Genomic DNA, 72,089 nt, shown 5'->3' on the forward strand with positions numbered 1-72,089 from the left:
GTAAACATGCATGGATGAATTTATTCAACCAACCATTTCCCTTTGACATAATTATTACCGAAACATTTCTTACAGATGTTACAAAGGGAAATACTTGTTTTTCAATGTGAACACTGAAGTTTATAAGTTAGAATCATGCCAGTTAAGTCGGATTTTTTTAATCGCACAAGTCAGGATGATAAATTAATGGACACATTGTCGGTGGCATTAAGATCCTGTGGAAATTTTGTCACGATGAAAGGGAAAGCATGATGGGTGATCTAAAAACGCAGAACATAAATTTTTACTCAATGAAATCCCATTGTATTCAGGACATAGCTATGTATTTAAACCATGAAAAACATATTCTGAATCCAGACTTCAACATTACATAGTTTGCTTATATTTAGCTTTCGCCGCTCTATACGGAGCAGTATACTGGAAGTATTGTTCCTGTTACATCTGCTTTACCTATTGGCTATGGGAATAACGATTATGATAGGGCTATTTCTTCAACACAGGACTTTGACTATGACGATGAAGAAGCTGAAAAGCTTGGCCAAATTTTCTTCATTCCCCCATTCACTGTTTTCCTCCACTCAGTGGAGGGAGGGAATCTGCGAAGATCCAGGGCACGGAGTGGAAGAGGGTTGTAGTGGAGTGGAGGAGTGTCCATTTTCCGACTAATGAGACATACCCTGGTGTCTCTGCAATCTCCCCTACAAATACTATCCCCTTCCGGCCATGCCTTTCCGGGATTACATTTCCGGTGACATCCAACCGCTCTGCAATGACGCCAATCATATTTATTTAGTCCTGTGCATGTAGGCTCTGCATCCACTAGTTAGCAATACTTTTGTGAATATATAGTGTTTCTTATGTAATATCTAAAACATATATATGTATACACTCACTGAGCACTGTATTACTGTACCTTTTCATGCAATTATCGGCCCTGTTCCAGTCCACCACCCCGTCTACCCCTCTTTGTCCAAGCCATGCTCCAGCCCTTGGCCCTCCTGCTCTCCTTCCCCGTTGACTGATCTCCCAGTTCTGACTCCTACCTGGTTCTGGACTTCGCCCTGCCCTCTCCATATTGCTATGGTTGCTTGGACTTGCTCGGACCCCTGCCTGGACTTGGTTACGATTCTGCCTGACCTGCATTATTCTGATTGACCTGTTTCTGTGATCATCGAATAAAGCCTGCATTTAACTACATACTGGTGTCTGCGTGTGGTTCCGATCGGTTCCCTAACAGACCATTGCTAAAATGGTGATAGACTTTCTTGTCTCAACTGAGCTGCATACCAAAGTATGACCAGAATTTATTTTTCCTTTTCCTTAAACGAGCAGATCAACAGGATTGAGAATGCTCGATTAAGAGGTGGTGATAATGCACTGGAAGGTGAGCAATTTGCCAATAAAAACTGAAAAGAAGAAGATAGAGCAGCGCTCCTACCGTGCACTAAACCACCTGATTTCACTAATTATTTAACCTGCGTGGTTCAGAAAACATGGGTAGTTGCTAGACAAAAAAAAAAGCCCTTGTTACGGAAACTATGAAAATATCACCTTCACCTATTGAAAAGCCCGGAGCAGACTCAAGCTTCCCCAGAGGCAGAACGATCGCCCATTCGAAAGACATGGGTGTGAGAAGCAGCCTGCTCAGGCCAAAATGTAACATCAAAATTGGCACATGGAATGTTCAAACCATGTGGGAGTCATTGAGAACAGCTCCGATCCTCAAAGATATGAAAAGGTACCATCTTGACATTCTGGGGGTTAGTGAGTGCCGATGAACTGGCTCTGGACCCCTTGTTAATAAGAACAGATCCATTACCATCTATTCTGGTCATGATTCCACCCACACCCATGGTGTCACCTTAATATCTAAAGAGAAAGCCAACACCTTACTTGAATGGAAACCTATTAGCCCTTGACTAATAAGAGCACGCTTCTTCTCCAAATACTGCAACCTCCCCATCCTGCAGTGCTATGCACCAACCAATGAAGCTGACCCTGAAGTTAAAGATGACTGGTACGAACAACTCCATTTGGCTGTTTCCAAGGTCCCTCAACATGACCTGCTTGTCACAATTGGTGGCCTTAATACCAAAGTTGGGGCTGATAACATCAACAACAAAAGAGTAATGGGCACACATGGATGTGGAGTGATGAGTGATAGTGGAGAGAGGCTGATTGATTTATGTGCTACCAACAACTGTGCTATTGGAGGAACCATCTTTCTGCACAAAACCATCGACAAACTCACTTGGAGATCGCCTTATGGTAAAACATCTAACTAAATTGACCATGTGATCATCAATGGCTAATGGTGAAGATCCCATCAAGATGTTCGAGTTTGTCGCGGTGCTGACATCTTCAGTGATCACCATCTAATACGTGCAATCGTCAAACTGAAGCTGTGCAAGTTCCCCAAGACCAACCAGAAACGCAAACACGCAAAACTAAATTCCCCTCCCACCCGGAATAAGTTTGTACTGGAACTAAGAAACCGTTATACAACACTTGCCTACTCACTAGAAAATGAGACTCATGACATAAACACCCAGTGGGACTCAGCTTATGTTGAGTCAGCAACCAAAGTCTTGGGCCTTAAGCAGAGAAACCAGAAGGATTGGATAACATCACAGACATGGCAAAATATCTCTGAGCGGAAACACCTTAAAGCCAAGATGATGAGTGCAAAATCACCAAGACTCCAGAACCAATTCCAAAAACCCTACAGTGACAAAACAAGGAGGTAAAGAGGAGTGCCAGAAGGGACAAACAAGCTCTCGTGGATGGACTTGCTCAAGAGGCTGAAAATGCCTCAACAAGGGGAAATCTAAGTACCCTCTTTAAGATCACCAAGCTCCTGAGTGTAAACAACTCCAAGCCCTCGGTTCCTGTACTGGATAAAACTGGCAGGAAAGTAACAACAGAACACCAGGAAGCAGCACACTGGGTTTAGCACTTCCAAGATCTGCTTAATCGGCCACAACCTGACGAAAAAGCCAGCCCCTCCCCTGCAGCTGATATCCCGAGCATTGATGTTGGTGCCCCAACTGCAGAGGAGGTAATCCATGAAAGCCATTAAAACCCGCAAAGCTGCAGGTATCGATTCCATCCACACTGAGATGCTAAAGGCTGACCTCCTAACATCTACAAGGGCCCAGACAATCCTTTTCAGGAACATCTGGAAAAAGAGAAAACATTCCCAGTGATTGGACCAGGGGCCTAATTGTCAAGATCTAAGGAAGGAAACCTCAGAAATGTGACACCTGGCTTGGGATCACACTTCTTTCAAAATTACTAAAAGTTCCAAAGGCAGAGCCTTATCCTATTGTGCTCCTTTCCTGTGGAACAAATTACCTGCTCATGTTCGGTTTTTGTTTAAAACCATTCTTTCTACAAACCGGTGTCAACCAGCGGCAGATGGGTTCCCCTACGGAGTCTGGTTCTGCTCAAGGTTTCTTCCTGTTGCCAGGGAGTTTTTCCTTGCCACTGTTGCCCTAGGCTTACTCTTGGGGCCAGGTTTCTTTGTAAAGCTGCTTTGTGACAAAGGCCCTTTGTAAAAAGCGCTATACAAATAAAAATTGATTGGACTGATTCTTTCCATCCCTTATCCATCCATTATCCTGGACAGAATTAACAGTGCCATTGACAGCAAACTCTGTGAAGAACAGGCTGGATTTTGAAAGGGCAGAGGGTGTACAGATCAAATATTTCCTCTTTGAAATATCATAGAGCAATGCACAGAGTGGAATGTTGTTGTTTGTCAGTTTCATCGACTTCAAAAAGGCGTTTGACAGCATTAATCGCGAAACCCTGTGGAAGATTACATTACATTACATTACATTATTGGCATTTGGCAGACGCTCTTATCCAGAGCGACGTACAACAAAGTGCATACCCATAACCAGGGATAAGTTCGCTGAAAGACCCTAGAGGTAAGTACAATTTCAACTGCTACCTGTACAAGAAAGATAAGGACAAGGGCCATTTTTTTTTTTTTTTTTTTTTTTTTTGAACAAACAAACAAACAAACGAGCAAAAGTGACCAAAGTTAACTATCCAAACACTGCTTACCTAGCCAACTAAAAATACCGATACACAAAGCAAGTCACAGAGACAACAATTAAGGTTCACAGGGAGGTAGGGAGGGATGGGGAGAGGTGCTGCTTGAAGAGGTGCGTCTTCAGCTTGCGCTTGAAGGTGGGGAGAGATTCTATAGTTCTGACCTCAACGGGGAGTTCGTTCCACCACCGTGGAGCCAGAACAGACAGTAGTCGTGAGCGTGAGGTGGAGGTTCTGAGAGGGGGAGGTGCCAAGCGGCCTGTGGAGGCTGAACGAAGAGGTCTGGCAGGGGTGTAGGGTCTGATGATTTTTTGCAGATAAGCTGGGGAAGACCCTTTAACTGCTTGGAAGGCTAGCACCAATGTTTTGAATTTGATGCGAGCCATGACAGGCAGCCAGTGGAGGGAAGTAAGCAGGGGGGTGACGTGTGAGTATTGGAAGTATTGGAAGATCCTGCAGTCTTATGGAATCCCACAAAATATTGTCTCAATCATGGGTAGGTTTTATTACCATTTTGAATGCACTGTCATACTCGGCAATACCATCTCTGGCGAGAGTGCTCTTCTGGCTGCATTCTCTCACCCATCCTCTTCCAGATTGTCATCGATTGGATTATGTGAAAAACAACTGCTGATAAACATCAAGGCATCCAGTGGACCCTCTCTAGCCAGCTTGAAGATCTTGCCGTCCTTTCCACAAATGTAAAACATTTGCAAGAAAAAACTGATTGACTCACCAAGTATGCTTTACAAACAGGTCTCATTATCAGCAGCACCAAAACCAAAAAGTGATGTCCATCAACACCAACATGCATGCATGCATCACCATAAATAATGAACTACTTTGTCACGTTTCATGTCTGTCACGTCATGTTTCATATTTAGTCATTGTCTTAGTTACGTTATTGTCATGTCACGTAATTATGTTAGTCTAGTCTTGCCATGTTTTTATGTTTTATTTCCTGTTAAGTTTCATTGTCATGTTACATTTCATGTTTACTTCTTACAATTTATTTCTTAGTCTTGCCATGTCATGTCATGTATTGTCTTAGTTTTGCAAACTTTTTATGTCACAATTTATGTTTGTTTCATGTTATGTTCTGTTCATTGATTGTGTTTGATTTGCACTTTGTTGTACGTCGCTCTGGATAAGAGCGTCTGCTAAATGCCACGTAATGTAATGTAATCTAATACACTTTTTTGTGTCTTTCTGCAAACCTTGCATTCATGCTTTTTCTCTCTCTCCCTTTCTGTCACTCACGCTTCCCTAATTGTTTCAATTTCCCTTGTTTCTTACTAATCTAACTTTAGATCAGGATTGGGTAATACTAATATTCTAACCATGTGTTCATGTTACCTTACGTTTCTTGTGCATGTCATTTACTAACGCTCGGGCAGGATAGGTTTATTACTAATGATTACTAATTATCTTGTTAACTTGTCAATCCTTTATACCTGATTTCCATTCTCATGATGCTCTGAAGCTAATTGTCTGCACCTGTCTACACCTGCATATAAGCTCAGTTCCATGTCATGTCTTAGCAAAATTGTTGCCTCCTGTCCGTCAGTGCACTCTTTAGCGTTTTTGTCAAGCCATTGTCTACCCGTTACAATCCAAGCCTGTTTATTGACCAAAGATTATTGACTTCTGTTTGTTGACCATTGGCTGCCTGTACCACGACTTTGCCTGCTGTCTTTGTGCTTTTGCCCCGCGGAGCAGACTTTGGTCTTGACTCTTACGCCATCATCGACCCTGAGCCTGCCTACTGTCCGCCTGTACTTCTGGCCCCCTGACAGCTTTCCTGGCAACTGGACTTCTTGCATGGTGTACCGATTACGAGACTGCCTTCTCCCTCAGTACAGTACTTTGGTTTTGGCTGGATTTTACGTGTATGAACATTGCTTGTTTTTTGACTACGCTCACTGGACATTCCCTGAATAAAGCCCTGACGGGAGGGTCAAGAGGCAGACTGAAGGAGTTGAACCCATGGATCTTTCCCGTGCAGGCATGAAAATATCACCTGAAGAACGGACACGTCGGAGAGCAACCGGTTCCTGCTTCTATTGTGGGAAGCTGGGACACACCCAAGTTCAGTGCACCCTCCAGTCCAAGAAATCTGGCTCATCTGTTGAGGCGAGAGTGCTCAACAGATATGAAGGGTTTGCCAGGAATTACTATCGCCCCACGCTTACTGCCATGTTGATGCTTCCCGACAGAGCGATCCAGGTTAAGGTATTGGTGGATTCCGGAGCTGAAGCGAACCTTATTGACGAAGTGATGGTCATGGAACTGGACATTCCCACCCTCCCACTACCCCACCCCGAGAATGCTCGGTCGTTGGACGGAAAGGCATTTTGCCGCATGACCCACATCACCAAACCCATCAAGCTGATCACTTCTGGAAACTCGAATTTTGGGACTCGAAACTCGGGACTTGAAATCAGGACAAGACAAACTAACAACGTGCAACAGAGAAGGACAGGTATAAATACACAGGGGAATGAGACAACTGAGGCAGGGCATGGGAGTGTGGGCGGTCTAACAAATATCAGGTGAGAAACATGAAAGGGCAATAATACAATAACAAGGGGGAAACGAAAACACGGACTGGATTCACAAAGACACACATGTAATACTCCGGACTAGGGAGTAGACAATTGCACAGAGCAGCAGTATTGAAGTAGAGGTAGAGTTAGTCTGTTAGTCACGTGATTCAATTACAGTTAGTTTGTTAGTTAGACAAACATGTTCGTGTGTTAATATAATGAGTACTGTACAATTCTATGTTAGTTGGGATTAGTATATTAGTGCTAGCTACTAACATGAAATGGAGAGAAAGCAGGCAGTAAGAACAGCGAGACAGAAGGAATTGTGGCAACCTGGAAAATTCCGAAACCACCCGAATAGCACGCAGCCAGGGGAGTGACTCGGCATCAGAAAACATTCAGACACAGACATCACAGGGGAAGACGCGTACAAAGACTAATGAATGTAAACAGAAAACCAGACATGTATATGAAAAATAATAAATGTACAAAAATACCAAATAAACTAAGGATCATAACAGCTTACTTCCTGCTTTTTCTCCATTCATGTTTGTAGATAGCACTAATCTACTAATAAATACTCACATAGATTTTGTACAGTACTAAATTATATGAACACACTAATTGTCTGTCTAACTAACTAACAGTCACTAGTTTTGGGTAATGCTAATTTAATCACGTAAACTAACAGACTAACTCAGAGGTGGGCAATGAGGGTTGTATCCGTTTCTGGTTTTAATGTCAACATCTGGCCTTAATTACTTCATTAACGCTCTAACATTTATGGCATCTGATATTTTACCTACATTCTTGATGAAGGCATTAATGCCAGTTCTTGTGTCCCTGTATGATATAGTTTTACTGTGATCTAATCTGAGTGAACTAGTGTTGGTGTATATATCATTTAGCCAGAGTAATTGGTGGAAACAAAAACCTGCATACACACTGGCCCTCCAGGACTGGGATTGCCCACCCCTGGACTAACTCTATCTCTATTTCGATACTGCTCTATAAACTCCGCCTCCCTGTTCTATCTCTAATTGCTTGCCTTGATTCAGCAAAGTATTCGCACCTGCTCACCCCTATCACTATGTTCATTAACTCTGTCCAATTGTCTACTCTCTAGTCCAGAGCCGTTTGTATTTGTGTGTCTTTGAGAATCCAATCCATGTTTTCGTTCCTCCCTCATCATTGTATTAATTGCCTGTTCATGTTTCTCACCTGTTGTTTATTTGTTAGATAATCCTCACTCCCTTGCCCTGCCTAGTTCGTCTCATCCCTCTGTGTATTTCTCGATCATCGTTGCTTAAACCGCTTACAAGACACGGTCTCCGTCTGCCTCGACTGCTTGCTAGCTTGGTTTGTTTTTAGCCAGGTGGCTAGCTAGCTATTCGCTTGAGGATTACATCATACTTTACAGCAATGCCATCACTCACCTCTCCCCTGGATTGCTCTGGATGCCTTCAGCTGAGTCTTAAAATCACAGAGCTAGAAGGTTGGATTTCCAATCTTTACCAGATGTAAAAGGATGAGCGACTTCTGGACTCGATGGCCTTGGAGGCTTCCCACATTCTTGACAACAACACCGCGCCTCCCTGGTTTGGTCCCCCTCCGCCTGCGGTGCTGGAGCCGCTGACCACCAGTTTGGTCCCTGAGGAGGACCCCTGGCCCATGTTTGGAGCTAAACCTAAGCGGATCTGTTCCACTCCCTCTCCATTGGAACCCTGGATCACCGTCCAGGGTGACAAGAAGCGAAGTAGGAAATCCTCCTGCAATGTTACTCAACCCTCAAGGTCTATCCAACTGGGCAACAGTTTTGAGGTACTGGGGAAGCTGGAGCAACACCTCTCTGGGCCTTCCGGGGCTGTAACCATGTCTCGTATCCCGTCTTTTCCCACGATTTGTCACAGGAAACCCCCAGACAGCCTCCTGACAGGGCAGCTCTGCAGTAAGGCCAGTCAGTCGGTTTCTTGTCATAATCGTTGTGGGAAACATCCCAACTCCCAGTCAAAATCCGTCGTTACCCATTGTTTAGCGGGCGCCATGGTCTTAGACATTATAAATCTAACTTATAACTTATATCCCCATGTCCGTAATGTCATTGTCCATGTTGGCACCAATGACACCTCTTATCGTAAGTCTGAACTGCTTAAGAGTAATTTGATCCACCTTTTTACTTTACTTAATGACTGTGGCAAACAAGTCTTCTTTTCTGGTCCCATCCCATCTCTCGGCCGTGGCATTGGCCGTTGTTGTAGGATTCTTAGTCTCCACACGTGGCTACAGTCTACATGCCCGGCACACAACATGATTTTTATTGACAATTTTAATCTCTTCTGGGAGCACCCATCCTTTTTCGGAAGAGATGACATTCATCCCAGCGCTCTGGGAATGCGCAGTCTAGCCTCCAACACGCTTTATGTACTTCATACAGGTCACTGACTGTCTGCTAGTCGCTCCACAACGTCCACATACCAGTTAGCGATTTCTCCCTCGTTACCTCTCTGCCTCCTGTTTGTAGGCCTACTGTTAAAAACATTCCTGTTATCTGCAGTGGCCGGTCACGTGACCATCCTGGCTGAAGGGCGCGGGGCACCGACAGGCAGAACCTTCACCCTCTGGCGAGGTCTCGTCATCGTATTATGAATCTGCTGCTACCCCAGTCAAAATGGCACTGATCGACACAAGATCTCTATCCAATAAGACTTTTATTCTTGCTGGTGACAGAAACTTGGCTTAACGTTGGTGAGCTTGCTCCACTTGTTGAACTATGTCCTGATGACTGTAACTTTTTTAGCACGCCTAGACCCTCCGGACGCGGTGGGGGTCTAGCCGTTGTGTTTAAAAAGCATTTTTTAAATTGCCGCCTCCTAAACTCTGATCATTTTACTGGTTTGAGGTGCAATTAATTAAAGTGGGCCTGGACACTCCCCTTTTAATTGCTCTGGTGTACCGTCCGCCAAGAATACATAAAGGGTCTCATTCATGAAACGTTAGTAAATCTATGTTCAGGTTTGCACATAAACGTCCACGCTACTAAAAACCTACTCCGGATTCATGACCGCCGCAGGACACCCAGATCTGATCGTAAACACATGTGTATGATCATGAATGCCAATCCATCATAAAGTGAAAGCGCGCTCCCGGTAATCAGCAATTAGCATAAATCCTCGCCCATGAATAGACAATGATTGCCATATAAGGAGGTGTAGACGCATCCAGTCGACCTGTCAGTCATCATGGCGCAAACAAGGAAAGAGAGAGAAAGAAAGAAAAAAAATATATAATAATTTCCGAAGCGGAGATCGAAATCATCTTGGGTGAAATATATTTTATTGAGTAAAAAATATTTTATTTTTTTCTATCAGTTGTGGTGTTGTGACAGGGACAGGCAAAGCGAAGGCCTGGAAGGAGGTGACAGATGCTGTTAATGTTGCCTCTGTAGACAATAGAACCATATCCGAGGTTAAACTTAAATGGTTTGACATGAAACTGGAGGCAAAGAAACGCATAAGCGCACAAAAAAAACATGCATCAGCCACAGGAGGAGGAGGCTCACAGGCACAAATATCACCTGCTGACGAGCGCATCGCTGGCATTATTGGGGAGACCTTTCTGTCAGGAATTATACCTGACGGAGACACCGACATGCCTCCACTGGAGACAACATCAAACCCAGATGGTAAGGTGATAATTGTTGTATCATATCATATCATATCATATATTTTGCACATGTTCTTGTGTTTGATTTGCACTTTGTTGTATGTCGCTCTGGATAAGAGCGTCTGCTAAATGCCACGTAATGTAACGTAATGTAATGTAAAAATAAGTCAGTCTGCAGCCAACGTAAATTAAACATTTTTCAAACAAGATTTCAAATGAAAAAAGAGCCACACATAAAACGAAAAAAAACAAACGTTGTCTCATATTTCTAGCTGGCGAGTGCTCCTCCCATGATGTGGCTCCACCACCTGCTGCCGCCGCTGCTGCTCCTGCTGCACCCAGGTACCGAGGCCGAAGAGGTGATCCGGCTGTCCTTACGGATGAGGTCCTGAGGAATCAAGAAAGTCTACTTACAGCAGTCAACCAAATCAACACGTCCCTCCAAGAAATTAACACCAGCTTGAAGGAAATCTGCAAGGCACTTTTGCGTCCTCAACAATAAAGTGTTATGTTGTCAGTATTGTTTGATGTCTGTGTTTATCCTGGGAAAACACTTATTTACTACAAGATAATCAAGCTACTCTCTTTTACTCTGATAATTAAATATAGCCTATTTGTATACATTTTAAAGAGCATGACCTGAAAATGAACTGAGGTAGCCTACTGAAACAGGATGTTGTATATAAATATAAAACAAAATACAAATGAAACTAACTTTTTGCAAAGCTTGTCGGCCTAAAATGTGCACAGCTTATTCAGTCTTAGCAACACTTACCTTAAAATTGCTCTACGTGCGTGTCTGTATAGCAGCCGCATTTCGAGGCCCAAGAGCTGGTTCCGGAGGCAGTCGTTCCTCTGCATTGGGGACTTCAGGCAGGGGAAGGCCCTGTTTAATGGCCACATTGTGCAGGACACAGCAGGCTAATATTATTTTGCACACCTTCCCGGGTGCATAAAGAAGGGTACCACCTTTATTGTCCAGGCAGATCCATCTTGCCTTCAAGACCCCGTTTGTGCGCTCCACAACGGCCTGAGTAGCAGCGTGTGCCTCACAGATCAGTTTCACATTAACGGAATGAAAGTTTTTCCGGTTTATGTAAGCAAATGCATCACAAAGAATGTGTAATCTACTGAGTCGATTTTCATAGATAATTCACAATCATGAACCTAATCTGGATCTTAAACCTGCTAATTGCCAACTAATTTAACTAAATGTGTTATATTTTTAATTGTTTGTCATGTTCATATCACGTGTTTCAAAGGCATCTGCTTATTGTTTACATAACAGAGCGCAATATGAATTAAAATGTAAATTTCCAATAGTGACAAGCATTATTTATGTGCATTCTTGAATTTACACAAGCACTACGCGTGGTCAGCAGCAGGTGTAGATTTTGTTATTAGCTACGAAAAGATCGGAGCTACTAAAATATTGATGAATGCCAAAAACCCGTAAATTTCCCTCTACTCACATTTTACACACAAATTCGTTCTGCTCATGTTTCATGAATGAGACCCAAAGACTTTATCCCACACTTTGCGGACTTTCTTTCAAATACCATGCCAAACTTTGATAGAATCCTGATTCTTGGTGATTTTAATATTAATTTTTGCTGTCCCTCTAAGCCTCTTGTCACTGAATTTATGCATCTAGTTTAATTTTTTTACCTTGCTCAGCTTACTGCTGGCCCTACTCACAAACTAGGCTCTACACTCAACCTAGTCTTATCGTTTGGTTTTCTGATTTGTAATATGGAAATAATTTATGCCTGTCTGTCTGATCACTGTACTGTATTTGATTCAATTCTGCCTTTCTCCCCTACTAAATTTCATGTCCCTGTACGTTGTTCTTGCTACATTAACTCTTCAACTGCCAGTAAGTTCTCTGAGGCCCTTATAGCTGCTCCCAATACCTGCACTGTTGAGGCTTCTCCTCCCCATCTCAGTACTGAGGAACTGAACAAGCCTAAACCTAAAGGTTTGCCCCGGATAAATAGCACCACCAGAGCCCTAAGGAGGGAGTGCAGAAGGGCAGAACGGAAGTGGACGTGTAAAGCTTCAAATTAACTTCGAAATTCTGAGGGACAAGCTTCTCATATATCAGGAAGCAGTTAAGGCTGTGAGAGCAACATACTTTTCTGAGCTCATCATTGGACTGTTTCCAACCCATCATGCTACCCTCCCTTCATAGATTTTCTATGAAATCTGCAACCTGCCCCCTTGATATCATCCCCACTGCTCTCCTGAAGGATGTCATGGACGTAGCTGGTCCTAGCATCCTTTCTATAATTAACAGCTCTCTGGCCACTGGCAGTGTTCCACCCTGCTTCAAGCAGGCAGGGGTCCAGTCCCTCCTGAAAAAAAAAAACCTAGACACCACCTCGCCTAGTAACTACAGACCAATCTCTAAACTTCCATTTTTGTCAAATGTTCTTGAAAAGGTCATTCTCTGTCAATTGCTTCCCTACCTACACCAATGACCTGCTCCTCTCTATCGATTCCGGTGACTGTGCCGTCTTGATTCTTCTTGACCTCAGCGCAGCGTTTGACACAGTGGATCATGACATTTTAATTGACCGTCTCCAGTACCGGGTCGGTGTTGGTGGTACTGCCTTGACCTGGTTTACGTCCTACCTTAGCGATAGAAGTTTCTCTGTCAACTTTTGCAATTTCTCCTCTCCCCCAGCTAGTCTCACCTGCGGGGTCCCACAGGGTTCCATCCTCAGTCCCACTCTGTTCTCTATTTACATACTTCCCCTTGGTAAAATTATTCAAAAATACAACATTTCCTTCCATTGCTATGCAGATGACACACAGCTTTATCTCCCCCTGAAACCAAATGACCAATGCAATCTAAACAGTCTCATGGACTGCCTTGAGGAAATCAAGTGTTGGATGGCACAAAACTTCCTGCAGCTGAATGAAAGCAAGACCGAAGTTGTCCTATTCGGCCCCCCTGACTCCATCAAATCAATTTCCAACAGCCTAGGCAACCTGTCCACTCTTGTCAAACATTATGTTAGAAACCTTGGCATGATATTTGACTCCGCCTTCAAGTTTGACAAGCAGGTAAATGCAGTAGTAAAAGCCAGTTTTTTCCAGCTTCATACCATTGCAGAAATCAAGTCTTTTCTCTCTTTCAAAGATCTTGAGAAAGTCAATCATGCCTTCATATCTTCCTGCTTAGACTATTGTAAGCGGGAAGATTCCCTCTATACCGGGATTAGTCAGTCGTTCCTGTCCGTCTGCAACTGGTTCAGAACGCCTATGCCCATGTTTTGTCAGTCTGTACCTGTGTGCTGTTTGTATTGCAGCTTATGCCGGTGTTTTTGCTTTTAGTCATTTTTTTATTGTGATCATTTTACTCCCTGCTCTGATTGTACAGCACTTTGGTCAACGTGGGTTGTTTTTAAATGTGCTTTACAAATAAATTTGATTTGATTTGATTTGATTTGATAAGGTGAGAGAATACCTTTAAGGTGCTTTAAATGTCAAAGAATGAGACACACAGCACAACAATGTAAATGGAAGCAAAGGTGTGCAAAATGTGGAGGTGAGCACGACTATGGCAAATGTAATAAGGATGCTAAGTTGAAATGTTGCAATTGTGGAGGTGAGCATAGTACTGCATATGCTGGATGTGTTGTACAGAAACAAGCAAAGGAAGTGCAGAGGTAAAAGATTGTGAATAAGGTGTCATATGCAGAGGCATTAAGGAAAGTAGGTAATAATGAAAAGAAGCAAAATAGGCCAGTAGAGACTCATGAAAATCTGAATGATAATGGGATGCAGAGTTATATCAATATCCCAGGCCTAAGGAGATCTCAGTCAGATCTCTAGATTTGTAATGTAATGGAATACAACTATGGATACAACTATGCCAAATACATTACATTACATTATATTACATTATTGGCATTTGGCAGACACTCTTATCCAGAGTGACATATAGTTGATTAGACTAAGCAGGAGACAATCCTCTCCTGAAGCATGCAGGGTTCAGGGCCTTGCTCAAGGGCCAACGACTGTACGGATCTTATTGTGGCTACACCGGGGGTCAAACCACCAACCTTGCGTGTCCCAGTCATGTACCTTATCCACTATGCAACAGGCCACCCTATACTGCTATATCCTCATTTACTGGTGCTCAAATTGAACAAGTTCAGTACTACAAATATTTAGGTATGTGGCTGGATCATGATTTCTCTTTTAAATTCTCATGTAGCCAATTTGTCCAAAAAACTAACACATCACCCTGTGTTATGTTATTTTTATGTTTTTTATTCATCTATTTTTGTCAGGGTTTTTACTACTGCTTGGGAGTTGGTTTTACTGCAGAGATGTTATCGTCCCATTCCCAGGTTTTTGGTTTCGGGTTGCCGAGTGGGCGGTTACCTGGCAACTCGCTCTCTTTGATTACCGTCATTTGGATCAGCTGTGGGAGGTCTATTTATATGCTTCTGGGCTGTAGCTCGGCGCTTCAGTGTCTTAATCGCCACTACCTGAAGTTGGTTATACTGCTCGCTAGTTACTGTTAGCGGGTTGTTTTCTTTTATCCCTATATTTTCCGTGGTGTATGTGAATTCCTTCAATCTAAACTGTAAATTATGTTTTTGTAAAACCGTCACTGTAAATGTTTTATTGTAATCAGGGCTCCCCTGAAAAAGAGACCTTGGTCTCAGTGGGACTTCCCTGCAGAATAAGGTGACCAAATAGCTAAACAGATTATATGGTTCAATTCAAGTATAGCAAAAGGTAATGAACCTATATTTATGAAACAATGGTTTGAGAATAAAATAATCTTTGTCATTTATATTTTAACTGAAGAAGGTAAAATTATGTCATATGAACAAACTACTAAAGTGTACGGACAGGTGGGTTCCATGCAAAGTTGTAATCAATTACTCGAATGTCTACCACAGAATTTTAAAAGGCAACTGGTTAAGGCGTCTGGGAAACTAATGGTCTGCAGGATGTGGCCCTGAAGCTCATCAATCCTCCCACTCTCAGGGAGAGGGGCCAGGTGCAATTCCTGCAAGGGCTGGCATTGGTTGGACACAACTACCTCTGGAGATGCCACCTCTGTGTAGTGGGGTATTTATAAGTCTAATAAATACCTAATAAAGTGCTCACTGAGTGTATACAAATGTATATATAAAATACATAAAACATTGAGAAGGTGGCGGTAAAGCAAACATCTTAGTAGAGAGAGAGAGAGAGTTAAAAAGAAAATGGAAAAATAAATTGAAAATGAGCTGGTTTTTTTCCAACCAATTACCTTAGAAATGATGGTTCACTCCTGTACTTGAGCAGAGTAGAATCTTTAGGATCCACTTGCAGTCTGCAGCTGTAGCTGGTGCATATGCAAATGTCTGATCAAGACATTATTTAGCTAATTAAATAATTAAGAGCAGAAGTAGGCACTAAATCCTGAAGTGGATCAGCCCTTGCTGATGTAGAGGTTGATTGTTTCATGGAAAGAGTTTGTGGGGCGAGGTGGCTGAAAAGCCATCGAGAAGGAATGGAGCAAGAAAGCAAATTGGTTCTGTTAGAATTTGACTGCGAGCTTCCAGAAAGGGTGTTGGTAGACTATACAGGGTGAGGACATTTGAAAGGGTGATTTTAAGATGTTTTTGTTGTCAGGAGTTTGTACTCGTTTCAGCTTGTTTGTCGGAAACCAGTGCACAGATGTAGAAGGTGTGGAAATAATGGGTGTTCAGAGGAAGACTAAGCTACCGAAAAAACAGGCTGTATGTTTTCATTGTGGAGAAAGCTTGAAGCAGGAGTAAAGCAATGTGAGAGATGGAAGATAGAAAGGGAGGTGGAAAATAGACAGCTCAGAAAAGATATGTGGAAGCAACAAAGAGAGTGAGGGTAGAAAAGGGAGTTGTGAGAAAAGAACAGGACAGAGTTGGGACGGAGGACAAACAACAAGGTGGATATGACAGAGAAATTGAAGATATTGGATATTGAAGGTTTTTAGCTTTTATTGCAATGGTTATCAACTGTGTAAGTGGAATCTAATAGAATTCGGAGAGGATCAGGATGGTGGTGGATGCAGCTAGAGAAATCTTGGGTATATGATGTAGAGGGAGATGAGATTCAGGGAACATAGGAGAAAGGGTTTAAGGATAGTTAGACCGTTTTTATTCAGTAAAGAAGTGAACTAAAAATAGAAACAATAATGCATCCAATAGGAGGCGGTAATGCACTATACTTGTGCTTTACCCGCTATAAAACGCAAAAGAAGAAGAACAGTCATGCGCATTTCTCGTTAAAGCCGCTTCCGCTTCCTTTATGTCTCATCTCGCTCGCTTTTAGGAGGTTGTTGATTATGGTTTGCGTTACACGTGCTGACATTTTCCTTTATTTTCCGCGATATTATAAGCAATAAAAACAATACATTCTTTAATCCTTAGATACATTCGTCAGTCTATCTGGTAACGTGACAGGTAACGTGCCAGTGGCATTATTTTACCTACAGGGACAACTCAGTTAGCTTGCAGTCAAGCTAGCTAAGTTAGCTAACCACCTGTAATTAATTGTCAGATTAAAAGTGCAACGACTATAATTGATTTCAATGAATTAAAGGTCGTAGACGTTTTAACTTAAAAGCCCATTGATAACTATTTTCTTTCGATACATTCTGGCAGCATTCCGTGTTTCCAAGGATTCCTGATAAGCAGCATTTTTCCATCATGGGGGCTTACTTGTCGCAGCCCAACACAGTTAAATCTGTAGAGGACGGAGGCAGCAAAAACATGAGCTACGGGTATGCAGCCATGCAAGGCTGGCGCGTTTCCATGGAGGTAAGAATGGTTGTAACTGTACGAACGCCAACTATATGATACTATGGCCAAGTATCATGGTCAGGATAAGTGTCATCGTGTTAACAAACGAACGTAATGAGCTAGCCATCTAGCTAATGTTCCGTTCAAAACGGAGACTGTATGGCAGGCGATCTTCGACGTTACTAGATCTGCTTGGAGTTGGGTAACTAACGTTGGTCTAGTTTTACATTATGTCTGGTATAGCTAGCGCTAGCTGCTGTCATTTAGTGAGACGACAAGCTAGCTAAGTTCGTTGAACAGTGGCTAAAAGTCTGCTAATATAATTTAATGTTTGACCATTGGCTAAAAACAACTACCTAACGAACTTACTTAGTCAGAAAAAGGAGCGCTAGATTTGAATACCCATTCCCCGGGCACGTATTGCTCCAACGTGTGCTGCTGCTTACGTAAATCTGCATCATCATTTAGAAAAGCGCAGTCTATAACGTCACCTAACTTGGCCAGTTAGGTTTTATTACAGCTGCGACTGCTGCAGGGTTAAAGTGGTGTCGGATTTGTACGGTCCCCTCCTGGAAGCTCAACATGAATACCTTATGTTGGATGAACGTCAGAGCCATGAGCTGGTGTTGAACTGAAAAAGTACAGCGCAGTTGAACTGTAGCTAATGTTAATGCTGTTAGCAGGCAGTGCATGTGCATTCAGCGGACTAGCTGCATAGTTACGCTATCACAGATAATATTTGGCTAAATCCCGTTGCCTTTTAATTGTTGGTAATAGTCAGCTAGGCTATGCAATAAGTGATTAATGGTTTTGCAAAGACCACAACGTGCATCGTGTAATTTTATCTGGGCTGCAAGAATATATTTCAGGTAGTCATATTGTCTTAATTGCATGAATGTTTTATTTATTTAAAATGTTTTAAGTTTTAATTAAAAAACATTTTTTAAGTTATTTTCTTAGGTTCAGTAAAGGAAGCAAATGCCTAAACACTCCGATTTTCAGCTGAAACCAGCTAAGTCGTAAAGTTGGGTGTTAGGACTCGGAACTGTACTGTCCTCTCAGGTCTTCTTCGCACTTATACTTGTGGTTGATGTGCACTTCGTTGTACGTCGCTCTGGATAAGAGCGTCTGCTAAATGGTGTTGGTGTTGCTGTAAGGCGTATTTCTTCACTTTGAAGGATGTAGGCTACTGTCTCCTATAGGCTTCAAGTCTTTATGCTAAGCTAACACGTTATGCTAACATGGAAACCGAGCCAGTCAATGCACGAAAATGAAATGTATTAACTTTGACAATGTCTCAGCCTGCAGTTTCTTAAGAAACCTGAAATGTATTAATGCTATTCATAGCCGATGCATTATTTAGGCTACTAAGCAGCTGGCTTTTGTGCAGTATCAGCATAATCAATCAAATGTTCGATTTATTGACCAGTTGCCCAGATAGCATGCGACTCCGGCCTGGAGTCGCTTGCTGTCTGGGTGCAATATATTTATATTATATTATATTAAAAATAACATTTCCTCGGATTAATAGGCTAGGCTATAACAGGGCAACAAGTTACATTAAAATGATATGTAAGGGTCTAGGAAGCATGGTAAGACATTTGTCTCCCTCCCTGTGCAGGCAGCGGGCGCGTGATGTTCTGAACAAATAATACAAATAATGAGCCGCAACGGCCCTCATGACAGCCTATTTTATTGCACAGATGAAATCGCCATGTATTTATGTGTATAATGTTGTGGAGTTATTGACCCAAATTAAGACATTAAAAAATGTATGTTTGAATGAATCAGAATTGTTTCCATTGCTAGATTCTGTTTTCCCGTTATTTTTAGGCATGTGATTGTGAGCGTCTACTGTATATTTTACTATGTTTTTAATGTTGCTTTGTTTGTTTGCGATGCTATATTGCTGCTATCTTGGCCCGGGCTTTCTCGAAAAAGAGATATTGTAAGCTCAATGCGACTCGCCCGGTTAAATAAAGGTGAAATAAATAAAAAATATTAAATAGATTTAGTTTGCCATATGCTAATTTTTAACCACTAAAATTGACCATATTGGTGTATGTTGATGTATTACTGATAATGTTGTACAGCCTGAATTATTTCTTGAATCAAATTGAGGGTTAGGATAATGAATGAATGAATGAGTATGAGCACAAACGCCTATGATATGTTAAATCGGCACTAAATTTGGCTTATTTTTGAGAAATCAGAAACGGAGCCGTTTGGGAGCCGAAAGTACCTCTTATTGGTGAACTGAGCCAGAGGATCCGACTCTCAGAAAAGAGCCGAAATGCCCATCACTAGTTCCAATCACTAATTTCAGCTAGCTAGCTACATGCAACACGAATTTGCAGTTGACGTAATAACTCTTACATGAACTAAGAAATTCAAGGCTGAAGTCATGAGTGAATGACAGTTGCACGTTAGTGTGAACTTTAAATATTGGGAAATACTAATCCATAATAGCTAGAACTATACACTCAGTGAGAATTCTGTTGGGTATTTATAACACTTATTACACACATTTATTTCCTGTCAGGTTTTACCAGTCTGGTCCTTCTGACCTCTTTATCAACATGTTTTTGCTCACAGAACTGCTGCTCACTGGATGTTTTTTGTTTTTCGCACCATTCTCTGCAAACTCCAGAGACTGTGTGTGAAAATCCCAGATCAGCAGTTTCTGAGATACGGTAACCACCCTGTCTGGCACCAACAATCATTCCAAGGTCAAATCATTTATTTGCCATTCTGACATTTGGTCTGAGAAACAGCTGAACCTGTGGACCACATCTGCACTCTTAGTAGTTGCTGCCAAATGATTGCCTTATTCAATATTTGCATTAACAAGCTGGTTTTCAGGTCGACCCAATAAAGTGCTCAGTGAGTGTATATGTCCACTGAACTAGAAAACTGACGAGAAAAAATACACGTTGGGCCCACAAATCAACTATAGACATATTAAGAATAAATAATGTGCAAATTGTTCTAGAGACTGCGGACCCAAAGGCCCGATAGTATAACACGAGAAAGGCCAGAGCCGATTCCAACACACATTTGGTCATTAAGATTACGGATTAAGATTATTCCTCATACAGTACTGTGCAAAAGTCTTAGGCACCTGTATAACATTCTGTACAGATAAGATTCTTTCAAAAAATAATTAACGGAAAGGTCCAAAATAAACAGACTATACATTTTACATTACATTTTAGTAATTTGGCAGAATGATTAACTGAATCAAATCAATATTTTTTGTGACCACCCTTTGGCGTTAAAACTGCATCACTTCTCTGAGATAGCCAATGCTGTCCTGCAGTTCTATAAGGCAATCATCAGGGGAGGTTGCTCCGAGCATGTTGGAGAACTTGCCACAGTTCTTCTGCAACCTTTTGGTTGGCTCCAAAGCATTTTTTCAGACTGAGCATGGCCACTGTGGGGAATGGCTTGCTAGGTAGTAAAAAAAGAGACCCTGTATGCGTAATTCAATAGGATAGCCTATATTAAAAATTCTAAGAAAAACCTCAACAAACGCAAGCAAGCTGATTCCACTAATTGTAATAGTTAAACTCTAAAACTCTTAAAACTCTGTCAGTTGATTCAGAAATTATCCAAGTAAAATGTATTGGCCGGAATACCTAACTTCTTTGAACTCTTATCTACAGGATGCTCACAACTGCATTCCAGAACTGGATGATGAAACGGCCATGTTTGCGGTTTATGATGGACATGGAGGTAATATAAGTTGAGTTGACTTTTAGAATGATGTTTGTCAAAATTAGGAAAAAGAAATAAGAATTAATTTAATCAATTTGAGTTCAAAACATAAGCCACTTATGTTCATTTTCCAGTTGAGTTAATGCCATGTGTAAACCTAGATTGTAGTACCTTAGTCACCAAGAATTGAGATAAAAAGATGAACACGGGAAAGGAGTTAAGAATTTCAGCTTTTATTTTCTGGTATTTCCACCTAGATTTGTAAAATTACTTGGAACATAGCACCTTTGTGATCAAACCAGCCAATTATTAAGTGAGCAGAAGTATTGGAACAGAGAATATTTAAGTAAATTAAAGTAAATAACCCTTAATATTTGGTAGCATATCCCTTACTTGCAATAGCTGCATCAAGCCTGCGACCCATTAACATCACCAAACTGTTGCCGCCTTTTGTGATGCTTTTACTGCAACTTCTTTCAGTTGTTTGTTTCGGGGGGTTTTCCATTCATTCGCCTTTTCAGGAGGTGAAATGCATGCTCAATTGGTGATTGACTTGGCCAGTCTAAAACCGTCCACCTTTTCTCAGTAATCTCCGCAATAAATCCTTTGTGTTGGCAGTGTGTGTTCGGTCATTGTCTTGCTGCATGGTCTCCCAGCGTGCGCCATCAAGCCCCTCCAGCTGGTCCAGAATGCTGCAGCCCGCTTGATCACCAGTCAGCCCAGGTCGGCTCATGTCACCCCGCTTCTCATTGGCCTCCACTGGCTTCCTATTGCCGCACGCATCCGATTCAAGGCCCTAGTGTTGGCATTTCAGGCTGCTAAGGGGACTGCCCCACATTACATACAATCCCTGATCACTCCCTACTCCCCAGCTAGACCACTCCGGTCTGCCAGCTCTGGTCGCCTTACGGTTCCCTCTCTACGGGCACCTGGCGGTCGAGCTGCACGTTCACGCCTGTTTTCCGTTCTGGTTCCTCAGTGGTGGAATGACTTGCCTACCACTGTCAGGACAGCAGAATCCCTCCCCCTATTTCGACGCAGACTCAAAACACACCTCTTCAAACTCTACCTTAGTCCTCCCTCCTGACTTACCCCGCCCCCCCCTTCTGATACCCCTATCCCTGTCTAGCCCCCCCCCCCCCCCCAAAAAAAAAAAAAAAATTGCACTTATGATGACGACTATATTTTTAGAACAGCAGTCCAGGTGTAGTTTCCTAGTTCTGGTTGTGATGCTTTGACTTCTGGTAGAACCTATGCACTTGTAAATCGCTTTGGATTAAAAGCGTCTGCCAAATGACTAAATGTATAAATGTATGATGAAGTTCCTCCCAATTAGTTTGGACGCATTTCTCTGTAAGTCGGCAAAAAGTCAAAAAAGATTAGCGAGCCCACTCCAGAAGCAGCCATGCAAGCCCAGGCCATGACACTTCCTCCACTATGCTTCACAGATGAGCTTGTATGTTTTGGATCATGAGCATAATCCCTTCTTTCTCCACACTTTGGCCTTTCCATCACTTTGGAAGAGGTTAATCTTGGTCTCATCAGTCGATACAAATTTGTTCCAGAACTTTTGTGATTCATCTGTGCTTATTTGCACATTGTAATCTCACCTTTCAATTTTTACAACTGATGAGTGGTTTGCATCCTGTGGTATAGCCTCTGTATTGCTGCCGTTAAAGTCTTCTTCAAATGGTTGATTGCGATACCTTCACTCCTGCCCTGTGGAGATTTTAATGTCACTGACTGATGTTTTGGGGTTTTCCTTCACAACTCTTCTCAATGTTTGTCATCAACTGTTTTCCTTGGTCGACCTGTTCGATGTCTGTTGCTCAGTATGGCAGCGGTTTCTTTCTTTTTCAGGACATTCCTAATTATTGTACATGCTATGCCCAATGCTTGTGCAGTGGCTCTCGAATCCCCCTTGAAAATGGCTTGCTTTTCTCCCAAAGACCACTCTCTTGTCTTCATGTTGGTTCATCTTTTCTAACACAAATGCAGTCTTCACAGGCCAAACCCAAGAGTAGACATTCAGAACTATTTATTGTGTAACCAATCAATATAACAGGACACATTTGGGCAACAAGAAACACCTGTCGCATGTTCCAATGCCTTTGCTCACCTAAAAATTAGGTGGTCTGATGCAAAAGGTGATATGTTCTAAGCTATTTAACAAATCTAGATAGAAATACCAGGAAATAAAAGCTGAAATTTGGACCTGTCATGTACATCTTTTGACCTCAAGCTCAATTGCCTGAAGTGTAGAGCATAAAGAAAGGAATTGACCTGGCTCTTCCAATACTTTTGGAGGGGGCTGTACAGCTCATGAAGAGCAAAAAAAATCCAGTATCTCAAAATATTCAAGAATTAGGATTTATAATACAGAAATGTTGACCTTCTGAAAACTTTGTTCATTTATGCGCTCAATACTTGGTCAGGCAATCATGGTGAAGACTGCTGACTTGACAGTTGTCCAGAAGACACTCATTGACAGCCTCCACAAGGATGGTAAGCCACAGAAGGTCATTGCTGAAAGGGCTGGCTGTTCGCAGAGTGCTGTATCAAAGCATATTCATGGAAAGTTGACTGGAAGGGAAAAGTGTGGTAGGAAAAGGTGCACAAGCAAAAGGGATGACCGCAATCTTGAGAGGATTGTCAAACAAAGCAGATTCAAGAACTTGGGGGAGCTTCACAAGGAGTGGACTGAGGAGTGGACATTTCCTGGACATGCGTGCACGCACGCACGCACGCCCGCACGCCCACGTCCAGGAAATGGGCTACAAGTGTCGCATACCAGGTGTCAAGCCACTCCATGAACCAGAGACAATGTCAGAAGTGTCTTACCCGGGCTAAGGAGAAAAATAACTGGACCGTTGCTCAGTGGTCCAAAATCCTCTTTTCAGATGAAAGTGCATTTTGCATTTAATTTGGAAATCAAGGTCCCAGAGTCTGCAGGAAGAGTGGAGAAGCGCAGAATCCAAGTTGCTTGAAGTCCAGTGTGAAGTTTCTATAGTCAATGATTTGCCATGTCATCTGCTGGTCTTGGTCCACTGCGTTTTATCAAGTCCAGAGTCAACGCATTCTACCAGGAGATTTTAGAGCATCTCATGCTTCTTTGCTCCGGCTTTATGGAGATGCTGATTTCCTTTTTCAGCAGGATTGGGCCTACTGTGCCACAACTACTAGTAACTGATTTGATGACCATGGTATTACTGTGCTTGATTGGCCAGCCAACTCACCTGACCTGAACCCCATAGAGAATCTATGGAGTATTGTCAAGAGGAAGATGAGACACCAGACCCAACAATACAAACGAGCTGAAGGCCACTATCAAAGCAGCCTGGGCTTCCATAACATCTCAGCAGTGCCACAGGCTGATTGCCTCCATGCCATGCCGCATTGAGGCAGTAATTTGTGCAAAAGGAGCCCCGACCAATTATTGAATGCATAAATGAACATACTTTTCAGAAGGTCGACATCATGTAATCATGAAGAATAAAACAAAAAAACTTGAAATATTGAACTCTGTAATGAATCTAGAATCGAAAGTTTCACTTTTTGAATTAAATCACGGAAAAAAATGAATTTTTCCGCGATATGCAAATTGAGATGCATTTTTTACTTTAAGTGCTCTTGTGCTCGTAAGCGAGGGCAGATGTGATTGATTGGGGCATAAGTTTCACCACAAAATGTATTTTCTTCTGATAAAATTGAAGGGTCATGCATAAAGAATGTGGCCAGAAGGTACCCACCACTTATTGCTGGCTTTCTTCTATTTATTGTTACTGACGTACTCAATGTACTCAAATTCCTTTTTTTCTTTTTTGCCATCTTGCGGACGCACCATTCAGGTGTCCTGTTGAAACTTCCCTGTTCCCCTTCCCTGCTATGTAATCCTGTTATTTTCATCTAAGATGCATCTAATTTTGTAACCATTACAGCATGTTACAAACATGATATTACAGATCATATTTTGTATATTGACTGAGTTAACATGGTCTTTAGTCATTTTATTCATAGGGCAGACCTGGGTCAAATACCTAATTGTCTTTGATTCAAATGTTTCTGTGCTCGATTGATCTTACCTGGTACAATTGAGCCAGCCAAGAGGGCCAGAACGTGGGGTTTGCAGTTTGAGAGAATTTTATAGGTTCCAATACACGGACAAGCTCAGTAAAGCGTAGTAATTGCATATTTAACCCTGGTCTGCCATAGGCTAATTGTTAATCTACTCACAGTTCCATTCCAGATGGCTCTTTGTGAGCTGTTATTGTCATTTGTACTCATTTTAGTATATGCCTCCTTTCATTATGCGTCATGTTTAAGTTTATACCCTGCTGACACTTCACTTTTTCACTTAGAGATTTAACAAAACATGATAGAACTGAACTGTTACGTATTAGTTTCATGGAATTCAGTGGAGTGTATTATGAATGCTTGTTTTGTCCTTCCCAGGTGAGGAAGTTGCATTGTACTGTTCCAAATACCTGCCTGAAATCATAAAAGAACAGATGGCATACAAAGATGGCAAACTGCAAAAGGTAAGGTAAAGGCTGTTATTGTGAGATGTCCTGGCCATGCCTTTGTTTGACTTGGTTATTTTAGAAGTCTTGTCTGACCTCATGGATATTCCAGCATTAAGATGAGCTTTTCAATCTACCCATTCAGCAGGAAACTGGAGAGATGCTGCTTTTTCCCCTCAGTTCCTAAATGTCTCTCTTCCAGAAACATTTTTAAACTTGATCCATGTAGTCATACTGGCAACCTTTCAACTCTAGACCTGGTGGGTTTAATTGATTATTTTAGCATGTACTGAGTGCCTAACGGGCACTAACTGCATAGATACAGGAATATACTGCAACACTTCAAATGTAAAGACAATTAAGAAAAGGCATTTTACACGTGTTACAAAACTGGTGCCTCACAAGTTAGTATTTGCATACTGCATTTTGACATCTGTTAGAAAACTGGTGCCTCTGTTTAGTAATAAGTTCTACACTTTAGGGATTGCCCAAATTACTATTAATATATGGCTATAGTTCAGTGAATCTGAAGAGGGAGAATCCATGAAGGTGTACAGTATGAGTGGGTGCATAAAATTTGTTATCACAAAATTCGCATTTGTTCACTGCTATATTCTCAGTGAAAGGCTGCATTTTCAACTTTACACCTGGCGCATCTATATATGTGTGTGCGTGCGTGCATATAATATACACACACACACACGCATGCATATACATATATATATACAGTGCATCCGGAAAGTATTCACAGCGCTTCACTTTTTCCACATTTTGTTATGTTACAGCCTTATTCCAAAATTGATTAAATTCATTTTTTTCCTCAAAATTCTACACACAATACCCCATAATGACAACGTGATTTTTTTTTTTCGAGATTTCTGCACATTTATTAAAAAATAAAAAACTAAGAAATCACATGTACATAAGTATTCACAGCCTTTGCCATGTCGGAGGGCAAATCAAGCATGAAGTCAAAGGAATTGTCTGTAGACCACAGAGACAGGATTGTCTCGAGGCACAAATCTGGGGAAGGGTACAGAAAAATTTCTGCTGCTTTGAAGGTCCCAATGAGCACATTGGCCTCCATCATCCGTAAATGGAAGAAGTTTGGAACCACCAGGACTCTTCCTAGAGCTGGCCACCCGTGTAAACTGAGCAATCAGGGGAGAAGGGCCTTAGTCAGGGAGGTGATCAAGAACCCGATAGTCACTCTGTCAGAGCTCCAGCGTTCCTCTGTGGAGAGAGGAGAACCTTCCAGAAGGACAACCATCTCCACAGCAATCCACCAATCAGGCCTGTATGGTAGAGTGGCCAGACGGAAGCCACTCCTTAGTAAAGGGCACATGGCAGCCTGCCTGGAGTTTGCCAAAAGGCACCTGAAGGACTCTCAGTCCATGAGAAACAAAATTCTCTGGTCTGATGAGACAAAGATTGAACTCTTTGGCGTGAATGCCAGGCGTCATGTTTGGAGGAAACCAGGCACCACTCATCACCAGCTGTGGGGATGTTTTTCAGCGGCAGGAACTGGGAGACTAGTCAGGATTGAGGGAAAGATGAATGCAGCAATGTACAGAGACATCCTGGATGAAAACCTGCTCCAGAGCGCTCTTGACCTCAGACTAGGGCGACGGTTCATCTTTCAGCAGGACACCGACCCTAAGCACACAGCCGAGATATCAGAGGAGTGGCTTCAGGACAATTCTGTGAATGTCCTTGAGTGGCCCAGCCAGAGCCCAGACTTGAATCCAATTGAACATCTCTGGAGAGATCTGAAAATGGCTGTGCACCGACACTCCCCATCCAACCTGATGGAGCTTGAGAGGTGCTACAAAGAGGAATGGCCGAAACTGCCCAAAGATAGGTGTGGCAAGCTTGTGGCATCATATTCAAAAGGACTTGAGGCTGCAATTGCTGCCAAAGGTGCATCAACAAAGTATTGAGCAAAGGTTGTGAATACTTATGTACATGTGATTTCTTTGTTTTTTATTTTTAATAAATGTGCAAACATTCCTAAAACTTCTTTCATGTTGTCATTATGGGGTGTTGTGTGTAGAATTTTGAGGAAAAAAATGAATTTATTCCATTTTGGAATAAGGCTGTAACATAACAAAATGTGAAGCGCTGTGAATACTTTCCGGATGCACTGTATATACACATACACATTTATATTCATATGGTACCTGTACCCCCAAATGGGCATATGCCTAGATCTATTCAATACATCATAAATTCTCAAAAGCTAAATAAGTCGGGAGCCAATCCGAGCCATTTATTTTATCGCTGGTATTGCCGGGACATTTGAGTGCAAAATGGCAGAGTGCATGACATGTTTGTCGTAATAATAATAATAATAAGAATAGCAAGGTGAAATACTTTTCTGTGCCAAAGCCGGTGACAGCGGGAAAGGCATTACTTGCCAAAACATTCCCATTCGGCAGGAACTCTGTTTTTTGCGGATCATTTCAATCCAACATGCTTCGGACGAAACCTAAAAGCAGAACTTACAGGATGTCCTGAGAGAACCAAACAAAAGTCTGATGCCATACCAAAGATATTTGTACGCAAAAAGAAGTACGTTGATACACGCCGTGATGAACGTGCTGCCAGTTGGGACGCTCATATGTCAAAACTGACATTACCGCTGTATTACTTCAATTGACCCCCCTGTTTTATGCAATCCTTGGAAGCTAGCGACTGAGCATACTAAATGGGGCTAATCCCTCTTCAGTGATTAATACAAATAACCAGTGGAAGTTTCTGAATATTTTGATGCCTCGTAATGATGCCTTGATCAGAAAAGCTGCAAATTCTCCACATAATTTTACTTGGATTACTTGTTTACATGGATTTAGCGGTTTCCTGTTTGAGCTGTCAACAACTTCATGTCACAGTGCCTATGTAATTTTGAATCTCCTGTCAAGTAATGCTCGACGTAGTTAAAGAAATTTAAGTATGAATGTTGTTATGCGTGACTTATTTACCTTACGAGAATGGGAAAAGTTATTTTTTACATTGAACCGATTTATGTATATGATCGTTTTGGGTGCAAGTGCCCTTTTAAAAACAGTGTCGGATCGGCCACCCTCCTCTTGATTTTTTTTGGTTTTTTTTTAGATGAGTAGGAATGGATAATTTGGTAAAAGATGTAAAAGGGACCACAGCTGAAAAGGTGCCGTGGCAGTGCCATTACATTTGTTTGTCAGGAGTACTGATATCTTTGGCGTAGTAACGGAGAACACACTCTTTAGAAATGAGTGAGGGATATTATGTAACTGGGACCACATACACATTATTGAGGGACTCTGTAATTTTTGTGTGTTTTAGGCTTTGGAAGATGCATTCTTGGCAATTGACAGCCGGATGACCGTAGAGGAAGTTATCAAAGAGCTGTCCCAAATTGCAGGACGACCGCAGGATGAAGAGGTGAAGGACAAAGTGGCTGATGAAGATGATGGTGAGTTTAAGGGGCCATGCGTCTGTGAGGCACCCTATTGTATTCCTTGGTTTATTGAGGGTCTAAGCATGCAGTGCAGGAACATGATCATTTTTGTTATTGGGAGTCCAAGCACAAAGTGCTTGAACCCTATTATGTTTTAGTGTTTCAAGCAGCGAAGCTTTATTAGTTCAGTTTTAATAAATTCTTTTAATTATTTTTCTTCCCTCGGATGGAATGGGCAGCTAAAACCATAAAGCGTAGAGCTATGAGTAGTGGGTGGGTATCGCAGTGATGCCTAGTGGTCATTTTTTAACACACTGATTTATGTTTTGGCCCAAACCATGTGGTCCAGAATCAGAATTCTTGCCACCCCAGACTGGCAATGCACAAAAAATAGAAAAAATATATTATTGAGAGACTCAATACCAACATGAAAAAATACTGTACTTTGTTTCAGTGGGAACAACCAAAATCAAATTAATTTAATGCATTTTCAGGGAGCCGCTGTGGCGCACAGCTAAAGTAACGGACCTTGATGCAGGCATCAATTTATTACAGTTGCCCACTAATTTATTACAGTTGCACACAGGTCCGATTCCCGGTCCTGCCAGTGTTCAGTTTGGCTGGCTCATGTGGAGTGGCATAATTGGCTTGCGTACAGCAAAGTGCACCAAATTCATATTGTTAGTTTGGAGGGCAAACCCGTTTTTACAATTTTCTAGAAAACTTATTTTGTCAGTTTATTTTTCATGTATAATGACAGTCCCTTCAAAGTATTGGAACAGCACGGTCAAATCCTTTGTTTTTGCTAGACAGTTGAGTTTGAGGTCAAATTTAGGCTTTTATTTTCTGGTATTTGAATCTACGTTCGTTAAACAACTTGGAACATATTACCTTTTGTATCAGACCACCCAATTTTTAGGTCAGAAAAAGTATTGGAACATGTAACTGATAAGATAAGATAAAATAAGAGATAAGATGCACCTTTATTGAACCCCGTGGGGTAATTTGTCCTCTGCATTTGACCCATCCTAGTTACCTAGGTGCAGTGGGCAGCCACAGTGCAGCGCCCGGGGAGCAATGTGGGGTTAAGGGCCTTGCTCAAGGGCCCAACGGCTGTGCCGATAACTGACAGGTGTTTCTTGTTGCACAGATGTCCTGTTAGATTGATTGGTTAAACAATAAATCGTTCTTAATGTTACATTATTGGCATTTGGCAGATGCTCTTATCCAGAGCAACGTACAGTTGATTAGACTAAGCAGGAGACGATCCTCCCCTGGAGCAATGCAGGGTGAAGGGCCTTGCTCAAGGGCCCAACGGCTGTGCGGATCTTATGGTGGCTACACTGGGACCTTGCGTGTCCCAGTCATTTACCTTAACTACTACGCTACAGGCCGCCCCTGGATGTCTACTCTCAGTTTTAGCCTTGGGCTTTGCCTGTGAAGACTGTATTTGTGTTTTGAAAAGATAAACCAACTTGAAGACCAGCTTTGGGAGAAAAGCAAGCCATTTTGAAGCTTATAGAAGGGGTTAAATGGCACAGAGCCATTGCACAAGCTTTGGGGATAGCTTGAACAACAACTTGGAAGGTCCTGAAAAGAAAGAAACCGATGGCGTACTGAGCAACAGACATTGAACAGGTCGATCAAGGAAAAGAACAACAGCAGTTGATGACAAATTTGTTGTGAAGGAAAAACCCCAAAACCCCAAATCTCCACAGGGCAGGGGTGAAGGTATCTCGATCAACTTCAGTAGTAAGAATTTGCAAGGAGAGATTAGTTTGTACAGAGATGAGCCACAAAAGGTTGGAACAAAGTTTCCCAAACCTTTTCAGCTGTCATTGGAAACCCATTCCAACTCCAATCCATGTGCCTCTGGCATCAGTAATGTATTCTACATATTCATCAGTCATCAGTTATTGATACTGTGATCAAATATGTCAACTGTCCATTTCTGTCATATTTTCAAGTATAATTGCAGATATTTTTTTTTTACCAGTACTTAACGATTTCAGCTTAATTTTCATGAAAAACCAAAGTAGTTGGTCTAATCTGTAGGGTATGCAGATCAGTTGCATCTTGGGGCCACCAAGTCTCAAAAAGAAAACCAGTTGGAGTTTGCAGGACAACATTGAAATTGACTGGAAAGAGGGTGCAATGCGATGTGACCACAAATTTTTTTTTACTAAATTCACTAAGTTTTGATCTGTGTTTAAGAGCCCCCAAATTCATCCTGTTTCTGTCTGCAGTTTGAGCACCTTTTTTCAAATGTAAATCTGTAAAACAGATGACCCGAGACATAGGTTTCTTGAGCCATCGGAAGGAAACCTTGGTTGAATAGAAATACTATGTGAAAATGAAATGTGTCATTGATCTAGCCAGGAAGGAACCATGTATGAATGTGAATACCGCTTTGTCTGAGGTAGGAGTGCATTATCACATGCAAGACGCCTTTCATCCTTGCGAGCCCAATGGTAGAGAAATTGTATTTAAACTGTGACATTCTCAATTATAATTTGTTAGACTGGAGACGCTTGTAACTAAGAAATAGAGCTAAACTTTGTCTTTCACCATCAAATTCGATAAGTCATCAAATTTCCTTTCTGTAACGCAACTGGAAGCTACAGCAACTAGCAGGATTTTAATTGAGAAGAAAAATAGAGTATTTCTTCAATACATACAATTGATTGTGTGTATTGGAGAATTATTCTGTTTTAAGGAGAAGCACTTCATTCCTACTGTTCAAATATGGACATCAATGATGTTCTAGAGATATTTTGCTGCCAGTGGTCCAGGGGCATCTTTAAGATCAGTGGCACACTGAATTCAGCAAAGTGCCAGGACAGTCTGGTTGTCCCTGCTAGGAAGCTGAAACATTGATAGGTAGACACAAAATATATCTCAAAATCTACGCACAAATGGTTAAGTGAAAACAACATCCATGTTCTGAATGCCCATTTCAGTCTCCATATTTTTTATTTGAAAAATGTAAGACTTTGGCTGATTACATTGAATAAAGCTTGTGTGTAACCTTTTTTTTGTTCATTTTTACATTTTTGTAGGGTGCCAATAACTCCTGACTGCATGTAATCTACTTATTTTACAGGAACAATTGTTTATCCAACCAGATTATGCTATTAACATTCTTGAGTTGTGGAAAAGAGAATTAAAATGATTATTATTTTAAATTAATTAAATTATGAATATGATCCTATTATCGGCCAGTCCGATCACTTTTTCTGATGATCCTCCATGTTCTTTGTTGGTGGAACAGCTGTAGGCTACGCAAATGACTGGTAAGGAAGTGGTGATGTCATTGTCACAGCCCTTAATGACTTGCTGCATTAGCACTAGAAAAGCCAAATTAATTTGGTTCTCCACAAAAGTTTTCGCGTGGCTATTTATCTTAACTCAAGAGGTAGGCTAATGGATCCATTCTATAAGTTCGACAATTGCGGTATGGTTCGAAGATGGTTAGCTGTGCGCTGCGAAAGTATTAGAAGCACTACTAAAAGATAATGTGCTACCCTGAAGATGCTGACTAGCCTACACAAGAAAAGCAGCCACTTGTTAATGCGGTGGCTGGTGGCTATTCAAATTGTCAAAATGTCTTGAGTCAGAGACCTGGCATGTAAGCTGCAAGTGTTTGGTCCCTGCTCATAAAAACTGCGCTCTCTGTAGAGAAGGGACGGTGCAAGAAGAATGTAAAAGCACACTCCAAATAGTGCAGTTTTGTACCATTTTTCACAATGTGCTTATATGCCTTAATTCATTCACCGTTAGCATAATAAAATGGAAATACTTCAGAAATAAAAAAAATCCAGCATTTCCCCCATGCAGAGGCAGCAGCCACAGAGCGTCACTGCTAAAAATGTTCTATGCTGTGCTGTGAGGCAAATGGGTCAATTTGTTCAGAATAAATTAGCTAAAAAAGTAAAACTCCTGCAAAGTATTTTGCCATATTGTCCATGCTTGTGGTTGCGCTCATTTACTTTCGCTTTTAAGTCGACTTAATAGGAAACGTCTTCACTGTTATTTCTTAGTGATATTTTGATGAATGGAGAATTCCTGACTATCATTGTTTGAATATCCATAATTGATCTCCATATTGTATCATGTTTTTTGTGGGTCCAAACACCTTCCTGTTTCTTTTTTCTCCAGTGGACAATGAGGAAGCTGCTCTCTTGCATGAAGAGGCTACCATGACTATTGAGGACCTGTTGATCCGCTATGGACAGAACTTGAACTCTGTCAAAAACGGCAAAAAGCCCTGCCCCGCCGCGAAGAGGCAGTCAGAGTCGGAGGAACAGGAGAGGCCCTACTCTTGCAAAGACATTAACGGAGAGACGCAGTATGGGTGCTCGAGTCTGGATGACAGTGAGATGTCAAAACCTGACAATGCAGGTGGCTTGAAAGCCCGGGCCTGCAGGAGCTTGGGGGAAGGTGGATCAGGAGCAAGCACAGTGGAGAAGACCAAGGGCGAGCTGGAGGCTGGGGGAACGGGTGATGCTGGTCCTTCCTGCTCCTCCTGTCCTGCTCAGCCCCAGTGGGGCAGCAAGTCCAAATTCTTTGAGGACAGTGATGAGTCCGAAGGAGAGGAGGAGGAGGAAGAGGAAGACAGTGAGGAGGAGGTATGACAAGGAGTTGCATTCAACTTGGTGATGAGTAGTTTTCAGTCATTTTATCCTTTTTGTTTCACCATGTAGAAATTACAGCACTTTATATATGTAGTCCCCCATTTCAATGTTTGAGACGCATCAATATGCATATCCTTTGCATGCCATGACTTCCTGATGTCGTGACCCATCAACATCATCAGAGTCTGGGAATTGGGGGTGGGACTAGATTCAGCTGTAAATTATGCTGATACAGTATGGAACACATTGGTTAGCTAAATGGTTTTAAGTCATCAAGGGTCCAAGATATCAAATGAGCCTCACACCACTGTGCTGTTCTCAGATATACATTAAATACTACAAGAATTGTTTCTCCTGAATATTTTTTCCATTGTTCAAAAGGAACATTCATCAAGAGGAATCAAGTAGTATCTTCTGCATATGTGGTAGCAGCATGATGGTTTGATGGTTATTTGATACATTGTGTTAATTTGTCTCAAACATTGGAATGGGGGCTACATATAAAAAGTGCTGTGATTACTACATGGTGAAACCAAAATGTATAGAAATAAAAAATTTTAGGAGCAGTGTCACGCTTTTTTCACTTGAGCTTATTTTGATTGAACGCTTAGTGTCAGCATTTTAAAAATAACCGTCAGTGTAGCCGTTTACTAAATATGGGGCAAAACAAAATGTGCATAATTTATTTTCATTATTCAGTAATTTACAAGTATTTTAAAATGTATTTCTCTAACCCTTAAAGTTCACCCGAACTGTCTAGGCGTGGTAATCAGAACTGTCAATTAGCCGTGACGTACCCCCACTCTTCTGTAGGCCAATGGCGCAAACTGTGGGTCATGAGTTCTAGAGGAGGGTTAAGGGGAGTGGTTATCCTTGTGTGACATACTATTATGAGAACTCTCAACCGGTTGAAAATGGGGCGATAAATTGAAACGCTTTTCCAAAACTAAAGAACGGACATGGTCCCCTCTAAAAGTATTGGAACAGCAAGGTCAATTGTGTGTGTTCAGTGATGCTATTCTGCATACCACTGTTGTAATGTGTGTTATTTGTGTTACTGTCACCTTCCTGTCAGCTTTGACCAGTCTGGCCATTCTCCTCTGATGTCTCATTAACGAGGCATTGGTTGATGGTTGATGTGAACATTAATTTAGACCTGTTTCTATATGATTGTATTGCACTGCTGCCACACAATTGGCTGGTTAGATAATTGCATGAATAAGTAGGTGTAATAAAGTAAAGATTTTCCTCAAATTGCTTGGTGAGTGTATTTTTTTAAGCAAGTAGCCTATTGCTGAATATCTTGGTAATTATGTTTAGATTTGCTATTTTCATGCGGTCACCCCTTGTCAGTGGCATGCCTTCAAAATATTTGGTTTCAAAATATTTCCGGTGATGCGCTGCTTTAGATATGTTGTCTTTTAATTCAGTTCAACCATAAATTCTTTGTAATTTTTTGGTCAGGTTTCTTTCTTGATTGTGCAGTAATGCATCTAATTACCCTGTTGTGCAGTAATGCATCTAATTAATTTTGATTAATTGTATTGTTTTGATCCATAAAAACGCTGGAAATGCCCTTCCCTAGTATATAATTTGATGAGCCTTTAGATATGTTTCCCCCTTTTACAAGCTCACCGTTTCATCATAACACATTTGAAGTGAGCACAAACCCAGAGTACTGATTATACTAGTGTGTTTCAGGACTGCAGTGAGGAAGAAGAGGGTGATTACAGCAGTGGAGAAGATGAGGAGGAAGAAGATGACGAAGAAGACAGTGATGCAGAGGATGAGATGTGCCTTCCTGGAATGGATGGAAAAGAGGAGGTGATAATCCAAGTCTGTCTCGAAAAATTTAATAACATATAATCTTAAAAAGCATTCAAAAGTTTTTTTTTATTTTTGTTAACCCCCTTAAGGATCACCCTTTGCCAATTACGTTAATCCATGAGAGTAAGGACGCCTTAATTCTTTCCATTGGCAATACATTGCTGGTGAATAGGGAGAAATTTAATAAGATATAATCATTATTACAAAGTTGCGCTTTTTTTGTTGTTTTTTAGTTTTTTCTCCATTTAAATATGCAAGTTGTCATGTTTCATTAAATATGTGCACCAATTGGCTAAATTCAAGGTTTTAAATGGCTTAAATTGGTTTCTTCTCTATTTCTTATTCGTAATTCGTAATAAATTTCTTGTAATTTCTTGTAGCAACTGCCGTTTCACAGGAATGTTTTTTATTTGTCTTGGGGCACATTATTACATAATCAAAACCACCTAGTATCCAATCAGAATAGAGTATTCATCCAGACCATGGTATGAATGCAAGATATGTGCAAGAATGTCAAGCTGTGACACCCCTGGGAGGACAGGGAATTTGCAGAGAGCGAGCGGCATTCACTTATAAAATAAATCATGTGTTCCGGGTAAAAAAACAAAAAAGGCATAATAGCCTAATTTCTTTGGTGGAAACAAACTCACAAATTTTACCGCTCCACCAGCCTGTCAGTTTGAGTTGAGGGTGGTAAACACTGGTTTGAATAGACCTGACTTCCAACAATTTGTGCTGTTCTTTCATTGTCCTTGATATAAATGAGGTGCGTTGATCAGTGAATCTCTTTTTGGATTTCCACACGGGAACAAAATGAAGCAGGGCCTCCGCAATAGTCTTGCCTCATTGCGGAGGGGGGACCACCTCTGGATATTGGGGGGCGTAGTCTACTTAGAACGGAGCACAAAATTGCTTTGTGTTAGTCCAATGGCCCGACAAGGTCCATGCCGATTATTTTGAAGGGGACTTCCATTAAAGCTAATGTGGGCAAAGGTGCTTTTGGAATGGCTGCAGGATTTAGTTTTCAGGGCACCACAGCATCCCTGTATATCTGGCCAGTAAAGTCGGACCATTACATAGTCTTATCCCGTCCCAAATTACCTGCCGCCTGAGTAAAAACTAAAAAATTCCAACAGCATTTTGCCGCTAAAACCTGTGTGCTGTCTTAACTTGTATGTGGGTCTCGTCCCCTGTACTTTTCTTTAATTATACAAAAATGAGTATATCACTGCGCTCTGCTAGTCGAATAGTCTACCATCAATTTTAATCACTTGGTGAGCCACTCAACTCTTAACTCTGCTGCTTTTCTTCCCCAGACTGTTCAAGGGCAAAGTCAGTCACTTGAGAGAGTCGGAGAAAGCCGATTAGCCTCCACTCCCAAATCCTTGTCAGACAGTTCTGTCTCACCCGGAAACAGGAGTCGTTTGCCAAATGGCCCCTCCCCAGGATTTCTGTCATCTGTGACCTCCTCACCCATGGCTGCAGCGAACTGACAATGGAACGCACAGCCACCAGCTTCCGGCCACAAGCTTCACCCTCACAATCTCTCTAAACCCCAGCCAATCATGTCCCAGAATTGGGGGTGCGGGTACTAACCCCAGCCACCAAGCTATGCATTTGTCCCGCAATTGAAAATTCAGTCCACACCGTCAGATATTGTAAATCCCTCTGTACACACCGAATGCCGTCCTCTGTAAGTCTACCAATAGCCTCTGGTGGAACCAGGCTCAAGGGTATGGTAGCAACCTGTATCCAACAGCGTCCACATCTCCTTTCATACTTACTGTTATGAGATGCGTCTGCTGGAGTGGGGGAAGGATGCGTGGCGGGCAGCGGATGGCTCACAATGTTTACCTTCAAGGGGCAATCCTTTCGAATATGCACCTGCTGTCCGCAACGTCAGCAAACCTGCCCGGCATTTCTGAAGCACTCACCTGCCTTGAGACCCTTGAGACCGGGGATGGGGAAAAATTAGCAATGGGGGCTGAGGGTCTGGTGGAACAGACCTTTATGCCTTTAGAAAAATGGGGAGCCTGGGGATAGGGTGGCGTTAATTGGAAACTGGGGAAAAGGAACGGGGTAGTGCTGGGCGATATAGCCATTGAAAAATCTCTGGCAGGTGCCGATAGGTTTTGTTCCTTCTTTTCATCTTTCATCATACTTAATACGGTAACACACCTCCAAACTTCACTGAAATGCTTCCAGAAAAAAACTATCTATTCAATGTTGGTTAACTTAACTATTCGTTTTGGAAAACATCGCCTACGTTTTTGTTCTTTCGTCCTGTTTTTATCTACCACATGGAAACAGCATGGCCCTTTTGCCATCATATCAAAATTGAAAAGAAACGAGTGGCGATTCACCAGCATTTCACCATCACCTGTACACCATCAGGTATGATTAAATAAAAAAAGAGTGAAAGAAAGCTAACACTGCATGCTGGAGATGGTCATTGCTGCACTTAGAAAAAACAAATTATGCCACGATATCTATATCGCCCAGCCCTAAGAAGGGGAGGGGAATGGGAGGGGTGCTTCATTTATTCGCTCCGCATATTCTTCCTCGCCATGTCCTTGCTGACGGAGAGGTGATTCTTCGCTGTCTCGGTAGCTGTGCTCAGGGAGGGAGGTTGGTTGGTGGTGCACCAGAGCCAGTCGAATTCTCACATTCTTTTCCGGGGGGGAGGAATGTAGATTATGAACAAAGATGAAACCAATATAATGGCCTATGCTTGAGGAAAGCATTAGGAACCTACATTATAGCCTATATATAAGGCCACAATACAACTTGCCATGGATACCATTATTTAGTGTGCGTCTTAAACATCAACGGCAACGGACTGTTCCTGTTCATCTATGCTATTCTGAAAGGCCTCTTGTCCATGGCATGCAGAGGTGGCCTCCTGCTGCTTCTGTGAGCAAACTGGGTGCTAAAGGGTTACCTCACTTTACTGACTTTGCACTACTTGCTTTTTCAATTAGGGGTGCCCAATTGATCGGAGCATCCCTAATTTTTATACATTTTGTTTTCATTGTGAAGTAATTCCAGCACTTTTTATATGTAGTCCCCCATTTTAATGTTTGATACAAATTTGATACAAATACAATGTCATAAGAGTTGTTTTGTATTTGGTTGCATATCCTTTGCATGCCATAACTTCCTGATGTCTGTGACCTATCATCAACAGTCTGGATATCTTATTTTCAGGTTGTCCTATAGTGATACTAAAATTATTTGCATTTTAATGGGTCTCTGTGGGTATTGGGGGGTGGGACTTTATTCAGCTGTAAATTGTGCTGATAGAACATGTTGGTAATGGATAGTCCTGGGAACAGTCTTGTGCTTTAAAACAATCATTCCAGAATCTAACTCATCCATCATTTGCCCCTCTACCTCAGTTGCAATTGAATTCATAGACCACTCTATCTCATGACTCAGTTTATCTTCATTTGCCTTTTCTTGTTTCTCAGCCTGGCTCAGACAGCGGGACCACAGCAGTCGTGGCATTGATCCGTAGCAAGCAGCTGATTGTGGCCAATGCAGGGGACTCACGCTGTGTGGTCTCTGAGCGGGGCAAAGCCGTGGACATGTCCTACGACCACAAGCCAGAAGATGAGTTGGAGTTGGCCCGGATAAAGAATGCCGGTGGAAAAGTGACAATGGATGGCCGTGTCAATGGCGGACTCAACCTCTCCAGAGCCATTGGTAAAGTTCCGAGTCCACATTTCACCTGGAAATGTCACACACCAAGGTGTAATGCTGTTCATACTTAAAGTATTACGCATTACATGCACCCAAATTACTCTTACATTACATAACAGGCATTTAGCAGATGCTCTTATCCAGAGTGACGTACAATGAAGTGCAGATCAAACGCAGGGACAAGTGTGATGAGGACGATAGAGAGTAGACTGGACGGTTCCGAGTCCTAGCGTGTCCATATAGATGCAATTGGAACCCTTGAATACATCAACTTACGAACTAGCTTACGACAGTTGGCAGGTAGAATACCCCGAGTACAACAATACTACACTGCGGGGGTGTCATGTGACCTGATAGAAAATGGGCACTTAATCTTTTACTCCGCTCTGACTGTCTGTTTTTCCGCCATTATTTTAATTTTTGATACCGATTTTGAAGCTGTAGTGCATTATTAACATCTCACAAGAGGTGTGGGAATTTCCACTTTGTACACCTCTGAGACCTCAGCAAAGTACAACAAAGAAAGAAGAAAAAAAGAGAAGGCCCTTGACTCTGAAGAGAATATGCTGCCTCCCATTTCCCAAACGGACACTGTGCTTACTGAAATTAGACCTGTGGGCTCTCACCTGAGCATGATGGACGGCCTTTTCGATACTATCAGTAATCGCCTAGATATCATTGTTGGTTCTATTTCTACATTGCAGGGGTCTCTAGCCAATTTAGCAACGAGAGTTACTGCCAATGAAATGCAGGTGAATGAAGCGGAAACTAGGATCTCAGCTATAGAAGATGGCACTCAAAACTACGAGACCCACTCGGTATCGATGAAAAAGTGTGTTGATGAACTACAAGCTAAAATTGATGGTATAGAGAACAGAAGTCGACGAAACAGTTTGAAAATAGTGGGCTTACCGGAAAAATCGGAAAATCCTGAAACACTCGCCAAATTCTTGTAGAAATTGGTGCCCTTTCTCCGTTTCACGGACTAGGAAACCGTCCTCTGGGCTACACTAAAGAAGCGTGATGTTTCTCACGAGGACCTCCGACTGCTGTTCTACCAGGATCTTTCGGATGAGATCATGGGGAAGAGACAGGAATTCCGCGTGGTGAGGAAAGCACTCACCGACCAAGATATATTCCGTGGTTTGCCTACCCGGCTAGGCTACGCTGCATGCACAACGGGAAGCTGCACACTTTTCTGACACCGGCAGCTGTAAAACACTTTCTGAATAATGTCAAGGACTGAAACTTCAATTGAAATTTTGAATTGACAGGGGCTGAAAAGTTTATTATAAGTCCATTTGGTTTTAAGGGGATGATTTCTAAGATTTATAATGTGTTATCCAATGAATGTATGTCATCCACCCTGGGGCTAAAAGCAATTTGGGAGAGGGACCTGGAGCGGACCTTTAGTGAGGATGAATGGAGAACAGTTTGGATAAAGATGTACCCTAAATGTACTTGTATGAATATACATGACCTTAATTTTAAATTTACCAATAGGATTTATTGGTGCGTCTGCAAAATTAGGTCTGCAAAACATATACCCTAATGGATCTGATTTGTGTTTTAAGTGTCAGCAGGAGAGGGGGACATTTTTTCACTATCTGGCAATGTAATAAAATTCAGAAATATTGGAAAGAGATACATTGTGCTATAAAATATATTCTCAAGGTCAATTTCCAAATGTCAGCTGCTCTGTACCTTATGAACATCGAATCTGATGTCACCCTCCAATGAATCAAAATGTCTTTTCTCAGTTCTTGTTTAATTGGCAAAAAGGTGTATCCTCCTCCTGTGGTTGGCTCCTGGGGTACCATCTCTCCATACGTGGCTTTCTCAGGCAACCTCTAACTTGCGATCTCCACAAAAACGTTTTGGAAGATATGGTCACCCCTTCTGACTTGAAAACCTCTCTTGACATGTATATCTGGGGGTTTTTTTTATTTGTTTGAATTTATTTTATTTTATTTTGGGGTTTTTTTTCTTCTCAATGACTGTTTGTATACTGGAGATGTTCCTATACCGTGATTTTTACTGATGCCCATCCCGATGCCTGATCTTGCGTATTGACCGGTGCCTAGTACTGATTGCTGATGTGAAATTGATACTAGTGCCACACTTCAGAATTAAAGCTGTCCATACTGTACACATTGCTGTTTTGCTGGTGGGATTTTCCAGCGTGAAATGTCACCAGCTTGCTGGCATTTTGCTAGCTCTAGCTGATGTTGCACACTCCACTGGCACCGCACGATTGCCTGGGTCGTGTGGATGGGCTAGTATCACGGGATGGATTGTGTGGTGTCGGATCGGTGCATGGGCTCGCATACTCGCCAGTGCCCGAGGCCGCATTTTGGGCGGTATCGCGGGCATTTTCTATACTGACATCGGTGTCGTGGCATCTCTAGTGTATACCTGTCTGAGGCCTGGGCTGCGTCCCTACATTCATGTACCTTTTAATACCTGAACATGCAGGTATATAAAATGTCTTATTGGTTGAACCATGATGTGCAAATAAAAATGTAAATATAAAAAATTAAATTAAGTGAAGACTTGATCATGACCATGTAACACGAAGTCAGTTAAACTTGGGTATATCAATCTGTCCATTTAGGAATCACAAGTGATTCTAAATCAATTTCACCTGCTTTGGTGCAAATGAAAGAGACAAGTGCAATGGAGATGCAAAAGCAAGACAACCCCCAAAAAGGTAATGGTTTTGCATGTGGTGGCCACAGACAATTGCTCTCCTTATCCTTCCTGACTGATTCTTCACTAGTTTTGTGTTCTGCTAGTGTCCGTGTCACTACTGGTAGTATGAGGCGGTACCTGCAGCCCAATTAGGTTGTGCAGGTAGTCCAGCTCCTCCTAGATGGCACATCCATACGTGCGGTTGCAAGGTTTGCTGTGTCTCCCAGCACAGTCTCAAGAGCATGAAGGAGACCGGCCGTTACAGAAGGACAGCTGGACAGGGCCGTAGAAGGGCATCAACCCAGCAGCAGGACCGGTATCTGCTCCTTTGTGCGAGAAGGAACAGGAGCACTGCCAGAGCCATACAGAATGACCTCCAGCAGGCTACTCGTGTGCATGTTTCTGACCAAACTATCAGAAACGGACTTCATGAGGGTGGCATGAGGGCCCAACGTATTCCAGTGGGACCTGTGCTCACAGCCCAGCACCATGCAGCTCGATTGGCATTTGCGAAACCACCAGAATTGGCAGGTTCGCCATTGGCGCCCTGTCCTCTTCACAGATTCACAGCAGGTTCACACTGAGCACATGTGACAGGCGTGAAAATCTGGAGATGCCGTGGTGAACGTTATGCTGCCTGTAACATCCAGCATGACCGGTTTGGCGGTGAGTCAGTGATGGTCTGGGGAGACATATCCTTGGAGGGTTGAAGAGATCTCCATGTCATAGCCAATGGTACCCTGACTGCTGTTCGGATGAAATCCTCAGACCGATTGTCAGACCTTACGCTGGTGCAGTGGGCCCTGGGTTCAGGACAAATGCCTCATTTGGCCAGAGTGTAGGCAGTTCCTGGATGTGGAAGGCATTGAACAAATTATACAATGTACATCAGTAAAGATTTTCAACTTGAATAAATCATTCATCAAGATCTAATGTGTCCCTTAAGTGTTCCCTTAATTCTTGAAGTAAGTGTGTGTGTGTGTGTGTGTGTGTGTGTGTGTGTGTGTGTGTGTGTGTGTGTGTGTGTGTGTGTGTGTGTGTGTGTGTGTGTGTGTGTGTGTGTGTGTGTGTGTGTGTGTGTGTGTGTGTGTGTGTGTGTGTAATTATCTATGGCATGCACAAGGCTAATCATGCTTGGAGGGAAAGGTGCAGCCTGACGAGATTGTAGTGTTCAATGGCATTTCAGTCTCACTTTTATTGATTCTTAGATATGCGAGGAGGGGGTAGAATGTTAAACCGTGACACTTCTCTGTTTCAGGTGACCACTTTTACAAACGGAACAAGGCCCTCCCTCCAGAAGAGCAAATGATCTCAGCTATGCCGGATGTGAAAGTACTGACTCTTAATGAAGATCACGATTTTATGGTCATTGCCTGTGATGGTATCTGGTACGTTGCATAGTATGTCACAAACTATTAGAACCCAGGGGCAATAAAGGAATTTGGTCAGGGCAGTTTGAAGGCAGTGTCAGGCTTTTTCAAATGCTTGTGTCCACAACCCTTCCCCTCTAGCCTCACCACTAACCATGTTACTCCACAGGAATGTCATGAGCAGCCAGGAAGTCGTGGACTTTGTCAGCAAGAGGCTAAAGGCAGATGAGAACAGTGAAGTCAGACCATTGTCCTCCATCGTAGAGGAGGTAAGCTCCAGCGTGCCATGAAAACATTAGTGTGGTTTTGGAGGGCCGCAGCTTGTTCAATCAATTTCAATGATTATTTTTTATCAGAACAATTTGTGATCCAAGTTCCAATGTTCAGCTTTGATTGGAACTGGGTGCTATGATCCAATGAGCCAAAATCATGGTGGTGGATTTGGAATGAGAAGGAAACATCGGTTGAAAAGGACTTAATAACTACAGTGAACTATTGTTGAATCTTTGCTACTGGGTTTTTTGCAGTTATGGGTCCTGGTACAATTGTTAAGCCCAGTAGAACAGTAGAATCATGAATTCCAGTAAGACCTTTCCCACAAGATCTTGGCCACAAGATCTTCTTGTAAGCTAATGATTGAAAATATACCTCACAACATTGTTTTGCAATGGCCATCTCCAGACTTGTTTGAATGCAAGAGGGTAGTCCTCAAGCATAGGCTAAAACTATCTTAACATTTTCTGTGAGAAATGGTGAGCCAAGCCCCCCCAACCCAATATGATCACTAATCTCAAAATATTTTGTACAAGATGTAGTTTCATACTTGCAGAGGGTGGATGTGCAAAGTACTGAAAACAAAAAATACTTTTGACACCTGTTATTTTGGATCCCACAGAAGCCATAATGAATCTGGTATTATATGGCCTGCTAATGTGAAATATCATTTTAAAAACAACTTAAACACTTGTGGCCCTTTACAACCTCCCCAGCTTTTGGACCACTGCCTGGCACCAGACACATCAGGGGATGGAACAGGGTGTGACAACATGACCTGCATCATCATCAGTTTCTCCCCACACCTCTGCAGCACCCAGGCTGAGGGCTGCAAGAAGCGCAAGCCAGACCAGAGCTGTCTGGAGAAGAACGGGAGCGACGTCAAGAAGTCCAAATCTGAATAGAAACGACCAGTCAAACAGGTTAATTCTTTTTAGGAAACCAATCAGAACTGGTCTTTTTCCCCCACTGGGACATTAGACTCATGAAGACCATGAGGACCATGTGATTTCTATTAGTATGTTTAATTTGAGAAAATGTAAATGGCCCGTTTTTTTATAACTATCTGCTGAATGCTTCTTTAAATGTTTTCTTCCCAACTAGTCTGTAGTGCTGTTGTTTGGACAAAGGTGAAATTTGATGTAGTCTGAATCCAAAAGGAAATGGTTACTTCTCTATAGTTTGATTACAGACATGATTATTCTGGAGTGTGGTAAGCTGTGGATCCAAATCTTATGCAAAATTCCAATAACTCAGGATGATGTTAGTTCAGCTCCAATTTGACACCCAACAAGGCCTGTGTTCAACTTTAGTGGCGAAACAAAGCCTGTAATTTCACAATGATTAAATTACATTTTGCAAGAGTAATGTCTTTGGTACCAAGGCAAAAATACAGCTGGTCCAATATTCCTTACCTGTACATAAGTAAGCTTATTTACCATGTCCAGGAATTTTGGATGGGACTTGGGTCTAAAGAATACCAAGTGTCAGGAAAATGCAATTGGGCCAAAACGCTTTACCAGTATGTAATTGGGGCTCAATTTATATGTTTAGGAATCTAGGAAGGGATCTGAATAATACCAAGTGTCAGGGCCTCCTGTTAAGCATGGTTGAAGGTATCTGATGTGTAATGCACATGAAATTATCGATCTTTCGGTAACACTTTATTTGAAGGCACTTGCATAAACCTATACATCTCCTTCATAAGCACTACATGGCACATTCATAAACACCCCATAAGCACTTGTGTAACGAAATGGGTGAATGGTGTGTTGTCAAAATTGACGCAGCCAGTTACATTACCATGACATACCAAGTGAAATTACATGAGTGGTCATTGATGAACACTTATGTAGTGCTTATGGAGTTGTATAGCTCTTATGTAGGAGCCTTCTAATGTTACCAATCCTTTAATGTACCACGCATTTTTTCATTCACCCCCATATTGTGTATATATGTATATTTTACATGCCTATCCATTTTAGTCTAAATAGTTTTTTTTTCTCGTAATTGATTTGTCTTATTTGAACATTATGCAAATACATTCATACCTTTTTGAAATTGCAAATGGAAAAATATTTTTTCTGAATGTGTATGCATTTGAAGGCAGTGTCATGTTTGTCTTTATACCCATCAGGGAGTTCAAAATAAGTCTTCCCTTATTTCAGTATCCCAGAATTATTTTGACAATGAATTTAAAATGCGTTTAGTATTAGATTGTATGCAGGGCCTTCACAGTTGAGAATCTGCAGTTAATACTTCTTGATCAGCTTACATGTTTGTTTCATTTGCATTGGAGGAGCCTGAGAGTTGGGCAGAACATCATAAACCATGCCTTTTTTGTGTGGAAACATCTTAATTCTGTCAACATTGAAGCAAAATTACTTTAGCCAATATTACTGTACTGAGCCATGCAACCTAACAAAGTCATGTTGGTTTATCTCTGCAGTGGATGCCCCCTTCCTTTGCTTAGTTCAATAAGGTTTATATGAGGTATATTTGAATACATATTTTGGTACTTTTTTGAAGCATCTTTATATTGCTGGGTGCCTTGAGCTTAAAACATTACTTCAAAATAAGATTCCAATTTTGCCCTTGAGTCAAACATGTCAAACATTTTCATTTTGTTCAGCATTAGTGTACTGTACAGTTTCCCACTTGCTATGGATTTTGCCAATTCTGATGTTGGAAAGGACTGTACAACACTTCAAATAAAGATGTAGTTTTTAAACTTCCATGGTGCCAGAGTCAGTTGTTAGTATTTTCCTTAATTTTGTATTTTTATATATTTTGTATATATTGGTCATGTTGAACGCTAACTTAACGGGTTGCACCACATTTGGCAGCACTCACTGCAACACTGCCTATAATTTGATATTGGTCTTTCACCTCACATTTTACCACTCTTTGTAGAACTGCTTTAATTCAGATTACGTTCTCAAGCAACTCGTGTCAGGTCCGTTTATATTTTGAATCGTCTTGCTGCATATCCCAGTTACACTTGACTGATGGCCTGTATCAGGACTTGGTTGCCCATCCAAGTCCAAAATGGCCCAGACAAATTCTAAACATGGCAATCACAGATAATGGATTCATCATAATGCCAATTATGAACTTGATCTGCCAGCCCAGGATATGTTGCTGATATCCAGACATAGGATATTAGCAACATAATTAGAAAGCCAAATATAGGTTTGACTACCTCAACCAAGCCAGCTCCCCAGAAATCGAGCTGTAGCTTTAACCAAGCTTTAAACTTTTTAATCCCCTTTTTCTCTGGCTGCTTTCTCATGTGCTTCTATCATAGTCTACTTGCTTTTGGAATGATTGTTGGTGCCAGACAGGGTGATTTGATTCTCAACTGCTGATCTCCTGGGATTTTCAGGCACAAGTCTCTATAGAGTTTGCAGAGATGGTGCAAAAAAACAAAAAAACTGAGCAACAGTTCTGTGGGCAGAAACACCTTGTTAATGAGAGAGGTCAGAGAAGAAGGGCCCGACTGGTCAAACCTGACAGGAGGTTGACAGTAATGCAAATAACCACCTTACGCAGAAGAGCTTCTCTGAACACACAACACATCAACCCTCTAAGTGGATACGCTACAGCAGCAGAAGACAAGTCTAAAAAATGTGTAATAAATACCTAATAAAGTGCTCACCGAGCGTATACATATGTATCAATATACCTATGCATGTATTCATATTAAATAGCTATTATATGAATATATATTTATACATAAATATTATTTCTATATAATTGATCTTTTTTCCCTTTTTAAAAAAAAATGGTAGTTTATTATTACTGTGCACAACTACCTTACCCTGCAGAGTTAATATTTAATTGTTTTTCTTATACATTTTCTGTATTTTACAGAAAATGGGTATATATTTTATAGGTGCTCCTCTGTGGCCCTTCTTTTCTGGCCCTGTGCCTCGGATGACTTCTTTCTTCTCTCATTCTCAAGATGGATTCGGGATCTGGTCCTGGCTGCTGCGGCAGAGGTAAGGAGTTCCAGTGTGAGGGGGACCTTGGTAACCCCCCATGTTGTGACACATAAACACACACAATTCTGAGTGAAATTGCGAAAACTGCTGGATGATCACCTATAGAAAGAGTGAATGAAAAACTATGAATTCATTCATTCATTATCCTAACCCGCTTATCCTGAACAGGGTCGCAGGGGGGCTGGAGCCTCTCCCAGTATACATTGGGCGAAAGGCAGGAACAGGTTGCCAGTCCATCGCAGGTCACACACACCATTCACTCACACACTCATACCTATGGGCTATTTAGACTCTCCAATCAGCCTAACCTGCAAGTCTTTGGACTGTGGGAGGAAACCGGAATACCCGGAGGAAACCCACGCAAACACGGGGAGGACATGTAAACTCCACACAGAGAGGCCCCGGCCTATGGGGATTCAAACCCAGGACCTTTTTGCATGTTTGTCACACTTAAATGTTTAAGATCATCAAACAAATTTAAATATTAGTCAAAGACAACACAAGTAAACAGAAAATGCAGTTTTTAAATGAAGGTTTTTATTATTAATGGAGAAAAACTATCTAAACCTACATGGCCCTGTGTGAAAAAGTGATTGCCCCCCCCTGTTAAAACATTCAACAGTTCAATTTCTCTAGCCACACCCAGGCCTGATTACTGCCATACCTGTTCTCAATCAAGAAATCACTTAAATAGGACCTGCCTGACAAAGTGAAGTAGACCAAATGATCCTCAAAAGCTAGACATCATGCCGAGATCTAAAGAAATTCAGGAACAAATGAGAAAGAAAGTAATTGAGATCTATCAGTCTGGAAAAGGTTATAAAGCCATTTCCAAAGCTTTGGGACTCCAGCGAACCACAGTGAGAGCCATTATCCACAAATGGCGAAAACATGGAACAGTGGTGAACCTTCCCAGGAGTTCCCGGCCGACCAAAATTACCCCAAGAGCGCAGCGACGACTCATCCAAGAGGTCACAAAAGACCCCACAACAACCCAACATCCAAAGAACTGCAGGCCTCACTTGCCTCAGTTAAGGTCAGTGTTCATGACTCCACCATAAGAAAGAGACTGGGCAAAAATGGCCTGCATGGCAGAGTTCCAAGACGAAAACCATTGCTGAGCAAAAAGAACATTAAGGCTTGTCTCAATTTTGCCAGAAAACATCTTGATCATCCCCAAGACTTTTGGGAAAATACTCTGTGGTCTGACGAGACAAAAGTTGGACTTTTTGGAAGGTGTGTGTCCCATTACATCTGGCGTAAAAGTAACACCGCATTTCAGAAAAAGAACATCATACCAATAGTAAAATGTGGTGGTAGTGTGATGGTCTGGGGCTGTTTTGCTGCTTCAGGACCTGGAAGACTTGCTGTGGAACAATGAATTCTGCTGTCTACCAAAAAATCCTGAAGGAGAATGTCCGGCCATCTGTTCGTGACCTCAAGCTGAAACGAACTTGGGTTCTGCAGCAGGACAATGATCCAAAACACACCAGCAAGTCCACCTCTGAATGGCTGAAGAAAAACAAAATGAAGACTTTGGAGTGGCCTAGTCAAAGTCCTGACCTGAATCCTATTGAGATGCTGAGGCATGACCTTAAAAAGGCGGTCCATCCTCGAAAACCCTCTAATGTGGCTGAATTATAACAATTCTGCAAAGATGAGTGGGCCAAAATTCCTCCACAGCGCTGTAAGAGACTCATTGCAAGTTATCGCAAACGCTTGATTGCAGTGGTTGCTGCTAAGGGTGGCCCAACCAGTTATTAGGTTTACGGGGCAATCACTTTTTCACACAGGGCCATGTAGGTTTGGATTTTTTTTCTCCCTTAATAATAAAAACCTTCATTTAAAAACTGCATTTTGTGTTTACTTGTGTTGTCTTTGACTAATATTTTAATTTGTTTGATGATCTGAAACATTTAAGTGTGACAAACATGCAAAAAAAATAAGAAATCAGGAAGGGGGCAAACACTTTTTCACACCACTGTATACATACACACACACACACACACACACACACACACACAATAAATGTTCCTAATAAAGTGTTTGGCGAGTGTCTATACTGGGGGGTGCTATAATCACCCATTCACACACACGTGCATAATGTGTCATGGTCAGGTTTTCTTACTGTGATATGGTATACCTGTTATTATTGTTAATATATCACTATTGTTATTTTGTTATTATTAATTTTGTCATTATTTTGTTCATTTCCGTTCATTTCTGTTCAAGTGATTTTCTCATTATTTGAAAGTGTAGCCGATGAACATTGTTGGCCTGATGCAGATCGTATTGTTATGTTGCAGAGTATCTTGACTGGTAAAGCTAAACAAAGAAATTATAAAAAGGTGGAAAACACAGTGCTTGATACACAACATGGGTTGAAAGTGAACCGACTGAGTTTTAATTGTAAACATCTTTGCAATAAATTAATTGCATCATTCAAAATTCCAGGTTTTCCTCAATTAACATGTTTTATCATCACAATTTCTTATTTTAATTTTTCCTTCCTTACATTTTGAATAAAAATCATTTTTGTATCACTACCCTTCTAAGGCACAACATGGGTCAAAAATTACCCGTATTCATTTCCAATGATATTTCATGCATGGCTGAGGGTTTCTTTGCTATATCTTTTAAAATCAATTCATTTAATCATTTAATATTCAGAAGTATTCATTAAATATCTTGTTTTTGATTACCATAAATCATTATTTTAATTTTCCCTTTCTTAATTTATGAACTAAAATAGTTTTTGTATTACTACATCAAGTTTACACACATGGGTCAAAAATGACCTGTTTCTTTGCGGTATATTTTATGCAAGTGTGATAAAAATGAAAAAAGACATACTATAAAAAAATAGTACAGCAAGGTTCGAATCCCCGTCGGCTGTGGCCTCTCTGTGCGGAGTTTGCATGTTCTCCCTGTGTCGCGTGGGTTTCCTCCGGGTACTCCGGTTTCCTCCCACAGTCCAAAGACATACAGGTTAGGCTGATTGGAGAGTCTAAATTGCCCATCGGTATGAGTGTGTGAGTGAATGGTGTGTGTGCCCTGAGATGGACTGGCGACCTGTCCAGGGTGTATTCCTGCCTTTCACCCAATGTATGCTGGGAGAGGCTCCAGCCCCCTGCGATCCTGTTCAGGATAAGCGGGTTAAGATAATGGATGGATGGATGTATTTACTATGGAATTTGATAGGAACCTTTGATTTGTAAATGTTTGCAGTTAGGAACAAGTGTGAGTTGTCACACTTGTCACAACTCAACAGCTTGCTTTTGCACATCTAATTCATGACTTATTTTACAATTGTTTTACCTACGAAAATATTTGGTATCTTGAAAGATAACTCGAAATGTGTCCAAGATTATTAGCTAGCTGTTGACATGCTCTATTCTAGCTAACGTTAGCTAGGTCAAGATGTTGACATATTCTATTCTAGCTAGTTAATGTTAGCTAGGTCAACAAAATAAAACTCAAAATAGAACAGTATGCTGTATACTTGATCAACTGATAGTTGAAAATATTATTTTGATTTTCTTTATCCACAGTGTGCAAGGAGCAAACAGTGATTGTCATTTGTGAGGCATGTATGCACTGAGATGCCCATATAATTTTACTGAATCAGTTTTCTTTTCTTTTACTCATTCATTTTATCCATTCACCACAGTTCACTACAGTTACACTACAGAAACACAGTTTAATATCAGTGTTATCGGTTGTATGGTGTATGTTATGTGTGAGTGACAAAATGACAAATAAACATTTCAAATATTAAATGTATTATTGTTTGGTCCAAATCACTGCTAAAATAATAATTTTTAACGAAATTATTATTATAATATGTCTTTTTTCATTTTTATCACACTTGCATACATGGGTTTTTTTTTTTAAACAAAAAAAACAAGGTATTTAATGACTACTTGAATTATTAAATGATGAAATGAATTGATTTAAAAAAATATAGCAAATAAACACTCAGCCATGCATGAAATAACATTATAGATCAATACATTTTTGACCTATGTTATGCCTTAGAGGGGGTTTGCATAGCTTGTGTATCAGAGGGTTAAAATCTACAAATTAGTCCCAGAGGCTTACAGAAAGTGATTTAGAACTTGGAAAAAGAGTGATAAACAGAACCATGCTGAAGTGGCAGTTGACCTCATTTCAGTTGCTGGTGTATGGCATCAAACGTGATAGCCTTTGAGGCATTGTGAGAGTTAGTTATGTTGGAACAATTTAAAAACATTATCCAGCTCAAGCCACTGCAGTGCTGGTGGACAAGTTTGACTTGATGCAGAAAAGTGGTGCGTCAACATTCCAAGTAGATGGTGGTGCTCACAGGAAGTTGGATCGAACTTGCCACTACTGTTTTGAGAAATCACATTGGAAAAGCAGCATCTGTTTTGGTTGACAAGGAGGTTTGTGAACCTACCGTGTTATTTAACAATGTGCAGAAAGAAACAAAAGTAGTATGTACCTGCATTGGAGCAAAATTCCAATTACTTTCCATTTTTAACCAAGGCATTTGTTGGAAGCACAGATAGAGTGCCAGTCTGAGTAGTTTCTTTTGGAGTCTTGACGGGAGTGTGGTCGCTGGTCACAAGTGTTTGTGATTTACAGTATGTTATTTCAGTGATTTTTATTATTTTATATTGCATTATTTTATTTATGTAACGAACTGTTATGGATGTGTTGCGTTAGAGTATACTGCTTTGGGAAAACATGGGTGGGTGTTTAAAGAGGTGAGTATGATGGCAACGCAGATAGTGGTTTGGATACGAAAGGGGAGGCAGCTCAGCCAAAAGTGTTCCTTGTAAAATTGTTCACACATGTATGCACGTATGTTTTATATAGGCAGTTTCAGTTTTTAATTAATGTTAAGATTAACCAGATAAAGATAACTTGTAACTGCAGTGTATATAAATATACCCTTTCTTTCTCTACCTTATAAGAAGTCAGGGTATTTTCTTTTCTTGAACAAGGGACAGGCATCATCTTCAGTTTCACCTTATCACAAGCATCTGAAATCTACCTCATTCAGTCATACTGAATAGTGGGCCATGCACATATTTACAGTCCCTCTGAATCTGGCGGGGGTGGGGTGGGTGAAAGCTGGACAGGGATGTAATGCGATAAGTGACCAGAAAACAATGATAGTGTTCATTTTTGGCTGTGGGTTTACCGTCTTGGGTACTTGTAAGGGGCAAATTGAGGTTTCAGATCTGATTGGTGGCACTCATAAAGATAAAATTAAAAGGTCTTGTCATTCTGAAAATGATGGCTTACAACACTTGAGTCAATTTCTGCTGTATGAGTGTTTTTTCACCAGGTGGTTTACATCCAAGTTATCCATTGCATGTCATTTTGCTGATACTTTTATCCAAAGCGACTTACAGTTGATTTAGACTAAGCAGGAGACGATGCAGGGTTAAGGGCCTTGCTCTCAACAGCTGTGTGGATCTTATTGTGGCTACACCGGGGATCGAACCGCCAACCTCGCAGGTCTCAGTCGTGTACCTTAACCACTATGCTACAGGCCGTGCTTAAGACACTATTGTCCCAGCAACAAGCCCATCTACATTGTAAATCCCTTTATGAAACCCAATGTTGTGACTTTATCCCAAAACATCAATAATCTAATTGGGCTAACTGATTTAGCAATGCATATGAAATAGGGCCCAGAATATCCAGGGTTAGTGCTCGGGTTCATGCTTAGATTAGCTTGCCAACCCTGTATTCTCGCTTTGTAGTACACCCCCCAGCTCAAGCTATATTTTGAAACAGATGATAATATTGATGACTTTTTTTTTAGACTTATTGGTCTTCTGCTGCTGTAGTCTATCCAAGTTTGACACGTTGTGTGTTCAGAGATGCTCTTATCCATACCACTGTTGTAATATGTGGTTATTTGCGTCCTATCAGCTTCGACCAGTCTGGCCCTTCTCCTCTGACCTCTCTCATTAACAGCGTGTTTTTGGCCCGCAGAACTGCTGCTCACTGGATGATTCTTTTTCTTCTGACCATTCTCTGCAAACTCTAGAGACTGTTGTTCAGATACAGTTTCTCAGATACTTAATTCACCCTGTCTGGCACCAACAATCATTTCACGGGCAAAGCCACCTAGATAACATTTCTTCCCTATTCTGACAAAACAGCTGAACCTCTTGACCGTGTCAGCATGCTTTTATGCATCTAAGTTGCTGCCACATGATTGGCTGATTAAATATTTACACTAACAAGCTGGTGTACAGGCCTACCTACCTAAAGTAGTCACTGAGAGTATGTGTATTAATTAGCTAAAAGTGAAAACCAGTTTCCTGGTCTCCCCTATGTTTTTCCTCTGCATTTAATGATGTGGACAACATTGCCCTACTTTACTTTACTGCACTGACTATGCATGTGCACTGTAAAAATAATTAAAAAACAACTTCCCATTTTCCATTCACCTTTTTTTGCAATCACAGAATTTTAACAAGGTCTGCATTTTTCTGATTAGGTAATTATTGAGCCAAGTCTTATGCTGATTAACCAGACATAGGCAATTCTTAACACCCCACCTGGCAAAACGTATTAATAAATGTATTATTAAGAGGTGTCCATTGCTGCAGTGGGAATGTGTCTGGCCCACTATTCAGTAGCAAACTGAACGACAGGGCTGCATGTTTTTGGACTACAAACGTAGCACTCTATTCCCCAAGAGGAAACTTCATAATCTCATATCTTCTTTTGAGCAAACAACCTCATTCTCCAAACAATGTATCAATATTAAAAATTAAAAGATATATTGATATTTTTTGTTACTTGTTTCTTTGTTAAAGTTTGTATTGCATTCATTCAAACGGTACCTCTACCCCTAATGAGCATATGCCAAGATCTGATGAATATATCATAAAAATAACTTTTCCCATTCTTGTAAGCTAAATAATTCACACATAACAACATATTTAATTTATTTTATCAGACTACTTCGATCTCGTAACACTTGATTCAGCAGAAATATTGCTGAATACTTGACATCAAGAGGTTGCGAGCCAGGAGCCAAATATGGCAAAGAGTAGGCGAAGGCAATGGGCGATAATAGACCTACATGTGTATGGGCAATATTAAATAAACCTATAACGTTAACCTGTACAGAAGAAAAGCCATTTTATATAGACCTAAACCTTAAGAGAATGAGATACATGTTGGGTTGATTTTGGTAGACAACCGTTGTTAATTATCAACAACTCACTCATTTGTTAAATCACCATCCTCTGCTGGCCCTCTAACAAGACGGGATATCATGGCATTGATAAATGCCATTTCCAAGGCAGGCTTGTAGACCACATAAGTTTCAAAAGTGTTATGCCATCCTGCTACCCAATTAATTGTCACAGAAACTTTCCCCCTCAGAGGGTGGACAGGAGAGATTATGAAACAACGGTCAAGTAGTAAAGATTTTAATCATGTGGAATGACAAACAATACACATGGGAGCTCCTTGTATAAAGGAAATACTGTACAGATACAAATGATAAAAGTACTCTTTGGGGTACTCCTTGTAGAAGCCAAATATACTTACTGGCTAGCATCTTATCAGAATTAGTGGTATGCACAAATCTGGGCACCCCTGCTTTGAATGTCTGCTTTGAGTATGTGAGGGAAGAATAACCTGAACTGTAAATGTTACAGAATTAAACATCAGACCTTTCTGCAATTTTTAATGCAAGATTGCCATGTTTAAATGATAAAAAATGAAAAGAGCCCTGTAGAAACGTTTTTGGAACCCTTTTGGATTATTATTATATTTATACTTTTTAAAAAGATGATTACTAAGGACAAGACCCAGGTGATTTACTCTTAGGGCTTCAATGAATTAATTCCAAGGCTGAACTTTTCATTCTGAAGTAACTGTAGTGGTTGTTTTTCTGGTGTTAACAACCATGCATTCTTCTAAACAGTTGTCCAAAGATGTCAGAATGAAGAAGGAGAAGGCTACAAAAATATCTCTAAACATTTCCAACTGCCTATTTCCAGTCAAACAAACATTATTAGAAAATGGAAGATAAATGGAACAGTTGAAATTAAGGCAAGGTCTGGAAGACAAAGAAAACATTTAGATAGAATGGCTGGTGAGACCTGTTGAGAAATGCACAGATCAACCCACACATCACAGCAAGAAATCTGCAAAAAAAGAAAAGCTGTTCACAGGACAACAATACAATATACTTTAAACAACAAAGACCTACATGGCAGATTTGCCAGAAAGAAGCCTTTCCTACAATCTCAACACAAAATTACCAAGATATTAATTGTAAAAGGCTTTTTAACGAGGGATGCCCTCATTTTTGCATACAACTGTATGCACATGTAATTCTGATATAAAGAGTTAATGACTTTGTTTTGACTTTGTTTTTTAAATGACCAGGTACTTGAGTTTGAATGCTTTTAAGTTCTGTACTCATGATACTTACATTATACTTAATTCATAGATATATTCATGGATATTCTGGCACTATGATAACATCTGGTGCTGAAACCAACAGTCTCTGGTTGGGGGGAGGGGGTGTTGGGGAATCAGACAACAAGGAATGTATTGGGTGGGGGGGTGGGGGGACTTCTGAAATATAAATCTAGGTCAAAAAATAGGGAACACTCTAAAAAGCATACTACAAAAATTATATTCTTTAAAACCAACGAAAAATTGCTTGCTGTATTTCCAGGTGGACCAGAAACAACAAAATGAATGGGATGGGAATGAAATACTATAGCAATGAATAGTGGGGCCTCTTCGCTTCTGCACGAGGGGTAATACATACTTCAGTTCACACCAATCGAATATAAAAATACAAAAATAAATACAAATAAAATCTAAATAAAATGAAATAAAGCCCAATAATCCAATTACGTTGTCTTTCTGAATCCTTTTAAAATGGGATAGATGTTTTCAAATGCTTCGTATATTTCTGCTCGTACTTTGGCACCTGGAAAACAAACATAGAGGATATTTTGTGATATCAGTTGTTAAAGAATCTTGTCCATATTTTCTCTTATGAATTTCTCATACAATGGTTAGCAAGCCCACTGTTTTTCACAATAAATTTGACAATTCAGGTTACATCCCTTGGGCTCAATTTTCAAAGTCTTACGCATGCAAGGCCATTTGGGGTGTGGTCAGGCACACTTTTGCTAGTTTGACTTAATGTGCAGGCACATGGTTCAAAAGGATTGAATTTAGTGGCTTAAACATAATAGTTTCACAAATTAGCATGAATAATTTAAAAAGCAGAAATTTACGGCGTGGTGGCGCATGGTTAGGGCATCCGAGTATGGCCGGTGCAAAAGGGAGCAGAAATAATTGGGGCGTCACTCCGAGAGTGGGAGGGAGGATCGCCACATGCCAGCGTCCCTGATCGCCTCAGAATCATGATCTGGGGCTAGGCTTCTCATTCCGGCTGCTGAAGGCGAGGGTGTTTCCTCAATAGCACACTGGAATTGACGATAAATAAGAGACAATTGCCCACCAAATTAGCATATTATTAAAACACTTTTTTGTCTCAGTAGATTCGTTTTTCCATTTCAATGCGATGAGTAGCTTTTACTTGTTGTATCGTAAGTAAATAATATGTACCCCCTTTCCCTATGTGACAAATTTCTTTAGTCAAGTCAAAGTCCATAGCCTCTAATAAAAGTAATTGCACAAATAATTTGCGAATTGACAGAATTGTTTTGCGCAATTCATACATCATATGGAAAGAGACAGAGAACGAGATATATCAAGGTGTGTTTAGTCTCATAGCAAAGAAACCATGTTATATAGCTTAAAAGTTACTGTGGAAAAGTTTTAGGCAGGTGTGAAAAAATGCTGTAAAATAAGAATGCTTTCAAAAATAGAAATGTTCATAGTTTTTTTTTTTATCAATTAACAAAATGCCTGAACAGAATAAGTGAATGAACAAAAAAATCTAAATCAAATCAATATTTGGTGTGACCACCAATTGCCTTTAAAACAGCAAATTCTTCTCGGTATACTTGCACACAGTTTTTGAAGGAACTCGGCAAGTAAGTTGTTCCAAACATCTAGCCACAGTTCCTCTGTAGATTTAGGCAGCCTCAATGCTTCTGTCTCTTCATGTAATCCCAGACAGATTTGATGATGTTGAGATCAGGGCTCTGTGGGGGCCATACCATCACTTCCAGGACTCCTTGTTCTTCTTTACGCTGACAAGTTCTTAATGACATTGGCTGTATGTTTGGGGTCGTTGTCCTTCTGCAGAATAGATTTGGGGCCAATCACATGCCTCCCTGATGGTATTGCATGATAGATAAGTATCTGCCTGTACTTCTTAGCATTGAGGAGACCATTCATTCTGACCAAATCCCCAACTCCATTTACAGAAATGCATTCCCAAACTTGCAAGAAACCTCCACCATGCGTCACTGTTGCCTGCAGACACTCATTCTTGTACCGCTCTCCAGCCCTTTGATGAACAAACTGCCTTCTGCTACAGCCGAATATTTCACATTTTGACTCATCAGTCCACAGAACCTGCTGCCATTTTGCTGCACCCCAGTTCCTCTGTTTACGTGCATAGTTGAATTGCTTGGCCTTGTTTCCACGTCGGAGGTATGGCTTTTTGGACGCAATTCTTCCATGAAGACCACTTCTGACCAGACTTCTCTGCACAGTAGATGGGTGTACCTGGGTCCCACCGGTTTCTGCCAATTCTGAGCTGATGGCACTGCTGGACATCTTCCGCTTGCGAAGGGAAGTAAGCATGATGCGTCTCATCTGCTGCACTAAGCTTCCTTGGCCAACCACTGCACCTACGTTCCTCAACGTTGCCCGTTTCTTTGTGCTTCCTCAACAGAGCTTCTGGAAGCCCCTGTCTGCCTGGGAGGGACCTTGCTGATGCAGTATGACTACCTTGTGTCTTGTTGCTGTGCTCAGTCTTGCCATGATGCATGACTACTGACATTAAACTGTCTTCTGCAACTTCCGTGACTTTGACCGTGGAATGATTGTTGGAGCCAGACATGGCGGTTTTAGTATCTCGGAAACTGCTGATCTCCTGGGATTCTCACACACGTCAACACCGCCCCCAGGATTTAAAACCTGGTTATAAGAAAAAGCCAGGGGGGTTACGGGTCTGTGCAGATTAGCATTCAGTCAAGAAGACAGATATCCCTTGCCTACTGTGAAGGAGCTCACCACCCACTGCTATGGCTCAACAGTGTTCACAAAGCTGGATCTGTGTCAAGGTTATTTCCAGGTTCCACTCCATCCATCTAGCAGGGACCTCACAGTATTCATCACACATGCTGGAGTGTTTCGGTACACCTAAATGCGATTTGGCATTAGCTCTGGCCCCAGCTGTTTACAGAAGGTGATGACTACTGTACGAGCCGGTATCCCTGGGGTCGCAGTCTTCCTGGATACAGTGGCCCACACCTCAGATGCCCTGACCCATGACAAACGCCTCCACATGGTGTTCAGGAGCGTTCAGGAGAACAATCCGACAATCTGAGAAATGTAGTTTTGCAACCTCCGCCATCGACTTTGTGGGGTTTCCACCTGACAGCCAGAGGAAATGCTCCTCTCCAGTCCAACATTGAGGCCATCCACCGGATCCCAGAACCCATCTCAACCTCCCAGGTGCCTTCATTCCTAGGCATGACAGCCTAATATCTCTGGTTCCTGTTGCAGTATTCCCAGTCCACAGCACCGGTTCATGAGCTCCTCAAGAAGGAGGAGCCATGGAACTGGACATTGGCATGTTTGGAGGCTATCCACACACTGAAGACTCAGCTCACTACACCCTCCTGGCCCACTTCGACCCAGCCAGTCTGATCATCACCTGCGATGCCTTGGGTGTGAATATGACGATGCCTTTGCATTGGGTAACGCTCCAGACGCCGATGCTTTTCGTTAGGCTATATTTGTTGCATACTGCCAACCAGAAGATTTTGAAATGTAACATTACCTTTCCAATGGTCATAAATATATTCCTGTCAGTTTTAATAAGGCATATCCTTGGATCACGTTTCCCAGCCTGCACAAAAAACTGGTAACGTAGCCTGCTTTTAAAAGCATTACAGTCCTTATTTTGTAACCCTGTTAAGGAATAGGGTTCCATCAGTTAGCAGGGCCTGTAAACTCTTCCCTATCTCTTTATAGCGATACTTTTTCTCACCACCAGGAGTGAGGAAGGGGTGTGCTAGAGACAGGAAGGGGAGGTGCTAAGGGGAACAAAGGAAAAAATGTTTGGTGGAGTGGGGAAGATGGTTTTGGGCTAAGGCCTAGTTAGGCCGGTTTAAAGAAACAAGGAAAAGGATTGCTTTATTGGACTGATTGAAACATTGGGAAAAGGAAAGACAAAGGCCCATTGGATTTCTTGACTGTCAGGCTTTTTAGCCTTTAACCTTGGGGAGTGATTCTGTCTGCCATTTCATTGAACTGCATAAATGAATACAGCTACTTGTTTGCATGACCATGTTCCCTCTCCTTCTCATTATCACTAATATCATTAATGGTTTTTAGTCACAGGACAAAGCAACCGTTATAATTTATTAAGCTACTGCAAGGAGCAATCAGTCAGCGTTTTCCCCATGTACAGTGACTCATCTGTGGCGACTGTCACAAAATAACAGTCGGTCAAGATTTATTGAGAAAATTTGGAGACATCGTTAGAGAGGAGTAATCTCCAAAATCCATCACCGTCCACAACGTAAATTAAAGGTAACTTTTCAATGGTCTCTTTAACGCATTCTGCAATTTACACAGAAAAAGGACCGAAAATACAGGCTACTAATCTTTTTTTTTTTAAGATGAGTTACTATTGACATTTGTGTTCATAAATTATTTAGGAAAGCCAACAGTCTGCATTGTGAGAGCCAAAAAGAAAGCACTTAATTTGAAGTCAAAAACAAAATTTCCTACAAATCATGTATTCAGCTTATCTCATTCTCATCCCACTAATACCGCCATTTCACCTGACTCCTGTTACAAGTGTCAAATTAATTATTTTGAATTTTGAATGACATCCATTCGGTTTGTGTTATTGTTAGCATAGTATGATGTTGGGAGAGGCAAAGGCAAAGGCAAGACTTGCAGACAGATGAAACCAAGATTGGCTTGTAACAGAGTGCAAGAGCAAATGTGCAGGCAAAAGGAACTTCCCTAAAACCAAAGCACTGTCATCAGTGAAACATGGTGGTGGGAATGTTATGGTTTTGGCAAGTATGGCTGCCACAGATGCTGGCTGACTTGCCATCATTGATAATGTAACTGCTGATTAATTCTGCAGTGTACAGAAGTATCTGATCTGCTCAAGTTCAAATACCTCCAAGCTCATTGGATGGTGCTTCATCCCAAAGTAAGGAAATCATCCCAAACTTACTCCAGTCCCATTTCTTCTTAATGATTTTCCAAACTGTTTAATCGGCCAATTATTTGACCTATGTCCACTGTTTTTCCTTCTCACTTCTCAGTCTCATAATGGTTTCCTTGACTTTCCTTGGCAGTTGACAATTCACCAAAAGTTATCACGACGAACACCAAGAAGAAACTCCAAAAGCAATCTCAAGCCTAGAATCAAGATGCACTCGAATGCCTGCACTAAGGAACACTATTGTTTTATAAATGTATTATATACACAAAAAGAGTGGACTGGTACTGTTTGAGCTGAATGTCAAATATAGACATGGGGGCGGGGAGTGGGGTTTATATCGGAGACAAAATGCTTTACAAGTTTCTGAAAAACCCATTTGTGACCCAATGATAAAAAAATACTACAGCTGAGAAAGTTGGAATGTCTTTATATTTGCAACATACACATACTTCATTTCAAAGTTACCACAAAGAAAACCCAATAGTACTAACCGCTTATGTATCACCCTTTTTCTTAACAAGCTTAAAAATAACCAAAAATAAAATGGTTACTATTCTTGAACCCTTTTGACTACTTGGAAACAATGATTATGAGGTGTAAAATCCTGTATTTTGCTTGCTAAATTATAAACCGTTATCCTGAAAACCACTTCCCATTCACTCAAAATACCCTCTATTGTGGAGTCAAAGGGTGTTTTCATTACATTACATTATTGGCATTTGGCAGACGCTCTTATCCAGAGCGACGTACAACAAAGTGCATAACCATAACCATTCACTGTCTTCCTATTCACTCAGAGGCGCAATTCCTTGCAATTCGTGTTGCAGAAAGCCTATACAAAACGTAGATAGCATTTCTATGTACTAGTATGCAACCGGGAAAGGTACAACAATGATAATTCCTCCACAGAAAATATAAATAAACAATGGGACATTCTGACAACGTTTTGAAGTTAGCACATTCTCTGGACCCTTTGCTGTGAAAAAGACATTGACATTACCTCATTTAATTTCAGGGAAGGCTTTATTCATGTTATTTATCAGGGAAAGTGCACATTAATCAACATTTTCAGTTTCCACATCAATGTAAATGTACCAGAGTTAGCTAATGAGCTCATTTTCATCTGTAGTCCCTAACCTGCATGTCTTTGGACTGTGGGAGGAAACCGGAGTACCCGGAGGATAAAAGCAACCTCCACACAGAAAGGCCCAGACGGAGTTTTGAGCCCAGGCAAGGTGCCCCCATGCTTGTTTTACCACGCACAATACAAAATAAGGAACTATTGTCACAAAAGCAATGGCATTTTAAAATATGTTGTACAGACACCATGAGTTTTAACGCTTTCAAATAATATATGCCGTTACCAGTGATTGCACCATGAAAAAGAAATGAATGCAAAAAAGGTGTTAAAGTACTTACCTGTCAGTACAACTTTTCCAGACACAAATATCAAGAGCACAATCCTGGGTTTAATCATTCTGTAGATTAAGCCAGGGAACAATTCAGGCTCATAGCTGAAAAACAAGAAAACACCCTTTGCTGCCAGACTAAAGCATTTGTAGTGATTGATGAACTGAATTATACGATATCTACTGTAAAAGGGATGTTTTATAAAAAAATCTGGTCCATATATTAACCTACATTTGACATAAAGCACAATGGTACAAAATTGTTAAGGGCAGAGAAAATCCAATAGGGTTAGTTTTGGCAAATTTGTATTCAAATATTATTATCAATGAAGATATTTTAAAATGAGTAGCCCAATGCACCTGCTGAATTGTTGATGTGTCAGCACCAGGCCCTCTAAACGAATGGGGAACTTCACGTCACAACTTCCCACCATGTTTTGAATCTTAAAATCCAGGAACTTTGCAGGGAACCCCAACTTTTGAACAACTCGTGCATACTTCCTGGCTGCCAACCGAGACTGTTCTTCGCTGTGGTAAGGAAATGGAATAATAACAGTCCTATCACAAAGAAATAATATTTTAATTAAAACATTGACCTGCTGCGTTTTCTTTCTTGGATTTAAGAAAATGGGGGTCAAAAAGTAACAAACATGTCTGGCCTCTCTGAACAGACCTCTTTGCTCCAGTGCACACCATTTTCCCCGAGCTGAAGATAAGGGCAGTCGTCCTTGGCTCTCGTATTCTCATAATAACAGCGGCAAAGCGCTGCAAAGTCAGGTAAAGGCAAAGCCAAGTAAACATGATGCTCTAACTGTGTTACCTATTGAAGAGCAATCTATGTAAAACATAAACACATTACATTAGTATTTGGTATTTTGCAAAGTCAAAAATGAACTATGCCATACTCCGCTTCGCATCATGCCTAACCACCCTGTGCCAATATCCATGATATACCACAAGTTCTCGTTCCACAACACTTAAATATGCATTGTTGATAAATGTTGATAAATGTGGCCGTTGTATCTTAAAGGTACAATAGGTAAGATTTTTTTTAAACATTGTTACAAGACCATGTTACAATCGCTTCCTATCCTTCAAAAAGGCTCACTGACACTGACAAAGGCTCACCTTATAGTCCTTAATTTCGGGTTTCAAAATATACAGTTTACCGACAGTCTGTAACAAAACATTGTACAGCGGTACAATAATTGAAGCTCATTGGTTGAAAATTGGTTCTAATTGCCACAGCCAATGGAGTGGGGGGGATCAAGTCAACCAACTTCTGGCACCTAGAAACGGGTATTTCAGCCCAGGATGAACAAACTACGTTCCACAGCTTCAAAAACTGCATTTTCACCCCACAAGTTTTCAATGGGGTTGAGGTCGGGGGATCCTTTTTGTCTGGAACTAAGATCTTGCTCGTTTACTCGTGTGTTTGGGGTCGTTGTCTTGTTGAAACACCCATTTCAGGGGCATTTCCTCTTCGGCATATAGCAACATAATCTCTTCAAGTATTTTGATGTATTCAAACTGATCCATGATCCCTGGTATACGAATCCAACACCGTAATATGACAAACTTCCCCATACCATGGTGTTTGAGCCACCATGCTTCACTGTCTTCACAGTGTACTGTGGCTTGAATTCAGTACCCATGGGTCGTCTGTCATACTGTCGACAACCACTAGACCCGAAAAGAACAATTTTACTCTCATCAGTCCACAGAATGTTACGCCATTTCTCTTTGGGCCAATCGATGTACAAATCTTAACCGATTCTGCACATGCCATTTTTTCAACAATGGTGCTTTACGGGGGCTTCTTGCTGATAGCTTAGCTTTGATCAAACGTCTTTTGACCGTAACAGCACTTTGTAGATAATCTTTGATCTTTCTGGAGCTTATGAAATGGCTGAATCTTTGCCATTCTGACTATTCTTCGAACCTTTTTAACAGTAGTTGCTTGTTTTGTGTTTTTGTTGCCAATTTAAAGCATTTGAGAGAATTTTAGCTGAGCATCCTATAATTTGCTGCACTTCTTTTTACATTTTTCCCTCTCCAATCAACTTTTTAATCAGATGATGTTGTTCCTCCAAACAATATTTGGAACGACCCATTTTACTTAGCAATTCAGAAGGAAATCTATTTTATAACAATGTGTGAAACATTTGCTTCCCTTCTTCCTTAATAAAATTCAATTAATGACACCTGTTTTTTCACAGAATGAATGATTTCTTGAATTAAACTCCACACTGCTATTATTTTGAACACTCCCCTTTCAATGAATGAGTCGATTACTCTGAACAAGCAGCGTGCATGTCATGACAGTTGGGTCTGTTGTTTTCCTATTACACTACTACATCCATCCATCCATTATCTTAACCCGCTTATCCTGAACAGGGTCGCAGGGGGGCTGGAGCCTATCCGAGCATACATTGGGCGAAAGGCAGGAATACACCCTGGACAGGTCGCCAGTCCATCGCAGGGCACACACACCATTCACTCACACACTCATACCTACGGGCAATTTAGACTCTCCAATCAGCCTAACCTGCATGTCTTTGGACTGTGGGAGGAAACCGGAGTACCCGGAGGAAACCCATGCAGACACGGGGAGAACATGCAAACTCCGCACAGAGAGGCCCCGGCCGACGGGGATTCGAACCCAGGATCTCCTTGCTGTAAGGCTACACTACTACATCTACAAGTAAATTATTTGCCATACAGAAATATCACTACTACTAATAACAGTGGTTCATCAGGTTACTGATGTTGTACTGCTTTTTTTTAACACGACTGTATGCGTAAACAGGCATGAATATTTGGGCAGCTCCCCGATTTTCTTTTATCTCTTCACGTGTTCAATCAAGCTTGCTTAGCTAAACCTATATTTGTCTCAAACTGTAAGTTACTTGCATTGTTTGCGGTAGACTATCATATCTTAGTTATATAGCCAGCTAGTTACTTGGACAAATAACTTTTGCTCATAATATAGTTGGGTAGCTAAAGTTAAATCTTAAGAAATAAAATATCAATACTGTTGTGCAGCACAATTAAGTCAACCTTTCATAAAGTGACCTGTTCAGCTAACAATTTCTGACTAGAACACTATGAAAAGACAGCAGGCTCAGGCTTTCCAGCTATCGTCATTTGTCACTGTCAGCTTTCCAAAGCAGTGCATGAGAACCTGGAGCAAGTCAGAGCATTCACAGAAAAGGGGGAGGGATAAACGGTGTTGTGGTTTGAGGGTGTTGCTGCAATTCCTCTCTGGACCGTTAGTAGTCAGAAATTACCTACTGTACCTTTAGGTAGAATAATTTCTTTACTTAAAAGTTAAATTAAAGTTAACCGAACCTGACTCTCGATGTTTAATCAGCTTTACACAATCATCACTTCTACAACTACTTAACTTACCTTGGGGTTGTACTCTGCATTTCTGGCTCGCAAAGCTATTGTCTTCAGGTCAAGTTTACAGCCCAGGTTCACAGTAGAGACAATATTTCTGTTGAATGCGTAGGAATAAAGTTAACTCCAACTGAAGTACATATAGCGAACAAGTCCTGTTAACTACATAACGACATTTCTTAGATCATTTTTTTTTAAGTTCCTTGAAGAACGGTCACTTGATTTTAATCGCATGAATCAGGGGTGATAAAAGCAGTCAACGGCTGAAGACACTCCAAGTACGACTCAAGCCAGGCTGGTGCAACACCAAAATGCAGCTTTCACTCAGTTCACCAACTTGCTTCTAATTAAGCCTGGAACGGCTTAAATGGCACATAAACACTTAGTGAGCACTTTATTATTAGTATTTATTTTCTTGTTTTTATTTATTTTCTGCTGCGGTCCTGTCAGCTTCGGCCAGTCTGGCCCTTCTCACTGGATGTTTTTTGTTTTTCACACCATTCTCTGCTAACTCTAGAGACCGTTGTGCGTGAAAATGCCAGGAGATCAGCAGCTTCTGAGATACTCAAACCACCTTGTCTGTTACCAACAATCATTCCATGTTCAAAGTCCCTTAGACCACATTTCTTCCCCATTCTTACATTTGGTATTGCTGAACCTGCATGCTTTTATGCATTTAGTTGCTGCCACATGATTGGCTGATTAAATATGTGCATTAACAAGCTGGTGTACAGGTCTACCTAATAAATTGCTCACTGAGTGTACATTGGAAATGCTATTTACATCCCTGCTGTAGTTCAAGCATGTTCAGAGTCAGAGACTCACTGCAGCTGTGGAACGATGCCAGAGCTTTCTGAGGCTGGCGTGGCGGGGGTGATTGGTGTCATGGGGGTGAGCGGAGTGGTGTAGAGGGGGGTGTTGCCTGGAAGCGCAGTGGTGGTGGTGACAGCCTGGGAATGGTAGAGCTGAGGGGTCTGTCCAGAGGCCCCAGGCACTCCTCCCTGCTGGGTCGAAACCTGCTGCTGCTGCCTTTGCTGTTCCTCCAGGAGGGACAGACTGTTGGTGTTCTGCACAGGCTGGGGGGTGAGCCCAGTGCCGTATGGCATCATAGGGCTGAAGATGGGGATGCCAGGCGTCATTGCTCCCTGAGGGACAGTGAGATTTGCACACTTTTACAAATTGTACAAATCTGACATGGCAAAACTATTTTGTAGATAGCCCTGAAAAACTGCTTGGGTATCCAAATAATCACAATTTGTACCCAAGACAAAACATTTTTTTATTTCTACTAAAGGGTGACATTATGCACTGTTTTAATGACAGAAATAAAAAACAAATTAGTCAAATCTGAGAAAAACACACACTGATGCAGTGGGTTTTTTTAAACCAGGGGTGCTTAGTCTGCAGACTATCTCTATTTCCTTTAAATCAAATGTATGCATTGTTTACAATATAGCACAAAATGAACATGGAAATCTTATTCTTTATGGTCTGCATCTCACAAAATGTTGTTTAAGAATAATCCCACAAAACATGAAAATCACCTAATTACGAAAATTAACAGCTTGTTAAAATTATTGGATTGCAGGGTGTCTCGGTGGCGCAGCCTGTAGAGCACTGACCGCATGCTCATTGCGAGCCACGACGTCGGCGGTTCAAATCCGACCGTCTGACATTTGTCGTATGTCTTCCCCTCTCTCTCGCTCCCATTCTTCCGGTCTCTCTATACTATATACTGTCCAATAAAGCTGAAAAAGGCCTAAAAAATATCTTTAAAAAAAAAATTATTGGATTGCAATTGTAGTTGCAATCCAAGCAATTTTAGAATACACAAAGGTACTCCAGGACTGAGTTTGGGAACTACTGCTTTAGACCATTTAGTCTGTGTAAATTAAGCAAACAGGTAGACTTTAGACTTTATTGTCCCCAAGGGGAAATTCTTTTCCACAGCACTGTACACCAGTATATGTAAGATAACAGTACATACAGCAGCCCACAATAACAACATACAATGACAGGCTTAAATAACAGTACTCTTGTACTAGTACACTCAGGCCTATTCAGTGAGGCCTATGGCTGAGGGAACAGGCTTTCCCCAAAGCGAGCCCTTCTGCACCTCGTACCTGTGCCTGGAGGGCAGTAGGTAAGGTGGTGATTGAGTGGGTGAGTGATGTCCTGTTCTGTTGAGGTTGCAATGTGTGCAATGGCCTTATTGTTTAGCTACAACTATTGGAATGCACCAAAAAGCAGTTTGAAACCAACAATTACACCTCAGTAAGGTCAGCACAGGCACATGGAATGAAAGTTGTTTTAATAAACATGGGCTTCTATTTTCTGGAATCTACAGACATACATAAATGCAAATGATATAAAATTGGTACACATTAAAATCAGCTAATATTAGCTACTAAACTACTGTAAAAAAAAATGTATGAGGATTTTACAGGCAGTGTAAACACTCCCCCCTTTCTCCACACCACTTCAATTAATCATTCACAGCCAAAAAGTAAAAAGCTGAGTAGAGAGATAGTAAGCAGATTGTTGATCTTTGATATTAAACAATAGGGAGAGCAGCTGTTAATGAACCAGTCACAGAATGACAAAGGGACATACAAAAATCAACAGAGAAGGCCTATATTTTTAATCTGAGTTTACAACGAAATGTAGCCCTGCTGAAAAAAGCTAGGTTTTGAAACAGCTGGGAGCTGGCATTTCAAGATGGTTATAGCTAGATTTTGAGGGAGGCAATCATATCTTTTAACTAGTTTGCATTGTTCATATTTTATTATCAGTACCAAAATAAATTATAATTAGTTTAATTGTCTTCACCTACTCCACCCCCCACCCCACATCAGACTAATGTTCTAATCTGTATGGCCCGCTACTTAGTAGCTAACTGAATGGCTGTAGATTTAATGCTTGCGAGAAGGTGAAACTTCAGTTGACGCGTATCCCTCGTTCAAGAAAAAACAAAACAATATCCAGACTTCTTTTAAGTAAGAGAAAAAAAAAAAAAAGGATTTATTTATCCACATATAAACAAACCAATATCCACATTCCACTGAGACGGTCTAAAAACTGTGTGGCTCTGTCATCTTAAAGAGGAACAAACTAAACTTAACTAAATTCACATTCTAATTTTTCATTTTCAAGACATGCAAATAATATGTAAATAGGAGAAATATGTAAAATATTTTGGTACCTAAAATGATGGAGTGGAAATCAATAGGTTGGGTTGTATGTTTTAGGACTACAAACTGAAGGACCTTTTTTATTTATTTATCATATCCTCTTGAGCGATTACACAACCTCATTATCCAAACAATGCATATTAGGCTAATATTGCAAAAATATTGCTATGCCAACAATAAAATTTACATTACATTACATTACATGTCATTTGACTGACGCTTTCATCCAAAGCGACTTAGTTGATTAGACTAAGCAGGAGACAATCCCCTCCTGGAGCAAGGCCCCAGTCACGTACCTTAATCACTACGCTACAGGCCGCCCTTCCAATAATGCAAGATTTGAGTCTTTGATGAGCGCCATTTATTTGATGGATTCGGACAAATTCCTGTGTGGAATAGCTTGCCAGCGCACATAGTGGAAGCAGAAACACTGGGGGTTTTCAAAACCAGACTTGATAGTGTTAGATTTTATTTAGCTTTTAGGCAATTTAGGTGGTAGGTACACTTAGGGGTAGGAAAAAAGGCGAGCATTGCTGGGCTGAATGGCCTATTCTCGCCATTACCTTATGTTATGTTATGTTATGTTGTGTTAAAAAAATAAAAGCTCAATTGCAAACAAATTTCCCTGAAAAGATCTATTCTGAAAATGAAGCGACATTAGCTCATTAGCTAACCCCAAATTTGTACCTTGCATGGCAACCTATCACCCTTTGTGAGTGAGTGTGTTTCTGTGTGTGTGTGTGTGTGTGTGAATGAGGCATCCATTATAATGCTATTTAAATGTCCATTTACAATTTGCCTATCCGAATGTATTCCATCAATGAGAAAAATGTGCTAACAAGAGAGACACAAATCACGAGCAAGAATGAATGCAACATTTACTCATTTTCAGTTACTGCAGATATACACGCACTACTCTTCAACTGTTTTCCAAGTTTCAAAGTCTGACCACAAAGTTCTATGAAGTGCTGTTTAAAGAATGTCCACATTTAAAGTCTGTCACAATGGTTTATTTTCATTCCTTCAACAGTTTTCCCGATTATTGGTAAGATTAATGCTATACATGATACCCAGCTCTTGCATCTCCACACACTAGTCTTTAGGAACAGGAACTTTCAAACTTTTGAAACCACACTTTGAAACGGGTAAATAACCTTTCATACACAATACAGATAATTTGAACTCAAGAGCTCACTGTCCCAATTGGGTCATTGCCCAGTTAATGCACTTAATCTGCTTTAGCTAGCAAACTCAATAAACCCATTATTACAAACAGCAGCTCACCTATTATGAAATTTCAGTGACCATGGACATGAAGGACGTGCAGGTGTGAAAAGCGCAATATGTTCGCCAGCTTTATCATCTCTGTTCTTGACATGTTACTGATACATGCCATTTGTTTACAAGTTGAGATGAAAGTATAGTTGATCATATTGAGAATCGACTATTGATTACTCTATCATCAATCCATATCTACTTGGCTATTGGCATATTTCTTTTCTTCCTTTTTTTATTGCCAGAAAAACAGCACTGTGGCAAATTTTAAGGTTCATTCAATACATTCATAGTATTTCACTCCAACTAAAAAGCCTGTGTTTTCTTTTAACGTTCCTATATTACCATTCACAAGTTGTTTTTCCAAGACCTCATATCTTTGGAATACAACAACATGCAAGTCAACTAAAACAAGGGGAGCCATTTTTTTCCCTCCAGTTTCACTCAAATCTCGATGGGCCAGAATTTGAAGATGCAACTTGACTCTGTGTGTACCGGTCACTTAAGTTAGCTCAAAACTTTTCAAACTGTGCAAAGCAACGTAGCAAATTTATCCCTTCCTAGCCATTTTACACAAGCACCAATAAACTGGTATGATTGTAACTTATAAACTTGATTACAAATAGGATACATTCGTGTTATCACTGGCCTATCAATGGCGACCTGAAAGCAATGTCAAGCGCAAATGGGGCACATTACATTAATGCCATTTTTATTGAGAAATAAAATGCCAAGAGTGATGTACAGTTGGATTAGATTAAGCAGGAGACAATCCCCCCTGGAGCAATGCCGGGTTAAGGGCCTTGCTCAAGAGCCCAACGGCTGTGTAGATCTTATTGTGGCGACACCGGGGATCGAACCACCAACCTTGCGTGTCCCAGTCATGGGACACCTTAATCACTACGCTTCAGGTAACACATATAACGTCATCTTGTTGCTGCATTCAGTACCCAAAACTAACCTTACGCTTGTAACTATGAAAATGTTAAAAAAGCAAAGAAAAGCTGCATGGCAACGGCCATGGTGCAGAAACTGTATGAAAGACAAATAAACCAAACACAAACTCTGTGAAGATAAGATCATACTGCTCACCTGAGGAGAGGCTAGCCCTTGACCAAAGGGAGGCAAGCTGTTGTTTTGCTCCATTCTGAACTGCTACGCTGAAATGTCACAAAGAGAAGGGCCCACAGAGGATTGCTTGGCTTTATCTTCTGCCCAATATGCTTCAACAATCGATCGAATCATTTGGTCACTGTTGCTGTACGTGGCCTTTTTTAACACCCTTGCACTGAGACTGTTAAAGGAAAAAATAACAACATATCAATGAATATCTCACTTTCATGTCGTCTAGCATGCACAACATGCAACAATGTGCTGAAAGTGTTAGCTCATGGTGTTCTGAACAATGCAACTTTCATGACGAATAAATAAGAGATTAATTCCAGATCAGCTTTAGGTTTTTTTTTTTTTGTTTGTGTGTCTGTAAAGTCTAATTCCTTCCGTTTTCATATAAACTTGCAATAAGTCACATACGCAATCCATTTCAGCATACAGTCACATAGTAATGGTGCACCCCTGAGAGTGAGACAGTGTGGTAGGGAAGATGTTGCTAACGAAAGACTACTAACCAGGCAGGCTAATACTACTGTGCGAAAAGTGTCCCCAGTAAAATTATTCATGCACGTACAGACATCGTTTTATGTAAACGTATCAGTTTTTATTTTATTTTATTCTATTAAAATTATATTTGCACAGCCAGTAGTTGCGCTTCAGGTGTTGTTCTGAACATCGTGAATAGGTGTTCGGAACATCGTGAGCTAACACGGTCTTCTGAGCATAGTGATTTTGCGCAGTTATTTGTAGTTCTCTAAAATTATTAGTCCAATTCACACTAAAGTGTTTTAGTGTCTTGGATAGCCAATTAATCAGCAACCAAATCATAAACCACATTCCTCAGCAGAAAAAGTTATAAAAGAATAAAATATAAAAGAATATAAAAGAATATTGACCGGACGTTAACTTTTGGTGGAAGTGACCGCTTGCCCGTATTCCGTTCAGAACACCGCTAGCATACGTTGGCTAGCTAGTATAGCTAGCGACTGCACACTTGTATATATGCTAGCACACTTGTACAGGAAGCGAGTCTAACTGGAGTGTCAGCGAATATGACGGGCAATGTGTTGTAATTCAAATCAAACACA

At 41.0% G+C, this 72,089-nt stretch overlaps 2 protein-coding genes across 7 annotated transcripts in view; one reads left to right on the plus strand and one right to left on the minus strand.

The window, feature by feature from the left end:
* The first annotated feature begins 16,549 nt into the window (after positions 1 to 16,549).
* Positions 16,550 to 45,967, plus strand: ppm1g (protein phosphatase, Mg2+/Mn2+ dependent, 1G). 2 transcript variants are annotated; one of them, XM_061231394.1, is made up of 11 exons: positions 16,551 to 16,720; positions 16,922 to 17,077; positions 20,725 to 20,794; positions 25,229 to 25,314; positions 28,621 to 28,750; positions 32,894 to 33,363; positions 35,071 to 35,193; positions 38,667 to 38,901; positions 42,848 to 42,977; positions 43,129 to 43,228; positions 43,949 to 45,967. In XM_061231394.1, the coding sequence occupies exons 2-11, from the start codon at positions 16,967 to 16,969 to the stop codon at positions 44,135 to 44,137; spliced, it is 1,644 nt and encodes a 547-aa protein (XP_061087378.1). In that variant the 5' UTR covers positions 16,551 to 16,720; positions 16,922 to 16,966; the 3' UTR covers positions 44,138 to 45,967. The 2 variants fall into 2 exon arrangements, with proteins under 2 accessions (XP_061087379.1, XP_061087378.1); XM_061231395.1 differs by having other exon boundaries at positions 16,550 to 17,077.
* Positions 45,968 to 54,665: 8,698 nt separating this feature from the next.
* The window catches only part of LOC133117447 (TATA-box-binding protein), a 17,894-nt gene continuing 470 nt past the window's right edge, over positions 54,666 to 72,089 (minus strand). The window contains exons 2-9 of one of the 5 annotated variants that reach the window (XR_009706104.1): positions 70,981 to 71,182; positions 66,248 to 66,567; positions 65,432 to 65,519; positions 62,694 to 62,785; positions 62,381 to 62,578; positions 62,031 to 62,125; positions 56,518 to 56,709; positions 54,666 to 56,204 (exon numbers count right to left, since the gene is read on the minus strand). Coding sequence is in view for 4 of the 5 variants with exons in the window: in XM_061227302.1 (XP_061083286.1) it covers positions 56,125 to 56,204; positions 62,031 to 62,125; positions 62,381 to 62,578; positions 62,694 to 62,785; positions 65,432 to 65,519; positions 66,248 to 66,567; positions 70,981 to 71,034 (927 nt within the window). In the remaining variant the exon portion in view is untranslated. Of the gene's footprint in view, positions 56,710 to 62,030; positions 62,126 to 62,380; positions 62,579 to 62,693; positions 62,786 to 65,431; positions 65,520 to 66,247; positions 66,568 to 67,044; positions 68,893 to 70,980; positions 71,183 to 72,089 lie in introns of those variants that run through there. The other 4 variants (XM_061227303.1, XM_061227302.1, XM_061227305.1 and 1 more) reach the window with 4 other exon arrangements.

The sequence above is a fragment of the Conger conger genome, chromosome 2 (genome assembly GCF_963514075.1).
Source record: "Conger conger chromosome 2, fConCon1.1, whole genome shotgun sequence".
NCBI lineage: Eukaryota > Metazoa > Chordata > Actinopteri > Anguilliformes > Congridae > Conger > Conger conger.

What these genes read in the sequence shown, in the direction of transcription:
- ppm1g (XM_061231395.1), top strand. Translation starts at nt 16,967, where the DNA reads ATGGGGGCTTACTTGTCGCAGCCCAACACAGTTAAATCTGTAGAGGAC. An exon ending in GCTGGCGCGTTTCCATGGAG is followed by an intron (nt 17,078 to 20,724) that starts GTAAGAATGGTT and finishes TCTTATCTACAG; the next exon opens with GATGCTCACAACTGCATTCC. An exon ending in CAACCTCTCCAGAGCCATTG is followed by an intron (nt 38,902 to 42,847) that starts GTAAAGTTCCGA and finishes TCTCTGTTTCAG; the next exon opens with GTGACCACTTTTACAAACGG.